The sequence below is a fragment of the Chanodichthys erythropterus genome, chromosome 8 (genome assembly GCF_024489055.1).
Source record: "Chanodichthys erythropterus isolate Z2021 chromosome 8, ASM2448905v1, whole genome shotgun sequence".
Lineage (NCBI taxonomy): Eukaryota > Metazoa > Chordata > Actinopteri > Cypriniformes > Xenocyprididae > Chanodichthys > Chanodichthys erythropterus.
In genome coordinates, this window is record NC_090228.1 from 25,121,466 (window position 1) to 25,193,554 (window position 72,089).

Sequence of the window (72,089 nt, forward strand, 5' to 3'; positions counted from 1 at the left end):
TCCTTAATGGAAAAAAAAAAAAAAAAAAAAAAATATATATATATATATATATATATATATATATATATATATATATATATATATATATATATATATATATATATATTATAGTTATCATTGTTAATTTCTTTTTAAATGAATCTTTGTTAATGGGTTACTACAAATTTCAAAGCAATGAAAAGAAATAACTTACAGCTCTAAAGGAAGCTTAGTTTTAGCTCTCGATAAGCGGAGCACAATCCAATTCTTCCCAGGTCTTAGTGAAAACACAGTCTCCTGGACTGGATTGTGGATTGTGGATTGAAGCAGTGATTGGAGGATATGTTGGGATTGAGGACTGGAGGAGGATGGGAAACAAACAGGGAGTGTTAAGAGAGGCCGCAGTGTTCATATTTAACGCAACCATATCACAAAATTGATCGAATAAACGGCGCGTTTTGCGGAATGTGAGGTGTAACTCGCGTGCAGGGAAGCAGGAGACAATATTTCCAGCAGATTTTTCCTAAAAACACCCCGCATCTATCAAATCCAGCATGCGGCATTTTCACGCGCTAATCGTGGATCTGAAATGGACACAAATGAGACACTGACATATCTGTGATATCTGTGATTCTGACTGGATTGGTGCACAAAGCCCTTAGTTCTTCATTCATGCGCATATCATACGGATATACTGAAGATCATCTGTTCGTCTCTTGTTTGGGGTTTATTTTATTGACAATAACGGACTCGTCCAGTCACAGTGATTTCAGAATCACAGGTGAGACGGCATGTATATCATTTGTCACCATAATTAGTTAGTTTCAACTGTAAAATCATAATACATCAATGGTTGTTTCTTCATGCCACTTTGGCCTTTGTGGACTCGTCCTCAATAAGTCTCTTAAACGCGTCTTAAACTCTCATTAGTTAATTTTATATTTGTTCGCTAACCATGTTCAACAACACGGTGCGTCATTTTCTCTGAACCGTAAAGAGCAAATGTAATTTCCAGCACACCTCAAATCACCATTAATTATGCAAATGAACTGATATTTTAATCATTTTTGTAATAAAATGGCCGGCTCCTTAATCTTGCTACGGCTAATTTCACTGTCATACCTGAGCGAGGGACATTTTTTGTCAATACATAAAAGTCATATGATAAAAAAGTATAGCCATTTTTAATGCGACCTTCATATAACAAAAGAAAATGTTTAGTAGAAAATAAGGGCTGTCAGTCAAAAAGTTTTCAAAATATTTGTTTCATTTGTTTATTACAGTGCTAATACTAGTTTTTCTGCATTAACAATGATAGTATCTGTGGTATCTTTTCTGTGGGGTATCATGGTAATTCTTTAGATGGTAATTAAAGTTCATTGACTCATAAATCATTGATTTTTCATGGTTTAATTACCCTCAGAAGTCTGTTGATGTCACTGTAAATGTTTTGTTTGCACTGAAGGGCTTTTCAAACTGTCATCTGTTGAGGGGGCTTTATGGAGCCAGTCATGTCTGATTTATTTTTTAGCAAAGTATAAGGAATTGCTTTATTGACTGAATAGGCTATATGATTCTCCTAATTATATATAGGCCTATAATTTTGCAATATGGAATTTGGAGTTAGAGAAACCTGTCATGAAGATATTTAATTTGATATTTAACTTTTCTATGAAAATATGAGGCACATAGATTTTTAAACTGAAATACATAGATGACTTTCTCCTTAGAATGCATACTTTGGTAAAAAAAAATGTTTTTTTTTTAAATTCTTTATAACACTTTTTTTTTTTTTTGAAAATGGGCTATTTTCCAACTCCCCTAGAGTTAAACAGTTCAGTTTTACCGTTTTCGAATCCATTCAGCCGATCTCCGGTTCTGGTGGTACCACTTTTAGCATAGCTTAGCATAGTTCATTGAATCTGATTAGACCGTTAGCATCTCGCTCAAAAATGACCAAAGAGTTTCAATATTTTTTCTATTTAAAACTTGACTCTTCTGTAGTTACTTCGTGTACTAAGACAGATGAAAAATGAAAAGTTGCGATTTTCTAGGCCGATATGGCTAGGAACTATATTGTATTTAACTGTATTTTTGTTCTTAAATGGTTAGTTCACCCAAAAATAAAATCTGTCATTAATTACTCACCTTCATGTCGTTCCACAACCCGTAAGATCTTCATTCATCTTCTGCTATCTTCGCAAATTAAGATATTTTTGATAAAATCCAAGATATTTTTTTTTTATCCCCCCATAGAAAGCAATGAAATTACCACATTCAAGGTCCAGAAAAGTAGTAAAGACATCAATAAAATAGTCCACGTGACTACAGCGGTTCAACCTTAATATTATGAAGCGACGAGAATACTTTTTGTGCGCAAAAACAAAACAAAAATAGCGCTTCCAGGTTCTATGTCAGAATGCCGGCTCATTATTGGCCGGCTCCTGCGTCAGCCTCGCATGCATGCGTCGTGCTGCTCGCGAGAACAGCGTTGGCCAATAATGACCCAGCATTCGGACGTAAACACGGAAGTGCTGAACTGTCTATGTAAACAGTGTAAGAGACTGATCGGGTAGAGACAAAAATGTTGAATAAATGCATTATTTTTTCGTTTTGATTTTTGTGCCTAAAATTATTCTCGTCACTTCATAATAATAAGGTTGAACCACTGTAGTCGCGTGGACTATTTTAACGATGTCTTTACTATTTTTCTGGACCTTGAAAATTTTGTTGCTTTCTATGGGTGATAAAAAAATAAATAAAAAAAACCTCAGATTTCATCAAAAATATCTTAATTTGTGTTGTGAAGATGAACAAAGTTCTTACGGGTGTGGAACGAAATAAGGGTGAGTAATTAATTTGAGAAATTAATTTGAGAAATTTCATTTTTGGGTGAACTAACCCTTTAAGTTGGGAATATGAAGATTTGAACGTAGTCAGATTTAGTCTCAGCAACATGATCATATGGGGCCAGTTAAAAAAAGTTGAATCAGGATCAGAATGATCTGGATTTGGAAATCCCATGTTTTACTATCCAGGATCAGGTAATCCATCTTACTTTTGTGCTGGTTTTTCAAAGAAAAATTGGATTGGATCACCATGATCCAGATACACACTTTTCCAGATTACCAAATCTGGATTTCCATTGCTCTACGGAGCCCCTGAAGGGACATGATGATAGAGAGAATATGGGTTTTGAATTAAATATAAGATTTTTGTTGGATATTTACAACTGTTTGGGGATTGTTTTAGGCACCAAAATCTTTTTTACTTTACAGTAGGTTACCGAAAGGCTTAATATGTAGGCTAATGTCTATTTCTAATTTATTTAACAGTTTAACTAATCAAGAGCAAAATAAAAAAATGTGTATGTATATTACATGATATAAATGTTGTATTTTTTGACCAGTTTTAAAGTTTTACTACATTTTCCTCCTGGAATCCACCTTGAAATCCTACCCCCTGTTGGGATCGGGATAATCCTGTTTTTTTTGGATCAAAGTTATCCAAATCCTACTGACAAGTTTTGAACAACACAAACTGAAGGTTTGATCCAGATTAAAACTAGGATTGGGTTTCCATGATCTAATCTGATTTCAGAATCCCTTTTTCCTTTTGAATAACCCATTTTCAAGATTTGATCCAATCCAATGGCCGAAATCCAATCAGATTACTTTTGAACAATGGCCCATGATGCTTTGCATTGCCACAGCTTGATTGTTGTCTTAAGTGCTGACACAGCAGCTGCTGAATCCGAGGCGAAACCAACCTCATTATGAATGTTCCGGCCTGTTCTTTAGCACTGCAGTAAGAGATCTAAACATGCATTTGAGGCGGTGCTGTGGTGTAGTGGTACAGATCTTGGCTGGTGACTGAAAGGTTTTGAGTTTGAATTTTGTAAAGGTAGCCTGAATGGCTGAGTCATTTTATATCACAGTAACTATTTATTTTTTTCTGGAAATGCATTAAAATTTGATTTGTATATTAAATATGTGGTAAATAAACCATGTGGTAACACATGTTGGATCATACAATGAATAAATTACTTGACAAATTAAAGGTGCTTCATTTCATTTGATTAATTTATCTTTTATTTGAAACCCGTGCCCTGTCCCAAATGGTACACTTCATGTGCACTTAGTCTTACAAAGGCTTGACAAAAAAGCTTCACATTATCAAATAATTGAGTTCAAAGGAAAAGATGCAAAACAGTCAAATTAATATAATGCTGAGAGTTCAGACTCTAAAATCTATTTGGGTTGCCAATATTTGAAGTCTTTTTGGTGTTTTATGCATTCTGATAGATGAGCATTATCAATAAATTTGTGTTATGCCTAACAATTTTTGTTTGTATTTTTACTGAGCAGCATGTACCCCCCATCCAAACAGCTGATGCCCACATAGAGGTCTCTGAACAGACACCCTCTGGCTGCAGAGGATGCTGGGAATGTGTCGTGGGCGCAGGAAGTTTGTGGCTGCCTCCCTCGCCCTGATCTTTATTCCGGCCCTCACCTGGCTCTATCTGTCATCTGCAAACTTCACAGGTACGACACCACACGTCACAGACGGATTCTCTCTGACTGGACTCTCACACTCAGATGACCTGATACAAATATTACAGTGTATAGTAATAATTTCACACATGTATTTTTGTAATAAAATTATATTACCAAACTGAATCAACACTGAACTGACTTCAGCTGAATAATGACACAACTGTCTTTTTAGAGCTGCTTTAGTGCCCGTTTAGTGCGTTTTTGTTTTAAAACAGTGTTTTAAAATGAAAACTGTCCACATCTACAATGGCGTTTCCACAGTGTTTCAGAAACGATCTCCGTCTACACTACACAGTAAAATCTCCAGAGTTAAATCAACTCTGTGTATAATACATATTGTCCCTCTCTATATAGTGTTAAAGTAACACTGAACCAGAGTTACAGTTAATGAGATAATTAAGCGATTATTTAAGTGATGAATGAGCATTAGTGATGAACACCTGCTGTTAACAAGCAGAATCACTGAAAAAAAGAGAAATAAAAACTACGACTGACTTTAAATCTTCTTCAGTGTTACTTTAACAATATTTAGAGAGGGACCATATGTACTCTGAGCAGAGTTGATATAACTGGGGATTTTGCTGTGTACACGGCTGAAAATGTATGTCACATGACTGTTCAAGCACACTGAGCATGCACGTATAAGTGCAGTATTAAAAATTTGCTGAGTTTAACTGCACAATGGCTGCTAAAAATGACAACAAGGCCAGCAAAGATTGCAGTTCAGTCTCCATGTTATTGTTTACACGGTCGTCCAGGATACGCAGAGCGAACGTGGGAAGCCATTACACGGTCGTCAAGGATGCGCAAAGCGAATGTGGGCAGCCACGCCTTTGTTTTCAAAAGTCTTCGTTTTGGTACGTTTACACTGAAATGCAACCCCGGCATTTTCAAACTAAAACAGGCTCAGCAGCGTTTTCGAAGTCTCTGTTTTAGACGTTTGAATACGCCGGCGTAGTGTAAACGACAGGCGTAAGCGTAGCAAAACTTATGCAGTTTAAAACAAAAACGTACTAGTGTAAATGGGGCCTTAATCTGTATTGTATAAAGCGCTATATAAATAAAAATGACTTGATTTGACTGTTAGATGGATGGGCAGAATAATGGGGGAATTCATGACCATGAACCATGATGGTGAGAATTTCTAAAGAAAAATTAATAAGTTCTGTTCTGAAAATTGAACACAGTAGATGTACATGTGCTTCATCTTGCACATATAGATTACAAGTTATTATTTCAAATGTTTAAAGAATTTTCTGGTTAATTTGTCATTACTAACAAGTCCAGCTGTGAGAAAAATGTAATCTAAAAAGAAATACATATGACATTCCAAACATAATTATCTGTAAATCATTTTATTTTTTGTGAAATAGTTATTTGATATATGCACAAGATACATTGTTAAATACCTCTGTGTGTATCTCAGTTTTGAAGGATATCCAAGTGGTGAGTGAAACTGCTTCTCGAACTAGAACAAATGTAGGGTGGGACTTGGTTTTTTCTTTGGTAAATCAGGGGTGGGCGATATGACCACATTCTTATTTCACAATATGAAAAATGTATTTCACGATAACAATATATGAATCATTCCATGAAACCGGTACGATTTGGGCTTACACATTTATTTTATTTTTTTTACCAAAATGTATTACTTTTCTAAACACCCCACAACATTAATGACATATTTCACCATATCAGGCATCAAATCCCTATTATTATTGGTCATTATTTTAAGTTATGGACACTATGGGAGCTCTCTGAATATTATTATAAAATGTATTTGTGATAAAATCAACATTTTCCTATTAATCAGATGTCCCTCACACTAATTCAGTAACTGCAAATATAAAAGTTACAAAAAAATCTCACACTTTTGCTATACTAATCCTGAAATATGCACTTTTTGATAATTTTTGATCAAAGGCTTGACTTCAGAATTTGAACTAAAATCAGTATTCTTATGATTGCTTTGAACATTTCAGACAGAGTTCAACAAACTTTAAATTACTTTTTCATAAACTTAACAAAAATAATAATAAAAATGTATGTGTAACGGGGTTGAGATTTTTTTTTTTTTGCCCAAATTGGCCACTGCTCTAAATCTAGTGGATAAATGGAGAGCACATGGCATGCATGATATTAAGAAATCATGAATAATGTTGAAATAACAAAGATAATTTTCACAAGTAATAGTTTTCTATCTTTAATTGAGGTAACAGGGTTGAGTTGTTAAGCTTGACAAACACAATTTCACAACATAATTTAGTTATAATTATTAAAGGAGAAGGTAACTTGCCTGTGTCTGCTCAGTGTTGTTCAGAAGACTTCTATGATGTCACTTCCTATTAATGATGTCACATAAGTATCGGTGCATTATTTTTATAGGGGGAGAATGGTTTGTGTAACAGGGTTGAGGGGTTACTGAGGTACGGAACTAAATGATTTTCATGAATTATCATGAATGTACTTAGAAAAAAAAAACATTACCAGCAAAAAAGCACATATGGATATTTATGGAAATAGCAAAATAAATGGACTTTTTTCTCATTTTATTATTCATATCCCAAGTACATTTTCATAGAAGGCCTTGAGGAAAATAGGTATAATAATAATAATTTCCAATATAAAGACAAAATGTATGTCATGTTTTTTAAACATTATTAAAGGAGACATTTCAATTAATACAAAAAGCTTTTAAAATTTATTTTGGTGACCCAATAGATAAAATACACTGAAAAAAGTCAGAGTGACTCAAATCGTACCGGTTTTGTGGAATGACTCGTATATCAAATTATAGTTATTTTGTTTTATTTTATCTAATTTCTATTATTAAAAATAAGAAAGAAGCCAATTACAAACAGTAGGACAAATACAATACTAAAATATGAAATAAATCTTTTTAGGTAACATAGGTTTGTTTAACATGTAGTTAGAATTAGAACAGAAAGAAAAATGCAATTACATGATGCAACTGTTAGACATCAACTTAAAAAAAACAAAACAAAAAAAACAGTTTGGGTTCATCTGACAAACAACAAAAAAACAACAACATGTAAAGTTGATCGGTGTTTCAGTAACAAGATAATTGTGTAGAGTAATGTGAGTAATTTTTTTTTCTCTACTAAATGTTGACATGTAATCTGTTAGCATGTCAGATTTTGTCCAGCGCTTTGTGTAATGTGTCGCAAAGTGAAAATGCACAGAATTTTCTTGTTCTAGTTCATTCCGCTCGTCTTGTACTTTATAAGTTGAGCGCAGTAATGCCTCCAGGCCCATTTAAGTGTGTTTTCACTGTGTGCTGAATGGAGTCACTGTAGCCTGTCTAAAACTCATGATTTACTCCAGTGGCTTTTAATGACTTTTTGGCTGAAAGTTAAATGTTAGTCACTTTATTAACTGTAAACTAATTATTATGCTCACTGATGTTGAACAGCTCAGATAATGTGTTGAAGTCTGACATGAACGTTTTCTTGCAAAACATTCTACATCTTGGCTGTTAACATAGTTTGTGCTTGAATGTCCTTTTTTAAAGAAAAATATAATATTTGTATTTAGTTGATTTGCTGCTTTCAAATTGTAGGCCAGCATTTTTTATTTTTTTTTAATCATCAGCACATATTTTAAACCTTTTTAAACATTGTATGAACAAGCAGCCTCTATAATATCAGATTAATCTCTTAATATCACAAGGTAGCTTTGAGTTGAACATATCAAAATAAACCCAACAGTTAATTTAGTGAAAGATTGTGTATTTTATCTTTAGTTAGATGCATTTACATTGTGACTGTGCCTCAGATGCAATCAACTCTGTGTTTGTAAAGGTGTGAACCAAATGGCCCATACAGACGTATGGCCCACAGAAACTGATGGGTGTGAATGACAAAGAAACAGCATTGCTCAGAGCAGATCACAGGGTAGATCGATCTCCTGTAGGAGGTCCTAACAGTGTTCTATTGTTTGTAACCCTTTTGTCTTCATGTATAAAGTTCTGTCCCACAGACAGAACTTTGGGTTAAGATGTTTTGAAGGCTGACACGCTAACATCGCTGCTGAAGAACTGTGCTACACTAATACCTTCAATAAATTCTTCTCCCCACAAGAACTCTGGTCAAGCTTACTTATTTTATGTATTAGAGAAATCTAATACATTGGCGAGCCACCCAAACGACTGCACGGCCAAATACAGCAAAATCTAACATTAGTCTAAAATTGACATCTGTATTAACTGTTTAAATGCATTTCATGACAAGAACTTAGCATTTGACAAATAAATTATAAGTCGGCATGAAACAAAGTTGCGGTAGTCTTTTCTTCTCTATTGTAACATATTGAAATGGCTTCTGAAACAGAAAAATAAAATATAAATATTAGATGGAAAAACCTGTAAATGTTACCTTGGACACTAACTGAAGTGAGTTTGTGTACAGTAGAAGACTAAAATTATTAATGGGAAATAAATCTAAAACTGAAATAAAAATAAATTAAACCTAAATGGTAATATTTAAAAGCTGAAAATAGCAAAATAAAAGCAAATTCAAAATATTAATTAAAACTATAATGGTATAAACAATAAAAATAGTGTGAAAATAGGTTGAAAAATAGGTAAAATAAGTTGTCCCGCTCTCGTACCTTAAAAAGAGGATGCAAGAGGAAGGTAATGTTATTTTGATTATAGTTTACAAGAGCACATTAATTAAAACAACAACAACAACAAAAACACATGATGTGCACGGATAAATTGTTTATAATAAATACGGCAATATTTCAATCTAAATATTTGAGAATGGGATAATTGATTTATTTCATTTATTAATCATTATCTATTAATGTTAATATAAATAATAACTTGAGTTGAGTTGCATAGCTGGACATCATGATGTGAACACAATTAATAACCACACACAGAATTTTTTTTCCCCCATCATGCTTTGCTTCAGACTGTAAATGTTGAAACTATGTGTTTGTGTATTTTTAAACATGATCAATATAGAGGGACATCTCATCTTTTAGTGTTTAATGTTCTCTTATTTTGGCAGTTATAGAGGATATGTTTGCAGTTTTAGTGGTTACCATTACATCAAAGTTTTTAAAGTGTAATTTGATCTTTTTATGACAGGTTAATTCAGGTGGGTAAATTGTGGTGTGACGCCCCCAAAACCTAATGCTATTTGTGAAAAAATATACCTTGATATTTGTTAAAATTATTACTTATTACTTTAAACTTGTTTGAACATTATGATAAAAATGTATACACTAATATGTATTTAATATATTTTACTTTTTTACTTGTTGGTTACACAAATTGACATTTGACATGACATAAAAGTTTGTCAAAACCATATGAAACCTACACAAGTTAGACCTGCACAATTCTGGATAAAGTGAGTCACCATTAGGGCTGCACGATATATCGCATGCGATTGTCACACGCATTTCGTCAGTAAAGCCGGTTCCCTGATTACCACAAAATCGCCGTCACCGGCTTTAAAATGGAGCGCCATTTAATGGATAGAACCGTAGATCACTGACAAGCCACGCAATATCATGTTCATTATCGCAGATGAATCGCCTTTGATAATGAACGCGATATTGCGTGGCTTTTCAGTGATCTACGGTTCTGTCTATTAAATGCCGCTTCATTTGAAAGCAGGTGATGATGATTTAGTGGTAATCAGGGAACCGGCTTTACTGACGAAATGCGCGTGACAATCTCATGCGATATATCGTGCAGCCCTAGTCACCATTTTTTTTTTTTGTTTAAAATAGAGATCACGATTCTGAACAGACAACAAAACTACAAAACATGGAATTTACTAGAGGTTCTGACAAAATATTAATTGCTGCAAGTCTATTTAAGAAATATTTCAATAAGTTGAATTATTTTTTTATTGGTTTAAATGACTGATTAAATGACTCAATGATTCAAAGACCATTTGTTTCATTACTGGAAGAATCAGCATTTTTGAATGATTCTCAATTATTCAATGACTCATTTTCTTAACTCACTTGTCGCCGTGTACTGGTGTAAGAATGTAATTGAAACAATTTTATATAAAGCATCAAGCTACTTTCAGAAGGTGAATTACTCTTGTCTAGAACACATGAAAGAGAACTCAGTTTGGTACTCACGTGCTCTCGTAGAGGTGGCTTTCTGATCTGACCAATCAAAGTGTGCGAGTACAACATTGAGTTATCTTTCGTGTCTAGTGCTTGATTGGCTTAAAGTCACTTGAATGTTTAATCACTCAATCGTTCAGATTGGTGATTTTGTAGTTATAGTTATAGTTTTGAGACGACAGACAAAAATAGTCTAGAACCGCCCCTGTTGTGCGATGAAACTCCGCTGCTTTGGTGTGGAAATCTCCGGTTCATTTCTTCTGTTGAGTCTGTCAAGGTCAGACGTCTGCGACATGCTTTATAGTAGAAATTCAAGTTGTAATTCTAATTGAAAGAGAAAATGACACTTTAATACTATAAAACTGCTTATTTTATATCAATCTATTTTATAAAGTGCTTTATACCATGGTCTGTCTGAATACTTGATTCCGATTGGCTGGAAGGTGTGCAATAAAATCATTAAAGGTGCCCTAGAACTTTTTTAAAAGATGTAATATAAGTCTAAGGTGTCCCCTGAATGTGTATGTGAAGTTTCAGCTCAAAATACCCCATCGATTTTTTTTTTTTAAATTAATTTTTTTAACTGCCTATTTTGGGGCATAATTAGAAATGAGCCAATTCAGGGTGTGTGGCCCTTTAAATCTGGTGCTCCATGCCCCAAGAGCTCGCGCTTGCCTTAAACAACATAAAAAAATTTCAGACAGCTAATATATCCCTCAAAATGGATCTTTACAAAGCGTTCGTCATGCAGCATGTCTAATCGCGTAAGTACAGTGTTTATTTTGATGTTTACATTGATTCTGAATGAGTTTGAGGCTGTGCTCCGTGGCTAACGGCTAATGCTACACTGCTGGAGAGATTTATAAAGAATGAAGTTGTGTTTATGAATTATACAGACTGCAAGTGTTTAATAATGAAAATAGCGACGACTCTTGTCTCCGTGAATACAGTAATAAATGATGGTAACTTTAACCACATTTAACAGTACATTAGCAACATGCTAACGAAACATTTATAAAGACAGTTTACAAATATCACTAAAAATATCATGATATCATGGATCATGTCAGTTATTGTTGCTCCATCTGCCATTTTTCGCTATTGTCCTTGCTTGCTTACCTAGTCTGATGATTCAGCTGTGCACATCCAGACGTTCTGCCCTTATCTAATGGCTTGATCATGGTCTGGCATATGTAAATATTGGGGCGTACATATTAATGATCCCGACTGTTACGTAACAGTTGGTGTTATGTTGAGATTCGCCAGTTCTTCGGAGGTCTTTTAAACAAATGAGATTTATATAAGAAGGAGCAAACAATGGAGTTTGAGACTCACTGTATGTCATTTCCATGTACTGAACTCTTGTTATTTAACTATGCCAAGGTAAATTCAGTTTTTGAATCTAGGGCACCTTTAAATTCACAGGTAGTTACAAGTCAGTTTAATCACTCTTCTATATTAATGAGCTGTTTTTTATTGAAGCGCACACATTAACATTCAGGAGCACAGAAACTTCTCAACGCTGCCCCATGACTTTTAATTAAATAGCTTTGCTACTGAATCGCTACATTATATTTCTCAGCAACAAAGTGGTAACATTGCAGGTTTTTAAGTAATTAAACTCACAGCTTCGTTGTTAATAGAGTAAGAGACTGAATGAATGAAGGTAATGTAATCTTACATACTTCTTTATCTCTGTCTGTTTGAAAGCAAACAGAATGCTAGAAACTATATAGATATATATTATTATTATTATTTTTTTTAAACATATAAGGTTAGGGTGTGTGGACATTCAGAGTGTGTTTTTGTTTAACAACAACTACAATATTATAAGCATAGATGATGCATATTGCACATCCCAAGATTTACCTAAAGGTACCCTTATTGCATTTTTTTTTTTTTCTGAGAGTGTATCATATTTTTATGGGAACAGCAAGGTCTCTCAGATGGCCATTTGTGATCAGATCACCAAAAACACATCTAATACCAGATTGGAACAGGGCTTAAGTGAGTCAGAAGTTGATTCAATAACCAAGTTAATTTGGTGAAGCATTCGTTAGAAGGATTCAAGCAGATAACTTGTGAGTTCTTGAGTCTTTTGGAGTGACTCATTAAAAGAACCTGCTTATCTGATTAAGAGCCATTCATTTTTAATTACATACAAGACATACACACTGTATGTCTTATTTTTTTCTTTTTTTCACATTCATTTCATACTCCTTGGAAATCTTCTGCACTCATAATTTGGACAATTGACAAGCTGTAGTACAGCAGTATGGACAGATGTTAAACAAGTCTCTGTGTTTCCTCCTCAGTCAAACCGCTGCCTCTGTCGCCGTTGGATCCTCAGTCATCTGTGCTGATCGGTGCGGCCGCTGAGCATCAGGCTTTGGAGCTGCGGCTGCGAGAAGTAGAGGAACATAACCATGCACTGCGGAGAGAGATTAGCCTGCCGCCCAGGGTCCCGACCCATAGCAGCCATCACAGCAATGGTCGCCAAGGCAACCAGTTGCACACCCATTCCACTGAAGAGGGAACAGGTGATAGCGAAGCTAAAAAAGGAGTTGCCTCAGGCAACAGCTCGGACTGTGTGCCTCAGCCTGTGGTGAACAAATGTGAGGTTGGTATGCTGAATCAAGACCTTACACTGAACAGATTCAGACATTATCAAAACCAAGACCCTGATCCTGTCCTCAAATCATACGTTTTGTTGAGGAGAGGGCAGGTGTGTTGTTACTTAAAGGGTTAGTTCACCCAAAAATGAAAATTCTGTCATTTATTACTCATCCTCATGTCGTTCCACACCCGTTAGACCTTTGTTAATCTTCAGAACACAAATTAAGATATTTTTGTTGAAATCCGATGGGTCAGTGAGGCCTCCATAGCCAGCAATGACATTTCCTCTCTCAAGATCCATTAATGTACTAAAAACATATTTAAATCAGTTCATGTGAGTACAGTGGTTCAATATTAATATTATAAAGCGACTAGGCGGAATATTTTTGGTGCGCCAAAAAAACCCCAAATTAACGACTTACATAGTGATGGCCGATTTCAAAACACTGCTTCATGAAGCGTCGGAGCATTATGAGAACCGTCCAGAACACTCTAGCAACCACATAGCAACATTTTAGAGAAATTGTATTGCAACCTAGCATTATGACAGTGTCTTTTACATTTTATAAAATTGATTTTGTTGTAGTGTCATATTTTAAAACGTATATTTATTGCATCAGTGCTGCTACAGACTGTTCTGAACTACTTGTCTTTCTCATCACAGACCATTCATATTGCCATCGTGTGTGCGGGGTACAATGCTAGCAGAGATGTCGTCACTTTGGTCAAGTCAGTTCTGTTTCACAGGTAAGTTTAAAGTCGTTGTCCACATTTAGAGGGTATTCACGGCTCCTTACAGTTTTCAGTTTCTGGTTTCACTATTCAGATTCTGCCTTAAAAGGTTGCTGCTTATGTAGACCGCAAAGCGCCTCAGTACGTTTTTGAACAGAGCTTGAGTGTCCAAGTATATCAAAAGTGTTGGTGACCAGACTGGAATTACCACTCTTTCACTCTTTTCATCATAGGTGTTAGTCTTCCGTACATGGCAAAATCAACTCTGCTCAGAGTACAAATGGCCTCTCTCTAAATAGTTTTAAAATAACACTGAAGCAGAGTTAAAGTTAATGAGATATTTAGGCAATTAATTAAGTGATTGAGCATTAGTGATGAACACCTGCTGTTAACAAGCAGAATCACTGAAGAAAAGAGAAACACAAGAACTACAACTGACTTTAGTCTTATTAATTGCTTAATTATCTCATTAACTTTAACTCTGCTTCAGTGTTACTTTAACATATTTAGAGAGGGACCATATGTACTCTGAGCAGAGTCGTTTTAACTCTGGGGATTTTACTGTGTACTAGACATACATTGAGATATTAATTGTAAAGACTTTTATTAGACCTTTAAGGGGTAATAAAAAGTAAGAATGATGAAAACGGTTTGTTAAACATGTAAAATGTGCAAGTAAAGCTAGAATCAGATCTCATCGTCAGCGTACATGATATGCTTCCCTCTGCTTAAACACCCTCAAGTAATGCAGTGCATAAAATGACTTTTGACTGTTTTTCCTGTGCTGTTGGTGATAATGTTACACTCATCTTTAGTTGACAAGAAAGTAGTTCATACTGAAATGAAAATTACCTTTTATTCCTAATGCTATTCCAAACCAAAAACCTTTTTCTGTGGCACACAAAAGGCGAATTTCTGAAGAATATCCTGGCTTTTTGTGTATAATAAAAAATAATGAATATTTAGTAGGTGATGTTTTTCGGTTTTGGGTGATTGTGACAACAAATGTTTATTCTTCTTCTATGTGTCAGACGGAACCCACTCCATTTCCATTTTATCACGGACTCCATCGCTCGGAAGATCCTGGCCGATCTCTTTCACACCTGGATGGTGCCGGCCGTTCATGTCAACTTCTATGACGCTGATGAGCTGAAGGTTTGTGTGGCTAAACTGCTTTGCTCAGTAGAGCTCAACAGTGATGCACAAGTATTTTTCCCTATTTTCTTTTTAGAGATTTAAAAAAAAAAAACGTCAATATGTCACTGCCAATTCTTTTGGTCACTGCTGTATACGAGTAGTTTAAGAGTTTAGTATGATTCGACTATATCCACTATTTCCTGGGAATTCAGTGATTTCTGTTTCCGTGTTAAGTAATTGGTGGATCAATCGTCAGCATTTTGGCTAGAGTAGAGAATGACATTCTGGTCTTATGTTGCGTGTTATACACTAATAAAGAAACACTTAAATATGTTAATAATTGAATCAGAGCAGTTAAAACCATTTATATACAACAATAATTTCTAACCGTAATCATCTTAAGCTTTGCCGGAGCTCTGTAATGCTCAATGATCAGAATGCACATGCATATACAGAAATTGCCGTCCCCCACGGCACATGGACCAAAGGGGGGGCCAATATCTCACCCCCCACCCTCAGGAACATGATCGAGAACAGACCGAGGGGGTCTTGCAGTTTTTAAATTCATTTGATGATGTTATTTTCTGTCTGTGTGTTTGTCAGTCTGAGGTGTCTTGGATCCCGAACAAGCATTATTCTGGCATCTATGGCCTGATGAAGCTGGTGCTGACCAAAACGCTGCCCTCCGACCTACAGAAGGTCATCGTCCTGGATACTGACATCACCTTTGCCACGGACATCGCTGAGCTGTGGGTCGTCTTCCACAAGTTCAAAGGTACTTTTGAATAAGATTGGATAGAAATGATAGTCGTTTTTGTCATTTGAACTTGACTAATATATTTTAAAGTGCTGTCAATCGATTAAATCTAATAAAAAAAAAAAAAAAAATTAAAAAAAAAAATTAAAAAAAAAAAAAAATTATATATATATATATATATATATATATATATATATATATATAACATACACACACACACACACACACATTTAAGAAAAATTACTTTTACTTGATGGTTGCACCACATGACATTTTTAGAGTCATTAAAAATAGTGTTAAAGTTTTTCTAAACCACATGAATACAAAGAATGTAAAACTACATTTTTAATATGTATTTCCTTTCCTGTGTCATTGTCCCAAATATGTGTGCAATTTTTGTTTTTTAAATGTAAGGGCTTTAAATGAACTACAGATTTTCATCCATAGCACAGATGCTGTCGATCAGTAATGTCAGTTAAGACGCACAATTCACTGTGGCGGTGTTTGTGTGTTTCAGGTCAGCAGGTTCTTGGTTTAGTGGAGAATCAGAGCGATTGGTACCTGGGGAACCTGTGGAAGAACCATCGGCCATGGCCAGCGTTGGGCAGAGGCTTTAACACAGGTACGTCAGCCAGATTTCTGATTATCAGACTTGAAGGGAAGACCAGTTTTAGAACAAATACCAAAGATCCTGATGAATAATGAGAGTAAAGGCCCCAATATACTTCAAACGAAATCGAAGAATGAACTGATGTGACGTCATTTCGAACAAAATCAGGCCAAAATAAAGTTCGTTTTGTGTTCTTTTTGAAAGTTTGAAACAGCTTGCCAAAGCGAGCTTTCGGGAAAAGTTCGCTCCAGCTGCAAAACACCTTCATGCCTCCATTGGTCCGTGATGATAACATAACAGGAGGTGTGCGCCGAGGCTCCGCCTTCATTCGCGTGGAACTGTTCTCTGACTCATTTCGTATGTTTGAGTTCGTTGAGGTAAGATCTCCATGGGTGAAAACATGAACACTGCTGAACACACTGCTTTTTAGTACAAAATGAAGTTAAAATGAGGCACTGACACTGTTTTTCATGTTTGATACTGTAAGGCTGCTTGATTTTAAGCAATCTATTGAATAAAGTGATATATAAATAAACGTAACTGGAGTGTTAATTTGCGGAGCTCATGCTAACACTCCCATGTTATGATCAGACGCTTTTCTTATGCTTTCTTTAAAAATGCTTTTTGTTGTTTATTTTGTTACTGAGAAGAAAGTGAACAGCATATATTTACATATTCATCTAAACGTCGCTCTCAGCAGTGTGGGCAGTGTGAGATTTTTGTTTACAGTATATTGTTTGGTCATGCATTTCGAACTTCGTTTTACCCCTAAACGAAGAACGAAAAAGAACTTTGTTTGAAGTATATCGTGGCCTTAATGGGTTGAGATTATACAACATAGAACCAGACAATTCCATTATATTATAAGTACTAATTAGTGAAATGGCATGCAAATGATGGTGTGTGTGTGTGTGTGTGTGTGTTGAAGGTGTGATTCTGCTGTTGTTGGATCGTTTGAGGAAGCTGAAGTGGGAACAGATGTGGCGGCTGACGGCAGAGAGAGAGCTCATGAGCATGCTGTCTACATCACTTGCTGATCAGGTACACACATGGGCTCTGTTTCAATCCATAGTGAGCTGCCCTGCGGTCTACTTAGTATAACATCAGAAGTGACTAACTTTCAACTCACTAGGAACATTTGTATGATGCAAATAAAGACCACATGGGACTCAGAGTTTGATGTTAGCATGTTGCTAAGATAAACTGGGAACGTTTTATCGATATGAAGTAGACTGGGATTACAGTTCTCTGCCGCTACAACAGATTTCCATCAGTTGGATTGCAGAGAAGCCATGTAAAGTGCAGTGCAGATCAGGGTCGGAAATTAACAGACTTGGGGCAAAAATTGGCACCAAAATGCCCCTCAAACCGAAGATGTGGGGCAAAAAAATTGCCCATACACAATTAAACTAAATCAATGACTGTCACAATTAAAGTGAAATGTGAAAATGAATGAAAAGTGTTGAATGTGGCAATACATATAGATCTGCTCATGATGCATCAAAGATTTATTTTTATACATTGTTTTGTTGCAGTGTTGAGCATAAGAAATCACATTTCTGTTGAGTATATGAATGCAGTGGCCAATCAGAGGCACTGGAGTTTGTTTCTGTGTGCGCTCACTCAATAAATTTTGCACTCTCGTGGATTCTATCATCATGAACAACAAAGTGCAGATACAATTTTATGTGAAATAAGAGCTGCTTTAGAAAATTAAGAAAATACATTTTATTTTTTGCTGAAAGAGCTTGTAAACATGTAGCCTTGGAATCTATTTTATTGGTCGTATAAAATAATATTGTGCCTGCAGGACATCTTCAATGCTGTGATCAAGCAGAACCCATTCCTGGTGCACCAGCTGCCCTGCTTCTGGAACGTTCAGCTGTCAGATCACACCCGCTCTGAGAAGTGCTACAAAGACGTGTCTGACCTCAAGGTGACATTACTGTGGAGCTGACACAAGGGGGAGCTCACACTTATTCTAGATGACAAACAACAATTTCTTCACATGAACTCACCTTATTTTGCAACGCTATATTCTACTTCCGTTTTATTAGTCGCTATAGGTAAATAACTACAAGAATAACAAAGTGCAGTAAATGGTGAAACTATTTGTGCTACAAACCAGTGTGTTCATACTTACGACAACACATTAAAGGGGATCTATTATGCCCATTTTTACAAGCAGTAATAGAAGTCTCTGGTGTCCCCAGAATGTGTCTGAAGTTTCAACTCAAAATACTCCACAGATCTTTTATTATACGTTGTTAAATGCCCATTTTTGAGTAAAAGGAAAAACGTACTGTTTTCGTGCATGTATCTTTAAATGCAAATGAGCTGCTGCTCCTCACCCTGCTTTACAGAAGAGGGCGGAGCCTGTACAGCTTGTGCGTCAAAAACTCTGACAAAAACTAACAAAACATCTCTATTGCGGTCACGCTCACATGAAAGTTAATTTGCATGCATTTTAAAGGGGACCTATAATGCAAAATTCACTGTTTGGACATAAATGTGTGTTGGCAGTGTGTACACAACCACCCTATAGTGATAAAAATCCGCCCACTCCTTTTTTTTTTTAATCCCCATAAATCATAAGCAGTGTCTCAGAACAAGCTGTTTCCAGAACCCTGGCAGTGTGAGGTCACAAAAGCCACATTCCCCGCCCACGAATGTTGACAGACACTGACGTTTGAACATGGAACCGCCCTGAGCGAGTTCACAGCGAGTCCGCCAGTGCTGCACTGATGAGAACGTCTCCCAAGCGTTTTAGGTGTTCTGTAGCTGGATGGATTAATCCACATAGCTCTCTTCATTTACTACCTAAATCCGAGCTGCTGAAAACGAGGTGGATTAACTTGGTTTTCCAGAAAGTTCTCCCTCAGTTCTGTCGAAATTTTTGTATGTCTGCGCGAATCATTTCACACCGGACTGCTTTGTGAACGAATATCAATACAAAGGGACAATACAAAACAGAGACTGTGGTAGAAATGTGCTACTCAAGTACAAACTGTTCGTGATCCAGCTCACAGTCTCCAGAGTGATACTGGATATGGCAGTAATGTAGGTGAGAGCACTTTATTACAGTTCATCTGAGTTTATTTACGGGTATAAAGTTTATTAAGCACCACCCAAAAGGCATAAATATATTCGTTTACTGTTAGTTGTAACAATGTTTCTGTGTACTTCGCTGTGTATGTTGGTGATGATACAAGGGAAAAGAGAGAGTGTTTATGGATAATATTTTAATGTACACTTGCAGTGTTTTATTAAGCTCTTACAGTGTTTTTCTAGAGTGAAAACGGACGCTTCATCTTTTGTGTAAAGTACAATAAACGTCATAAAACTCATCTGTAAAGTTTTGACCATCATTCACACGTTACAATAGGCCTGTACTAATAAAGTAGATTAAAAACAAGAAGGCAATATAAGTTATGACCGTAAATGAACTAAACTATACCTGTTTTATCTCCATGCAGCATATATTTGCAGTTTCTGACATTATAGCGCGTCCTGACTGACTCCTGTCACCAGAAAATCAGCTCTTGAAGCTCCGCCCTCTTAGGCCAATTGCAGCAGCTCATTTGCATTTAAAGGGACCGCACTGAAACGGCTTGTTTTTGCAATTTTTGGCAATTTTAACATGCTATAAAAAATTATCTGTGAGGTATTTCGAGCTAAAACTTCACATACACACTCTGGGGACACCAGACACTTATTTTACATCTTGTAAAATGGGGCATAATATGTCCCTTTTAAAGCCATTTCAGTCTAAACTTTAAGGTTTTCTGAGCGCCCACATCCGAAGCATGCACACAGAAAGCTGGCTGTCAAACGGCACACGAGTATCAAACTAAGTTCTCTTACACTTCTTATTGCACTTAAACTGTCAAATACACACAAGGTTAGGTCACAAACACAGTCTGTTATGTCTGTAAACATAAACGGCAAGTAAAGAAATCGCATGTGTACATTAGATCTGTATATTAAAGTGAAAGCAGCGTAATATACAGAACCTACTGCTGTATATGCTGTTAATATGAAGCCAGACACAATCATATTACAAATGTCCGTGTCCCTCTTACGTTAAAAAATGGTGGATAGCTGCCTGGACAAACATCTCATCTACATGTGTGTTTATAGGGGTTGTTCATTATGTTTTCACTTTTTTAACTTTAGTTAGTGTGTAATGTTGCTTTTAGAGCATAAACAACATCTGCAAAGTTACGACGCTCAAAGTTCAATGCAAAGAGAGATATTTTCTTTTTAAAAAAATCTCTGTTTAAGGACTACAACAAATTGTTGGTAGGGACTACAACGAACTTCTTCCCGGGTTGGTGACATCACTAACCCTAAAATTTACATAAACGCTGCCCCTGAGAACACACAACAAAGGGGGTGAGGCCATGTTATTGCTATACAGTACATAACACAAATGTAATGACAACATGTTATAACCGTAATTAAACTAAGCTATACCTGTTCTATCCTAATTCAGCATATATTCTCTGGCTCTGTAGGCATTTTACAACAGTTCCCACATGAGCGATTTATAGATTATCATGACAGATTATGTTAATCAATGACTTTAAGATATCCCACATCAGCTACATAAATAGCCATGACGCTAACATGGCGTAAAAACTTAATAAACAATCAATCAGCTACATAAATTCATCAACTAACTGTTCAGAAGCGTCCTGTTGCAGTCTACATGTTGTCACTTCTTCTTGAGTCTCTCCATCATTGTCCGACTCCGTTTTGAACATAAAATGCTGAACAGTTTCTGACATTTTCAGTGAGTCTCCGTGAGGTAATCGGAGCTGCTAGTGCTAACACAATGTCTTGAAACCCCGCCCTCTGCTTAGGAGCAGCAGCTCATTTGCATTTAAAGGGACACACAAAAATGGAGCGTTTTTGCTCACCCTCAAAAAGTGACAAATTTAGCATGCTATAAAAAATTGTGGGGTATTTTGAGCTAAAACTTCACATACTCACTCTGGGATATCAAAGACTTATTTTGCATCTTATAAAAATGGCATTATACCAAACAGTTCAGTTTGAGATCAAGGTCAAGCAAATGTTATAACTTTCCGCATTTCTGAACTCCAGGTGATTCACTGGAACTCTCCGAAGAAACTGCGTGTTAAGAACAAACACGTGGAGTTCTTCAGGAATCTCTATCTGACGTTCCTGGAGTATGATGGGAATCTGCTGAGGCGTGAGCTCTTTGGCTGTCCCAGTGAAACGGACCACAATTCAGAGAATGTGAGTTGTGCTTCATGTTGGCAGCTGCAGCTTTTAAAGTTGCAGATGTCTGCAGTGATTTCTTTATTTAGGCAGCATGAAAGAATAACAATTGTTTTCCTAATATTCCTGCAGCTCCAAAAGACCCTATCAGAGCTGGATGAAGATGACCCATGTTATGAGTTTCGTCGGGAACGCTTTACTGTGCACCGCACACACGTCTATTTCCTGCACTATGAATATGAACCAACCTTAGATAACACTGACGTGACGCTGGTGGCACAGCTTTCTATGGACAGGTAAGAAAACATAGGCCTACTTTACAACACCTCCTCACCTCATATTTCATACATGATGCCAGTATAGGGCACGTTAAATCAAATTGATCAAAGCCATTTATTAAGATATAAATATTTTTGGTTCAATACAATAAAGCACAATCGACAGCATCTGTGGCAAAATGTTGATTACCACAAGAAGTCATTTGTCCCTTGTTTTCTTTCAAGAAAAACCAGATTACAGTGAGACACTTAGAATTTAAGTGAATTCTATTCAATTTTAAAGCAGAAATGTGAAGCTTATAATTTTATTAAAGCACTTTTTTTAATTCTTTTAAGACTTGTGCATTATTCAAGCTGTAAAGTTGGGCTGCATCAAACAATTATTTTGATTAACAATTATTAGAGCATTTCCTTGGTTACTGCTGTAAACAAAGCAGCACTGCACTTATAAATAGCTACTTTATTCAGAGGTAAGAGGAAAATAAAATGCCATCGAAACTTTTCTGAAGATAGTCAGTTCCCTTCAGAGATGCATTCATATAACCCCTCACCTCCAATTCAATATTTATATTTTCTTCCTATATTTCGAGCATCGTGAACAGTGAGCTTCTCCGCATGCTACAGAACTTTCTCCTCTTTGGGTCCGTCTTCAGCATCTTTGGCCTCTTGTTAACGGCTGTTTACAGATGCAGGCATGATGTGGGCTATTTATCTTTATCACTGTCCCAGTAGCTCCTGAAAATAACAGAAAAATAAATACAGTACAAAGACTGTAGAAATGTAATGTATTATTGTACTCATATTTCTGTTTTTTTTTTTTTCAGGAGCTATTGGGATAGTGATAAAGATCTACCAGTCGATCACAATTAGATAGGTTGGCGACCACTGCTTTAGCGGCTCCGTATATAATATAATATAATATAATATAATATAATATAATATAATATAATATAATATAATATAATATAATATAATATAATATAATATAATATAATATAGACATTACTGCTAATGATTTAATGACTGGTAATGTTTCTGACATGACTTACTAATAAATATTCTAGGTGTTTTAATTGGTTATTTTTGAAGACTTTAATATCATCATCTTCAGAACACAAATTAAGATATTTTTGATAAAATCCAGCAATCGCCAGCAAGATAATTAACACTTTCAGATGCCCAGAAAGCTACTAAAAACATGTTTAAAACTGTTCATGTGACTACAGTGGTGAAAAATGAAATAACGACTTTATTCAACAATATCTAGTGATGGGCGATTTCAAAACACTGCTTCATGAAGCTTCTTTTGTTTCGAATCAGTGGTTCGGAGCATGAAAGTCACGTGATTTCAGTAAACAAGGCTTCGTTACATCATAAGTGTTTCGAAATTTCAATGGTTCACATGACTTTGGCAGTTTGATTCACGCTCCGAACCACTGATTCAAAACAAAAGATTTGTAAAGCTTCGAAGCTTCATGAAGCAGCGTTTTGAAATCGCCCATCACTAGATATTGTTGAATAAAGTCGTTATTTCATTTTTCACCACTGTAGTCACATGAACTGTTTTAAATATATCTTTAGTAGCTTTCTGGACATTGTAAGTGTTAATTGTCTCGCTGGCAATGCAGGCCTCACTGAGCCATCGGATGAATGAAGGTCTTACGGGTGTGGAACGACAGTGAGTAATTAATGACAGAATTTTCATTTTTGGGTGAACTAACCCTTTTAATGTTGTAAATGAACACTGAAATGATTTTCTGGCTGAATGAACCACACTGTATCCTATACTCTACTCCTGATTATACGCAATGGCATTCACGCTTTGGCCTGAACTCAATTAAAATTATATGCCTTGTCATTATTCATCACACTGATGACATTAACTGGCAAACTGCTGCTGGAAATTAACAATGTTTTGAGTCAAAGCTTCATGGCTTTTGTGATCAGTGTAATAAAGGATGGCTCTGGTTAGTCAGGCATGTTCGGGCTACTTCAGACAGCCAGCTCATCAGTCAGTGCCAGTGGCGGAGGGTTATCATCCTTGTCAACAGTGACGGATGCAATTCGTTGTTGTCTTGGAGGGCATGATCTCTTTGATGGCCAAGTATAGCACTCAAGAGCAATAAGGCTGTCAGAGTAGATGCCACATCTAGTTGGACTTGAATGAAAGTGAGGCATTGAGGGACAGAAGTGCAGTCTGTTCAGTTTGTCATGTCAGGTTAAAACGGAACTTTTACTGTTTTTCTTTGTTATTAATCATTAAAGGATTTGTCCACTTTTAAATAAAATTTCCTCATCCTCATGTCATCCAAGATGTTCATGTCTTTCTTTCTTCAGTCGAAAAGAAATGAAGGTTTTTGATGAAAACATTCCAGGATTTTTCTCCTTATAGTGGACTTCAATGGCCGCAAAATGGCTGAAGGTCAAAATTACAGTTTCAGTGCAGCTTTAAAAGGGATTCTACTTCTTCGTAAGCTTTTTGAACAATACGGAAAGCAGAAGCACGTTCAATGTGATCATTTATGTTTATAAAGCATATACAGTCGTGTTTTTGTAGAAAATGATCGATCGTTTCACTAGATAAGACCCTTATTCCTCGTCTGGTATCATTTAAAGCCCTTTGAAGCTGCACTGAAGCTGTAATTTTGACCTTCAACCATTTGGAGGCCATTGAAGTCCACTATAAGGAGAATAATCCTGGAATGTTTTCACCAAAAACCTTAATTTCTTTTCGACTGAAGAAAGAAAGACATGAACATATTGGATGACATGGGGATGAGTAAATTATCAGGAAAAGTTTATTTGAAAGTGGATTAATCCTTTAAGCAATTTAGTGTATATATCTTCTTGTACATATTAAAATATTCAGGGTTCCCATAGTCTTGAAAAAAACCTGGAAATAGAGTATAATCAGGTTTGTGAAATCTATAGTAAATCATATTTTTCTAGGTATGCTCCGTTCTAAAGTATTTATTTGACTAGAAATGAATAAAAATATGAGTGCTCTGTAAATGTATAGGATCAGGATATTTGAGCCCCATACATACCAGATATTTATTTGATTTTATTTTAGTCATTCATTGTTAGTTCATGATAGTTCACAGTGCATTAACTAATGTTAACAAATGAAACCTTATTGTTTTGCTTAATAAGACTAAGAGAAAACTGATATTAATTTTTATGGTAACACTTTACAATAAGTGCAACCATAATCGCACTCTCTCAATATTCAAAGTGCAAATAAGACCAAATTTTTCTTTGATACAGAGCTGAGAGATGGTTACAACTGCACTGCCCAGCCTAAAATAGCTTTCATATTGAGAGATATCTGTATTCATCAGGGAGCCGCTTTCAAAATGCGGGGTATTGAGATCGCGTTTGAATGTGCACTCGCGTTTACTTTCACGATGGCGCGTAACTCTTTAAATATGGAGCGGCGGCAACCGTTATCCAACTCAATTAAATGTTTTTTTATTTAAATACAAAGGAAAAAATTATAGTGGAGGCGTAATGTAAACGTAGCGGTGGCATATTCTTTCCTAATCATCCTAACCACTCTGTCATGGCAACATCACAAGACTACTTTTCGCCTCGATGAGAAATCTCGTCACATTTTAGTCTCGCGAGATCTCGTGACACGAAATCTCGTCACACCCCTAGTAAGTTGTATGTACGTCTGCTGTTCTTTGATTTACAAGCTATCAGAATTTCATCTTATTGGCCAATTCATAGTTTTGAATGTCACTCTTATATGAACCTCCACCTGGAGGCCAAAACAATGCTTTCCTCCATTGCCTGCCGGTTATTTTTTCCAGGTTTGTACTAAGTACTAATGTAGTAGTAGCTTGTTTCCACCACTGAATCAAAAATAAAAAAAACTGTTTATAACATTATATCTTACAGTTCTGAGTTTTTCTCAGAATTGCGAGAAATAATCTCGCAATTGACCCTTTGCAAAGACCTGCCCCCCTTAGTTACTGTTGCTTTGTCCGACAAGCCGTGGCGCTGTCACGCCACACGCAGTGAAAAATACATTGCGGAGCAAAGAGGACACTGACAACACGTCGACAGACAAGACAGAGCAGGTTACTTATGATATTAAACAAAGTCCCAGCTTTCCAATTTTTTTTTTTTTTTTTTGAACAATAAAAACCGTTTTGTGTTGTGACAGATCGCTGTAGCGCCTCAGCTCAAGCGGCTCGTGAACCGATCATCTCTTCCTACTAGTTAATTTATAGCATCAAATAAACATGAATGAACATCAGAAGGAATGTTGTTTCAAATGCGGAAAGATGTAAATACACACCATTTTTCAAGTTCAAGTCCACCGAGTATAATCTTCTAACTTATGACTGCTTTGTCAGGACAAAATGGCGGATTCGGCATTATGATTGGTTAGATCGCTTGTCAATCAAACTCCCAGCGAAGGGTCAATTGTGAGAATATGTCAGAATTGTGGAAAATTGACAGGCCTGTGCTGCAGTTCTATGGATGTTTTGCCCTCGCGCTCTCTGAACCAGTCACATATTGAAAACTATGAATAGAGATCGGTGGCTGTTTAGTTGGTGCACCATTTAAGTGATTTTATTAAATCTCGTCATCAGAAACATCTGAAAAATTAATGAAAATTCATTGGTCAGAAGGGGTGAAAGCCTTTTTCTTGCTTCCATTTAAGCAAAATCAAATGTTACTGGAGTGTTTCTTTGTTCCAGACTGCAGATGCTAGAGGCCATCTGTAAGCACTGGGAAGGCCCCATCAGTCTGGCCCTCTACCTCTCAGATGCCGAAGCCCAGCAGTTCCTGCGATACGCTCAAGGCTCCGAGGTCCTGATGAGCAGGAGTAACGTGGGATACCACATTGTCTATAAAGAAGGCCAGTTCTACCCTGTTAACCTGCTGCGTAATGTTGCTATGGGGCAGGTTAACACACCCTACATGTTCCTGTCGGATATTGACTTCTTGCCCATGTATGGACTCTATGAGTACCTCAGGTGAGACAAAACCTAAATACGGAATGGTAAAACAATGTTGGTCCATTTTGGTTCTCAACTATACATCTCAACTGCTAACCACAATCCTAAATATGTGGTTACAGCCTTGCTCAGTGTCATTATTTATCATTAAAACCCCTAAAAGTAAGCCCATGTGCTACTTTATTCAACCCTGTCACAGTGCATTTTAAATTCATATACTTGTAATTTGAGTAAATGGACCCTTTTCAAAGACTGTGATGTTTCCACAGTTATCAACTGCAAATCTAGTAAAGTTTTTAATATTTTCATTAAAAAAAAAAAAATACACATTTATAATGCTATACTTTGTGTTGTATTACCTGGTAGTAAATGACAAAAAACGCTACTGCGAGGGTGTTTCTAATACAACGGCTGAGAGAGTGATGGCAAATTTACTTCTTTCTCTCTTCTGACTGCTGTAATCAATTTCTCTCTTTTTTTTTTCTCTTTTGGAAAGCTATTAGTGCAAATGCAAATGTTGTCTCCCAGTCACTGCTTTAGAAGTTTACCTATCTATGATTTACCCATCTGCTTCTGAGAACCTCGGAAATGTGAAAAGTATGGATGACCCGAGCTGATCTCAAGGATCGGTATTGGGGCCGATTAAGTTTTAATTTTTTTTATTTTTACTGATCGGTATCGACTATGCTAAGCTCAATCCTTTGTCAGCTGTAATGCAGGTGTCATGCAGTAGGTGGCGGTATACACTTTGAAGTGGGTCTGCCATTAATAGGGAAAGAAGCAGCTCAAATGTGTGTGTGATGCATGAGAACCAATGAGGTCTCTTCTAGTATGTCGTGCATGTGTTTGTGCCTTTGTGTTTAGCATATTTGATGTGCACTTTTGTAACGAATCAGTCAAAAATTCATTTAACGTTACCAGTCAGACTGAGACGTCGTTGCATCTTGACACATTTTATACTCTCAACATTCTTGCACTTCTTTTATAAAAAAATCCCAATAACAGTGTTGAACAATTGTTAAGAAATACTGCCTAGATTAAACCATGTGCTCAAAAACATTTTTGATGTCACTTTTTTTAAAAATTATGTAAGAAAAAAAATTATAAGGGAAAAAAAGTCTTAGCATAACAGGGTGAAAACTTTAGGGAGAAAGAGAAATCCATATTAACGCATGTTTTACATTGGTGTCAGCAAAATGTTCCCAGCTTGTGAATGTGATTTGTTTGAGAAAACTGTTCCACAAGTAATCCATCTTGTTTCTGTCTTAGGAAATCAGTTGTTCAGCTTGATATGGCGAACACTAAAAAGGCTCTTGTGGTTCCAGCGTTTGAAACGCTGCGCTATCGGCTGTCATTTCCCAAATCTAAAGCAGAGCTCCTGTCACAGCTCGATATGGGCACTCTGTTCACATTCAGGTAAAAACACTACCTTTTTTTTAATAAAAGTTTTTAGAAATGTTCAATTTTATGGCAGATGAGATTTTTTCTGATTCGTGACTGAATCTTTAATGATTCAGTTCATTTTTAGTTCAGTCGATTTAACCAACCTATCACAAACTTATCTTAGTAGTATATATTTATTATTGTTATTTATTTTTTGTAATTTCTTGACAGTTTACAATGACTTATTAAAGTTAATAATCATTTTCTTGTCCACAGATATCATGTCTGGACAAAAGGTCATGCTCCAACAGACTTTGCCAAATGGAGAACCGCTACAACACCGTACCGAGTTCAGTGGGAGGCCGACTTTGAGCCGTATGTGATGGTCAGACGAGAAAGCCCTGAGTACGACCGGCGCTTTGTGGGGTTTGGGTGGAATAAAGTAGCTCACATCATGGAGCTGGATGCTCAGGTAACACATTAATACAATTTAATTTTTCATATTACTCTCTGACTAGAAGGTGCAATAAGTGATTTCTGAGAAACACTGTTGATATTTGAAATCAACCCAACCAAACACACCCCTCCTTTCATTGCTCCACCACCAAAATGCACAAATACTGTATGCAATGCAGGAGTGGATGTCTCTTAGCAGAAGAGAAGCAAAACAATGCTTCAAAAATAAGAACAAAAAATGAACATCTAGTACACAAGAGTATATGAAAAGTTTGGTTCCAAAAAGCGACAAACGCCATTTAAGAAAAAAAAAGATTTTCTGCAAAAATCAGTATTGTATCTGGTCGGTATTGAAGAGTCATTTATTAATTTTGCACAAAAATGTGATATCCGTCATGTTATTCTGTCATGTTTTCTCCCTTTCTTTCCAAAATGCGACAAACGCCAGTCTCTCTTCTCTGCAGAATGCAATATATCCGCTCAGCCAATCACAGCGCACCCTTCCACACACTGTAAACAGTAATGGCGGCACTCTGAATACACCCGGCATCCTAGTTTTCCTTGTCTACTTTGTGATCAACAAAATCAGAAAAATTAATTTTGACAGCATTGATGAACCTGTGGTGGTTTCTGCGGTGGGGAAGAAACGCAAGTCATCGAAATGTAATCATTTACGTGAGGAGATTAAGAAGATGAGGCACTCGAGTCGGGAGGAGGAAAAATGGCGGCTGTTGCTTGTTCCACAACGGCATCAAACGTCTGTCACGGTCCCCAAAACCGAATCATGAACAGTTTTTAAAAGCCGTTTTTAATACCAATGTACTCGGCAAATGTGTTTATTTTAACCGTGTGGTGGCGCCAGATACTCTTTAATCGGTAATAACAAACGGAGACATAATTTACAACGTTGACAAGGTGACTCGTTGATTTCATTTTGGGAGCGACGACTGAATGTATTTTTAGTTAAATGCCTGTATATATATATATATGTGAATCAACTTACTTTGTTGTGTATTTTCAATATGAAAAATAACTTTTATATTGATGAATGAATTGCATTTTTGAATGCAATTCATTCAGCTTTTAATGTTTTTATAAACAAAAGGTGCTATGTGAAAGTTTGAAATAGGGCTGGGCGATATATCGCGTGTGATTGTCATACGCATTTCATCAGCTGGTTCCCTGATTACCGCTAAATCGCCATCACCTGCTTTCAAACGGAGCGGCATTTAATAGATAGAGCCATAGTTCACTGACAAGCTACGCAATATCACGTTCATTATCGAAGGCGATTCATCTGTGAAAATGAACGTGATATTGCGTGGCTTGTCAGTGATCTACGGTTCTGTCTATTAAATGCCGCTCCATTTGAAAGCAGGTGATGGCGATTTCGCGGTAATCAGGGAACCGGCTTTACTGACGAAATGCACGTGACAATCGCATGCGATATATCGCCCAGCCCTAGTTTGAAACAGAAAATAGTGTTTTTCATCTTGCCGCATTCTTTGTAAAGAAAACACCTTTTTACTCAAATTAATCAAAATGGATTTATAGCGTTTTTGAACCAAAAGCTTCATATACAAGCAAGAGTTCATTGTTAGTCGCCAACAGCACAGCAGCTCCAGACAAACAAAGACATTCAAAATGTCCCGTTACTAGAGTAACATTGTAACATTATAAAAACAGCATTTCTGTGAAATAAAGCAAAACCAACGTCACATGGAGCAGAAACAATGCAACCTCGGCATCCGTTTTCAGGCCTCCTACTTGGGTCTCTCCATCGCTGGAAAGCTCTTCTAATATTACTGTGGATCCTAAAGGCCCAGATATACTTCAAACAAAATCAAAGAACGAACTGATGTGATGTAATTTCTAACAAAATCAGGCTAAAATGAAGTTTTGGGAGTTCGAAAAGGCTTGCCAAAGCAAACTCTCAGGAAAGGTTGGCTCCAGCTGCAAAAAATCTTCGTACAACCATTGGTCCGTGACGATAACGTAATAGGAGGTATGCACTGAGGCGCCGCCTTCTTTCACATGGAACTCTTCTCTGACTCATTTCGTCTGTTTGAGCCTGTAGAGGTAAGATCTCTCCGGGTGAAAACATTAACACACTGGATAGCCGCTTTAAGGCCCGTACACACTGGGATGAATAACACGCTTGACTCGCCAGCCGTAAAAGTATCTTTTTTTTTTTTTAAACGCCTCGGGTTCGTTTTTTTGGTTTGACGTGCCATGTTAAAAACTGGCCGACCAATGAGACTGGTGCTTTTGTTCACATGCATGGAGCTGCTGAAGTTACAGTATAACACAACTTGGTGGTGCTCAAGCACAAAACAGTCTTCCCTAGCACACATTGATACCAAGACGACGAAGAGGAAGTAAGTAGACGAAGAAACCCCTACAAACTATGGGTGCTCTGCCAGTTCTTGGCCACACCAATATGTGTATTATATGCCATTTTAGTTCTGTATTTTTACTTTTTTTGTTGTTTTGTTTTTTTACATTCAAGAAATATAGTTGAGAATGTCCATTTCATATGTTTATTTGCACTACCGTCATTGTGACTTATTTGCACTACCGTTTCTGACTCGCCATCTCCTTATGTCATGTATATGCCATACATGCCATTTTATATCTGTATTTTTATCTTCTTTAATTTTAATAATATCATAAATATTTTTATTTGCACTACTGTTCAGCACAAGTGCCATATACTGTCAGGGAGTAAATTTGCACGTTCACTCGGCGCATCGCCAGTGAAAATTGCCTGGGTATGAACACGAAAAACGTCTCGAGAAACGCTGGCGATTAGAGCGTGCGATAATCGTTCCGGTGAGTATGAGGCTTTATAGTAGAAAATGAAGTTGTGCTTCTAATGAAATTAGTGCGCATCAAATATGCCATTATACACTGTTTTTCATCTTTGATACTGTAAAGTTGCTTGCTTTTAAGGAATCTATCGAATAAAATGCCATATAAATAACTGTGACTGGAGAGTAAATTTGCAGAGCTCGTGCTAACACACACGTTATGATCAGACGCTTTTCTTATCCTTTCCATAAAAAATGCTTGCTGTTTTCTCGTTTTGTTTATTTTGTTACTGTGAGGAAAGCGTGCAACACGTATTTACATATTCGTCTAAATGCCGCTCTCAGCAGTGTGTGCGGCGTCAGATGTTCGATAAGTGTATCGCTGCTCTTTGCCGTATATAGCCCTATACAGGTCAAAGTTTGAACTAATTGTTATATACTTGCACTAGCATTTTGTATATGACAATTTAGTTCAAACTTTGACCTGTGGAGGGCAGTAATACACTCTTGCCTAATCATTACCCTTCTTTTTCCAGTGATATTCCTGATTTTTTTTCTCTTTTGTAACGTCTCTCAGCCACATCTTTCTTCACTTTTCTTCAAATCTCCCTCTTATTCCCTCTCTTCCCCCATCATAAGTGGACACGCCCCTACTGCTGATTGGCTACAAGAGTGTTGTGCCACTTGCCGAAAATTGCAGAAAATTGCTTACTGCACATTTAAACGGCTCTTGAACATCTTAATTCTTCCATTGGTGCAAACAAAATTGTGTACTAAAACTCTCAGTGTTGCCTGTGATGCTACTAAATCTACAGCACCACGGCGAAATAAGTGTTTTGTGTAAGTGTTTGAGTTGTGAGTTTGAAATTGAGTGAGATAAGAAAAAATGACTCCTATCAGGCCCAGATTGGCTAATCGGGAGCACCGGGAGAATTCCCGGTGGGCTGGTCTGTTTATTTGGCCGCGAGGGCAGGTGTTGTCATGGCACTGGGTTGAAACATGGATGCTCTAGAAACTGTGGACGCGGCCAAATGTACTAAGCTGAGTAGCCTAACTTTTTCCTTAAAACCAGTCAGTGACTGATTTAGGCCTGGATGACATAGGCAACGGCCCAGGGCGGCACGGGGCACCCGCGCAAGAAAAAAACGAACAAACGAATGCACGATCGGGTTTTTACTGCTCATTTGCACGTAAAGTCAATGATATCATGTCACTCTGTGGGTAAATTAATCTGGTTGGGAGGGACTCGGAGTGTGTGCTCGGAGAAGACAACTCACTCAAAAGTATAAGAGAAGAGGGATGAGGTGACGTCTGTAGGGACAGCGGGACATCATTGCTAAATTATGGTGGGTCTAAGCCACCGGAGGCCGATTTAAGTAACGTAAATAAAATAAAAAAAAGGAAGAGGGCAAAACATGCAAAAGATAAAGGCATGTATGCAGATTACTCCTATCGTAATAATAGTAGGCAAATAATAAAATATGGCCTATCACTTGTTATGTTGCTTGCTATGCTATTACACATTGGCCAACAGTATTCATTTCTCTGTCCAACTAGCTTACATGACCAGACTGTAAAATGTGATTTTGTAACATGTAACTTTTTTTTTAAACAAACGTAATAGCCTACTTTAATATTTTACTGTAAAGTTGTGCAATTTTGTAGGATTTGTGGTATTTTGTGTTATTTATTTGCCTTAATTTGTAATAATTTAAGTATATACATTTATATAAAATAGCAACATTTTATGTAAAATCCACTTTAATAAAGATCTGCATTTCTAAATTTCATTCATAGTGATAGACATGAAAAATATGCCTGGGTTTAGTGGACGATTACTGCCATCTACTGGAAAGCAAACACTTAATTAAATTAAAATTAAAATAACATGAATTTTTAACTACAGCCACTAGATGGCTAGAGAATTAATCAATGGTTCACATTATAGAATCATTATTATAACTATAAAAATGACTCAATATCACATTTTAGCATCATGGGTATGTGAAGATATTTTTGAAAAATACAATTAAAAGAAAATTTAATTGTATGTGCTGTAAAGAACACTACTATTGCAGACTAATATACTGAGGTTTTAATTACATTATTTTAATATAGTCAGTCGTGAATTAAAGTGTGCCGGTCTAAGGCATGACTCCTATGAAATGTTTTTTTTTTTTTTTTTGAACTTTTTGAGTTATCAGTTTGAATGAGTCTAACTATTCCATCAACCACTGAATTGGTTGAAATGAAAGGATCTTAAAACATAAAACTAAAAAAGTAAAGCAACAGTCCTGAACAAATCCTGATTGAAATCATAACTGTAATCTTATTTTCTGGGAATAAACTGATCTTTCAGCATGTAATGTTTTTTGTTTGTTGTGTATTTTCAGGAGTACGAGTTTGTGGTCCTGCCCAACGCCTACATGATCCACATGCCACACGCGCCGAGTTTTGACATCACCAAGTTTCGCTCAAACAAACAGTACCGTGCTTGTCTGAAGACACTGAAGGAAGAGTTTCAGCAGAACATGTCCCGGCGCTACGGATTCGCCGCGCTCAAATACATGACAGTGGATAACAACAGCTAGCCGTGCACTTTGTCCAAGGAAGCGATAAGATAACTGCCATGAGCTGATCCAGGAGCGCTGTCTGACAGCACCTTTATGGATGTGTTCAGTGGAACTGAGAAAGCAGGGTCATTAGGAGGCACGGCTCGTGATCATCCATTCATTCAGGGATCTGATGAGACGTTTATCAGTGGTGTTTGACACCGGTGCCGAGAATTAAACTCTTGATTCGAAGTCACTTTTGTGAGAAGGCGAGCAGATTCTACCAATGGAAACTTCTAGAAAAAAAAAAAAACGATGTCTTTTGTTTCTTATTAAAAATGGACAACAACACTGATGCACTTCAGATTAAAACCTTGAATCTGTCTGTCTCATTCTGCCTGTCTGTCAGTCTTTTTGTCTGTCTCTCTGAAAGTCTGTCTATTGGTTTGTTTACCTATCAACCTTATGTATTCCTGTCTAGTTGTCTGCCTCTATCTCTCTCTTCTTCTCTACAATCGATCCTTCTGTCTGTGCCTCTGTCTAATAATTTCTTTATCTCTTTAACAAACTGTTTATCTTTCTGCCTATGCCGATTTTAGTCTGTCTGACAATCTATTTAACAATCTGTTTATATCTGTCTGTCTGTCTCTCTATATATAATTTTCCTAACAATCTGTCTACATCTCTGCCTATATCTTGTCTGTTTAACAATGTCTGTTTATTTAACAGTCTATCTCTCTCTCTGTCTATATTGGTTTAACAATGTCTATATTTGTCTATATCTCTATATTTGTTTGTCTGCCTCTCTCCATCTGATTGTATCTCTTTATATCATCTGCCTGTCTAAAACTCTCTATAACATTTTGTTTAACAATCTGTCAATATCTCTTTATATCAGTCTAATTATATCTCTTTATATCAACAATTTCTCTTAAGGCTACGTTCACATTGTGGGCATTTTTTTTTTTTTTTTTTTCAAATTGTTGTTTTAAATGTGGCCAATATCAGATTTCCAGTTTGATCAGATCATCGTTCTGAACTGACCTGCATGTGCAAAAGACAGCTGGAAAATGACTTCTCAGTTCCTTCTTTCTTCTGAGTATCCCGGACGAGCCCCCAGCTCTTTTTTTTTTTTACCACAAAATCCACTCAATTGCTTCTCAGAACTAGTCCAAATCTACCGTGTTCCGGTAAAAAACGCGTTGTGGGGGTTAAATATCGCGTTAATGCGGTCGCTTCAACCCACGGAGTTGCAAAAAAAAAACACAGGAACAGTGAATAAGTAACCCAATTCTGCGTGAAAATCACAGATTTGGCAACACACATACGAAAATAAACATGGAGGGCATTAAAGTAAGCGATTACACATTTATTACTTACAAGTTCTGACACATCACTGCCCTTCTACTGACTTTGTATGTAAAATCTTTGAATAGACTCCCATGAGCGCAGAATCGTGATGAATGTTGATATCGAGTGACATAAAAATGGCATGAATTCCGATATGACTGTTCACACTGCGGTCGCATTACAAAACATATGACCTGTATCGGATTTAGTACCACAAATGGAAGTGGCACAAATCAGAATTGACAAGATCAGATTCCATGTGGTTTGTACTGTTCACAACGTCATGGGGAAAACGGATACGAGTGTGGGCAAAACAAAATCAGATTTGGGCCACATTTACCTGCAGTGTGAACGTAGCCTAACAATCTGTTTTCGCTCTTGATTCAAGGTTTCAGTCTCAGTGTTGACACAGTTGTTGTGTGTTTTGAAGTAGTTGGAAATGTTCATTGTCACTGCAGATGTGAACAGTGTAATAAACAGGGATCTTCATTCATCGGACTGGCAATAATACGTAACGAGAGGCCAAAGTGAACTCTTCATTGACACATTAGGGATGGTTATTTAAATGTTACTGACTGTCATTCTCCATCAGAGGGCGTCATACCACACTAACAGACTTATGCACTTGATTGCAGGCTTAATTAACAGACTTAATCATTTTCTTCATTATTTGTAAAAGAGTGTAGTTGATGCTGCTGCGGAAGTGAAGGTGTCATGAGTGTGTGGTGGTTATTCTCTATTCAGACTATCAGCAAACAACATGTCTGACTCAGGCTCGTGTTCACACAGAATTATCAGCTGATATTTTGCCTTTTTTGCCACCCTGACAGCACACAATCTCATCGTCGACAAGACCTCGGTGTAGTTTTCATCTGCCATACGTCTCTAAAATGTCTCTTGTCTGATGTTATACTGACATTCAGCAGTTTACCACCTATATGATTGTGAGTTTTTGTGAATCAGATATTTTCAAGATGTTTGTATAATTAGAACTTGATGCGTTCTTCAACCGACTTCTCGGCAGCATATCTGTGTTTACTGCGGTATCAATGAAGTGCTTTTAATCGGCTACAGTCTGTGCCGTGTGTTACAGTATGCCTGCGAGATCATCCACAGGACTGCTGCTTTATTTCATGTTACTTAATTGGATGCTATTGTCCTGTAGAGCCCCTTGTGGCAAAGCTGAGAACGCACTCGCACTTGCGTTACGAATTACATTGTGACAAATTTTGGAAGATGAGTTTGTGTTTACATAGATGCTTTGGGACTAATATGAGCAGATACAAAGAATCTGTGAAAACAACATGAATGTGATGAATGTGTGCTGCTTATATTCAAGACGGGTCCATTAGAGCAGACCTGGGCTAGTTGTGACATTTTTATTTTTTACTTTAGTGAATATTTCTCAGGGTGGGTTTATTTTTGAAAGTCAGTTTCTGTATAGAAACAAACCATAAAGTGTTGAAGAAAGCTATTGAGATTTTTGATTCACTGGTATTGTCCAGGAAAAAAAGATACATAGTCTAATAGAGGGGCATGTTGTCACAATGTATAGAGAAATATGTCATAATGCGAATTTGCATACAATGCAAATATTATAGGCTGTTTAATGCCTTTTCAAAATAAAAAAATTAACTGTAAAGCATTTAAAAAAGCTGAAAATGTAAAATGTATGTCATATTGCTTTTATTAAAGGGTTAGTTCACCCAAAAATAAAAAAAATTGTCATTAATTACTCACCCTCATGTCGTTCCACACCCATAAGTCCTTTGTTCATCTTTGGAACAAAAATGAAAATATATTTGATAAAATCCGATGGCTCAGTGAGGCCTGAATCGCCAGCAATAACATCCTTTTTTAATGCCCAGAAAGCTACATGTGACTACAGTGGTTCAACCTTAATATTATAAAGCGATAAGAATACTTTTTGTAAAAAAAAAACCCAAAATAATGACTTTATTCAACAATATCTAGTAATGGGCAATTTCAAAACACTGCTTCGAAGCTTTACGAATCTTTTGTTTCGAATCAGTGGTCGGAGTGTGTATCAAATTGCTAAAGTCACGCCCCCCAGTGGTGAATCACTGAAATTTCGAAACACTTACCACATAACGAAGCCTCATTTACTGGAATCATGTGATACACGCTACGAACCACTGATTTGAAACAAAAGATTCGTAAAGCTTTGAAGCTTCATGAAGAAGTTTTTTGAAATCGCCCATCACTAGATATAAAGTCGCTATTTTGTTATTTTTGGTGCGTAAAAAGTATTCACGTCGCGTTATAATATAAAAATTGAACCACTGTAGTCACATGAGCTGTTTTAAATATGTTTTTAGTAGCTGTTATTGCTGGCGATGCAGGCCTTACTGAGTCATAAGATTTGATCAAAAATTGCTTAAATTGTGTTCCGAAGATCTTACAGGTGTGGAAAGACATGAGGCTGAGTAATTAAGTTTCATTTTTGGGTGAACTAACCCTTTAAGATCATTTGTTCAATGTGTATTACAAAAATTCAGTAGTACATTTTAGTTGGCCAATAATTTACATTGGACTTTAGAGCATTTTAAACTTTTTTTTTTTCTATGTGACAACCAGTGTTGAGGAAAGTTACTTTTAAAAGTAACATGTTACAATATTGTGTTACTCCCTAAAAAAGTTACTAATTGCATTACTTTACTTACCTGAGAAAGTAATTGCGTTACTTAGTTACCGTTTATGTAATGTTACGCTACTTTTGCGTTACTTTTTTTTTCTCAGCTGGGAAGGGCTTGTTTGTTTTTAAATAACAAAAAAGTTCTTTTTTTGGCAAATGTAAAGGGCAGTAGAGGGCGCTGCTCAAACAAACCTTTCAGCTGTGCTGCCATTCTGGATCGCAGAAGAATAGGACACAGGAGAAGAAAGGTCAACACACTTACAAAAAAATTAAACGAATGTGATGTTTATCTAAAGTCATTTTTGCTTATTAGTATGGTTGAATTCGATCATTGAAGGTCAGCAGCAAAGACATTGTTTAATAAAGTGAGATTAAATACATAAAGTATATTTGTGTTAACATATTTAATTACTGCAGGTCTGCGTAATATGAGTTTGCATTTCACTGTTTTTATTCATTTTGAGGAATACCGAGTCTGTTTTTGTGAACGTGAGTAAACAACGCTTTTGCACCGATTTCTCTCAACATGGGGACAGGAAAAGAGTCAGTAAATACATGGGAAAACAAAGTAACTTGTGTTACTTATACATACTTTACTTTGTTGTAAATTTAAAAGTAATGTTTTCTAGTTACTTTAAAAAGTAATCTGATTACATAACTTGTTACTTATAATGCATTACCCCCAACATTGGTGACAACTAGCCCCAGTCTCCTGTATTTAATGAAGGTATTAATGGACAGCACACGTTTAAAATCTTATGAAGGATACTAGGTTCCACCCATCCAGTTTATTTTGCATTCATTTGGAAACCGTCCACGTCACTGTACTGACTAAAGTGCTGAAATGTTCTGATGTGGAAGCCTTACGTCCATATCCTTCTGTGGATATACTTGTTTCATAAGTTGTAGTGTTACTACTGATGTTCTGATCGCTCATTGATATATTTGCTTTGGAGCTGTTATTATTTTTCAGTATTTTCTGAGGTTGTACGTGAGTACTGATGTGCTGAGCTGTATGTGCACACTAGCTGATTGATGTGTGTGTTTAATATGAATATAAACAGCCACATGTCCAGGATAACACTGATAAAACTGCTTCTGAATAAAATCACATCATGTTGTCTTGTCCTGCTTATTTTACTGTTACATACAGTATGAAACAATGTTTCACCATTTGAGTATTTCATACATTCATTGCATTATCTTCATGAATCTCCTCCTAGTTAAAAGATTTTAAAATGTCATTCTCTGAATTAATGTGCCATCAGTTTATATATAAAGAAAACTGAAATATTAAACCGAGACAGCTGTCATTTTGCCTTTTGGAGGTATTAAAAATCAGCATGGTAATCATTTTTAAACAAAAATAGAACTGTGCTTTTGAAGGAATATTATAAACAATTCTAATGTGCTTTACAGAGAACATGTGAGAGACTGAATTTAATAGAACAGCCTGTGCATTCAAATATAATTAATATAATATATAACTAAATGCAGTCGTCATGTGATAATGGAAGAGGACAATGTGGTTTAAATTATTCAGCAGTAAAAGCTTTTAGTATGTGAGGCAAAGGAATTGATTCCTCTTTATCATAATAAACGTGTAATTATTTTGTCCGTAGACAGCAATTTAACCGACAATTTCAAGGTCCAGAAAGGTACTAAAAACATTAAAACATTCGATGTAACTACAGTGGTTCAACTTTAATTTCATGAAGTGACAAGAATACTTTTTGTGCGCAAAAACAACTTTATTCAATAATCCCTTCTCTTCCCTGTCATTATCGTAAGCACACTGAAGACTTCCGTGTTTACGTCCGAATTCCGGCTCAGTATTGGTCGAAGCTGATCATGTGAGCAGCACGACACATGCGTGTGATGCTGTCTATGGATAAGTAACCTCTGGGATTTCATCAAAAATATCTTAATTTGTGTTCCGAAGATGAATGAAGGTCTTACAAGTGTGGAAAGACATATGGGTGAGTAATTGACCCTTCGCTAGGAGTTTGATTGACAAGCGATCTAACCAATCATAACGTCGAATCCGCCATTTTGTCCAACAAAGCAGTCAGGAGTTAGAAAATTAACCTCGGTGGACTTGAACTTGAAAAATGGTGTGTACTGACATATTTCCACGTTTGAAACAACATTCCTTCTGATGTTCATTCATGTTTATTTGATGCTATGAATTAACTAGTAGGAAGAGATGATCGGTTCATGAACCGCTTGAGCGGTTGAAAGCTAGGACTTTGTTTAATATCATAAGTAACCTGCTTTGTCTTGTCTGTCGACGTGTTGTCAGTGTCCTCCACGATGTATTTTTCACGGTGTGTGGTGTGACAGAGCCATGGCTTGTCGGACAAAGCAACAGAAACTAAGGGGGGCGGGTCTTTGCGAAGGGTCAATTAATGACAGAATTCTCATTTTTGGGTGAACAAACCCTTTACAAATTTAAAAACGTGAAGCTTTGAAGCTTTAAGAATCTTTTGTTTCGAATCAGTGTTTCGTAGTGTGGCTTCTTTATGTCATAAGTGTTTTGAATAAATGTGACTCTCCACAACACCGTGTTAAAAAATTCAATTAAAGAAACCGAAATTATACTGTGCAACACCTTCAGGAGAACATTGAAGAGCATCAACAGATTTTTTTACAAACAAGAGGAAAAACATATACATAAAACGGTGATAAGCAGATGAAAAGCAAACTAAACCTAATCAAAAGAATCACCCAAAAATGCTCATATTGTTTCTAGAATCTGTCACACTTTTATTACTAGTTTATCAGTGATTTTAGTAGAAGTGGCATGCCCCCTTTATAATAAGTGACGCCTACGGCATGACGTCAAGGCAGGAGCATGGGGTGTTCCCGACGCGAGTCACGCGACGCGTCGCAGCTGACGGAAGTGCAGGGCGCTCGTGTTGTTGTGCTCGGCTTCTGTCATGTACAGCGGTCTGTGATGTTGCCGTGAGATGAGCGGCGAGATCGTGTCATGACAACCGCGCGCATCATGGCAGCTCTATCGGGTCAGAGCGATGATCCCGCCGAACCGGACCAGTCCCTGCAGCACATGCTGAAGGCCATCGCGGACGAGCGGAACCGCCTGAACGTCAAGCAGGACCTTAGCGGACTGGGTCAGTACATTCAGCCGTAAACACTCACACCCTCTCTGCCCTTCATTAACGCTACTGACGCGTCAGTATAACTTGATTTTATCATGACGGTCAAACGCGAAAACAGGCCGCGGTCATCAGCTATTGTTTCAGCTGGTGCTCCTTTATGACATCATAATTCACGAGGCGCGCCGCCGCTATCTCCAGCCTGTGATGTCATAGTGCTGTCTTCTCACTCCAGCGTTCTATTCGATATCTATCTATCTATCTATCTATCTATCTATCTATCTATCTATCTATCTATCTATCTATCTATCTATCTATCTATCTATCTATCTATCTATCAGCACGTCAAGGTTTATATTTCCTACTTTATGTTTGGTGAAATCACAATACAACTCCCTCATAGCTAACACCTGTTGAAAATGACATTAACGTTACTCAGTAATGTACTGATTATATATTTATAATATTGCTCTTGAAACTACGTTTTGGCTAATTTCATTGACTGTCCCTGTGGCCTTTTCCGTCCTATTGACAACACGGCAAAAGGGATTTGATGAATTTTTGGATGTTAGGTGCTTTTTGCAGGAAAGCTGCTCTCATATTTCAGTGTCGTGTTGTTGTCAGGGTCAGAGTTCGAGTGATTACTCAAGTCACGTACAGATTTATCATCAAAGATCACAAACAAAAACACTTTAGAGTGACTCGCTCTTATTCTGAGTGAGTCATATGGATATTTATGTTCTCCTCACTCAACTTAGCTAAATTTCTCTGAAGAAAGACATTTTAGAGCTTTTCCAGAACATCTTTTCCTTCATCATGTTTGATTATGGTGATGGTCTTTGTGCTTCTCTCTCGCTCTCCCTCTCCCTGTCGTCTTTCTTTGATGTTTTGTCCCTTTTAAATATTTCATTCTCTGTGCGACACACTGTTAATGTTTTGCAAGGCTCTTCACTTCTGCTTCTGTGAACATCCTCTGGTTTACACGTCTGTTAAAGTGTTATCTTTTTACTTTACTGTAATATTCAGTTTGTTAAAGGAACACTCCACTTTTTTTTGAAAATAGGCTAATTTTCCAACTCCCCTAGAGTTAAACAGTTGAGTTTTACCGTTTTCAAATCCATTCAGCTGATCTCCGGGTCTGGCGGTAACACTTTTAGCATAACTTAGCATAGTTCATTGAATCGGTTTAGACTGTTAGCATCTCGCTCAAAAATGACCAAAATGTTTTGATATTTTCAAAAAAAGTGGAGTGTTCCTTTAACATTAGCTAATGCATTTAACGAATAGTGAACTTTTTTATATTATTCTAGATTTGTTAACTTATATCTACAGTGCACAGCATAAATGAGTACACCCCCTCTGAAACTTCTGAAATCAGCAATTACTCAATTACTTAGAAGACTTGTTAGGGTTCTTTAGAGATATAATGTTCCAGCAAGTCCGCTTAATCAGTTACCAAAGAAGCATGTCAAAATAAGATTTTCTTATCAAGGTGATAAAATGTTGTGTAGCAACATTTCCTAAAAGTTACTAAATAAAATGAAATAAAAATGTTCTGGTGTAAGTTTAAGGCAATGTTTGATCAACAGGTAAGTATTTAAACATTTGAAGAGAAGTAATTTTTTTGAGAATTAAAAGTATTATATACCCCACAGAATCATTCTCAGACTTAATGCTGACAACAATGGAAGCACTTGGGAGAGAACTGTCAGGAGACTTATTTCTTAGCACAGAAGAGGACAGTGCTACAAGAGGATTATCAAATCATTGTTTTAAGTGTGAAAATATAGTAACACAGAAATTGAAAAAAAAAAAAAAGTTTTGTGACAAGACCCCTGAAATAATCAGGACTTCATTTTAAGCTTTCGTTTAGTGATGAGGGATTTTTTTTGCTAGACAAAGAGCAGGAGAAATACCAAGCGACTGTCTCAGAGCCAGCAAAAGCTATGAAAAGAGTGACTGTTTATCTCACAGAGTAAGATACAGCCTGCAGAAATGACATGCATGATTGTTGTTCTCACTGGAATTACCTACTGTGGCCAAAGCACAATAAAGTCAGTTAGCCATTTCCAAAGCCCATATTTACAAAATCTAGATTCTGGGAATCAATACTCTGGTCTCATGAGACCAAATCAATAATTTTGGATGTAACAGCATCCAAAATGTTATGGTGTTGGAGTACAGTGAGAAGTGCCTGGTTCCCACAGTAAAGTTCAGTACTAGTGAAGCTCTTATAGGGATATATGAGTGCTAAAGGTGTGAGGAAGTTGTGCTTTATCAATGCTTTCATGAATTCCCACACCACTGTGTAATTTAATACACAAACTTGAAACAGAAGATGTTACCCTTTCCTCATTCCCTGCATTGTTGGGCATTTTTTCAACATGACAATGAGGATATGCATTCTCCCAAAGTGAAAAACCTTCTGTGGACATGTATTGCACTCAATTTTAACACTCTTGAGTGTCTGTGGGGGATTCTGTAGAGACGAGTTGAACAACACTCCCCATTAAAGATCAAGGCATTTAAAGAGGTCATCATCCAGGAGTTAAACAGGACAGATGTGACAAGTTTGTCATGTGACAGTTTGTCATGAACTTTGTTCGTGCCAAGAAGGGTCACAGCAGTATATTCAAAATTATGGAGGGCATACTAAGTACTAGAATATTATACATTTGTTGAATTAAATCTAGGGTGTATACTCATTTCTGCAATCCTTAATTTAAACAAAATTGGCTAATTTACTCATTTTCTGGCTATTAATGACATATCTCTCAGTTTTTATTATGTTAATACATTTTAGTTTTGCCATCTTTCCATGAATTGTATTAGTGATCATAAAGAAAATACATCTTTTGTATTGGTTCAGAGGGGGTGTACTCATTTATGCTGTGAACTGTACATTTTTATTTCATGTTTTGTTCATAAATAATAATGCTGTAATCTACTCTGTTAACTGAATTTCACTTTATTATAATTTTTTATTTTTTTTAAACCCTCAGTCCTGTTATTTAAGCATAGGTTAGTTGGATCACTTTCAGGATGTTATTAAACCAGGGATTTTTCTTTATCCAGCTGTGTTACCAGAGAAATATATTATACTCATGAAACCTGCTTGCTGGTTACTGGGGAAATAGCAGTATAAAAGTAGATATTGCAATCTTATGGCAAGTTATCCTGAAATTATGGCATTAAAGAAATATCCCATAATTTACTCACCCTCAACCCATCCTATCTTCTTTCAGCCAAACACAATCAGTTATATTAATAAATATCCTGGCCCTTCCAAGCTTAATAATGGGAGTGAATGGGGCTTGAGATTTTGAAGCTCCATCAATCCATCATGAAAGTAATCCAAACGGCTCCAGTGGGTTAACAAAGGCTTTCTGAAGTTAAGCAATGAGTTTTTGTTAGAAAAATAGCTATATTTGAAACTTTATAAACTATAAATACAAGCTTCCGCTAACGGCCGTACACGCGTTCATGAGAGAGTCGAGTTCCGGCAGAAGAGTGACCTCTGACCTGAAGTAGGATGTAGGCGTAGCGTAAGCTTAGGTGGGAAATTACCCTTCACAAAGACCCGCCCCCTTACTGTTGCTTTGTCCGGCAACCCATGGCGCTGTCATACATCATGGAGCAAAGAGGACACTGACAACACGTCGACAGACAAGACAAAGCAGGTTACTTATGATATTAAACAAAGTCCAAGCTTTCAAATTGTGTAATTTTTTTTTTTTTTTTTTAAATTTGAACAATAAAAACTGTTTTGTGGCTCTTTTATGTGTCGTGAAAAATTGCTGTAGCGCCTCAGCTCAAGCGGCTCGTGAACCGATCATCTCGTTCCTACTAGTTAATTTATCAAATAAACATGAATGAACATCAGAAGGAATGTTGTTTCAAATGCGGAAAGACGTCAGTACTCACCATTTTTCAAGTTCAAGTCCACTGAGGTTAATCTTCTAACTCTTGACTGCTTTGTCGGACAAAATGGCGGATTCTACATTATGATTGGTTAGATCGCTTGTCAAACTCCCGGCGAAGGGTCAATTGACAAACGTGGAAGCACAGAAGATAGAAGAAAATGCTGGTCATGAAAATGAAAAGTTTTAATATTTCAGTAAAAGAGAAGAGGAGGTTCAGCATATGTTGAGGTCAGTCTTCCGCTAGAATTCGAGTCTTCCCGTTGCTGGAAGCCAGTGATTATAAAGTTTTAAATAGGTATATTTTTCTTACAAAAACCTATTGCTTCTTTTCAGAAGGCCTTTATTAACCCACTGATGTCATATGGATTACTTTTATGATGGATGGATGCACTTTTGGAGCTTCAAAAACTCAGGCACTATACCATTACAAAGCTGGGAAGAGCCAGGATATTATTTATTATAACTCAGATTTTGTTCGGCTGAATGAAGAAAGTCATATACACCTAGGATGGCTTGAGAGTGAGTAAATAATGGGATAATTTTCATTTTTGGGTGAACCATTCCTTTAACCAAGGAAGCTCCATTGGAAGAACAGATCTGGGATGTCATTGAAACCTTTCAATCTTTCATTTTGGTGAATCATGGAGACTCAACAAAATATTTACACAGATTTCCAGTGGGCAAAAGCTCCAAAAAACTTTAAAATGAGACCTTAAGGCTCTTAAGACAGTACAACAAATTGTCAAATGAATTATGCTGTCTGCTCTGACTAAATTCTATTGAAGTTGGTTTCTAGCTGTAGAAGAACTGAAAAGTTTCAGTAGCTTCAGTGGAACTCAGGAGAAGAAAGAAGTAGGTTGTTGTGCTGGCAGACAGTGCTTTAGATGGTGTGTGTGTGTGAGTGTGTTGAGTTGGCTTGTGTGTTGCTGTTGATCTACTACAGCATCTGTTCAGAGGCCAGAGATACTGCTGGACTTCACAGTCACCCTAACATCACTTCAGATTTGGCCTTTTCATTTAATTGCTTTATGAAATATGAATTAATCTTTGCTTGTAGATTTAGAACTGAAGCTTGTTAAGTGGTAGATCTTCAGGCAGAACTGAACCTCTTCCTCTTTCCAAAAGGGGATATGAGAGTCCAGGTCATATGATCATTTCTCTTTTTAGTAGCTTGAGATCCATGGAAGTAAATGTCACGTTAGGAGCTACTGAAGCACTACTTTACAGCACTTTCCATTGGCAGGGTGCTGCTGCCAGAGCTGGAACAGTTCCGGACAAAACTAAATGGCTCATTAACATCAATAAAGATGTCACCAGTGGACAACATCCAATGTTATGTGTTTGGCAGCTCCTGCCTCTTTTTGTACCCTGCTTGTTTGAAACTAAACTATTTTATTTACATATTGAAATGTTAGATGCTTCTCAAATAGAAGGCTGCATCCTACCGAGGCGGTGTCCTTTATAGTCCAGTCCTTTAGAGGCTTGAGGGCTCATGTCCTCCTCAGAATTAAATGCTAGAATGAGTCTGTCTAGTGCATGCCTACGTCACGAAAATACTAATAAAACTTAATTTTGGAAAAATAAAGCTCAATACTGGCTCGTTTTCCTTCAGTTTATTTTTGTGAATTGGAATGTGAACAAAGGATTGAAGGTAGCGAAGGATACATTCCATCCTATCCCTTCAAATTCAGCTGAACGAAGGCTGCCTTTTAAGGATCCTTTCAATTGAGATGGCCTTCAGCGACGTTTGATGACTAGGCAGCTGAGATATGCAGCCTTCGTTTTGAGAAGCACCCATAATTTAATTGATTGCTAGTAATTACATTTTTGTATATATTTAACTTTAGGTTGCTTCAGAAGCAGCTCATGATGACATAGACACTGAATTAAATTACTTTTGAATATGTTTAAATATGTTATCAGACCTTGTAAGTCTTGTATACAAAGTCTATATCCATTTTATCCTTTGAGAATTTATTGGATGCTGAAAGGTGGGCTTTTTATACCAGAATGAATCTGGGGGTTGTTTACAACACCGTTCAACTAAAAATGTAAAACTTGTTATGAGTTTTAGTCATTCATTTACACAACAATGACGTTTTTGGGGACTGAAAACGCAAACTTTTGAATACAAGTGAAAGTTTTTGAAAACGATACCGTCACACAAATTTGTGAAAACATTGACGTCATGCGCATGTGTTTTAAATGTCTGTAGGCGCAGCTTTTTTTTTTTTACAAAGTGACATCGCCAACTACTGGCCTGGCATGAATATTACAGCATTTCTAGTCGTTTTCTTCGGATACGTGTGAACGGGATTGTTTGGACAACATTGGCATCTGTATGTGAAACTTTTCAAAAATGCAAAGTTTTTAGTACATTGTTGTTGTGTAAACGTACCCTAGAACTGAATGCAAATGACTCATTTACCATTGGTTAATTAATATTATCCATGTAGCGAAAAAGGAAAATCATTCTAGAGGTGGAGCAACTCATTAAAATTTTGGGTAAAGATTATGAAAATTTAGAACAATATTCATTAATGAATGTATATTATTAGGCAGGTAAATAGGATCAATTTTTATTTCATATTGACCACAATATCTTCAAAACTGTGAAGTTTACACTAAAATTTAAAGGTGCCATCGAATGGAAAATTGAATTTACCTCGGCATAGTTGAATAACAAGAGTTCAGTACATGGAAATGACATACAGTGAGTCTCAAACACCATTGTTTCCTCCTTATATAAATCTCATTTGTCTAAAAGACCTCAGAAGAACAGGTGAATCTCAAAAAAACACAGACTGTGACGTAACAGTCGGGATCATTAATATGTATGCCCCCAATATTTGCATATGCCAGCCCATGTTCAAGGCATTAGGTAAGGGCAGCCAGTATCCGTCTGGATGTGCACAGCTGAATCATCAGACTAGGTAAGCAAGCAAGGATGTTGCTAATGTACTGTTAAATGTGGTTAAAGTTACCATCATTTCTTACTGTATTCACGGAGACAAGAGCCGTCGTTATTTTCATTTTTAAACACTTGCAGTCTGTACAATTCATAAACAACTTCATTCTTTATAAATCTCTCCAACAGTGTGTAATATTAGCTTTAGCCGCAGAGCATACTATCAAACTCATTCAGAATCAAATGTAAACATCCTAATAAATACTATACTCACTGATGTATGCATGCAGCATGAATGACAAACACTTTGTAAAGATCCATTTTGAGGGTTATATTAGCTGTGTGAACTTTGTTTGTGCACTGTTTAAGGCAAGCGCGAGCTCCGGGGGTGGGGAGCGTGAGGAATTAAAGGGGCCACAGCCTAAATTGGTGCATAGTTAATGATGCCCCAAAATAGGCAGTTAAAAAAAATTAATTTAAAAAAATCTATGGGGTATTTTGAGCTGAAACTTCACAGACACATTCAGAGGACACCTTAGACTTATATTACATCTTGTAAAAAAACATTCGATGGCACCTTTAATATCAACAACATCTGACAATAATCAGAATTTTTTTTAAATATGCCTACAAAACTATATTTTTGCAGTCTGTCCACTTATTGTGTATGTGTGTACTTAAAAAAAAACATGACTGAATTATTGTACATTTACTTTTTTATTGCATTTAAATAAAAACACTTGAATTATTAGTGAATGAGTCCCATTGCACCCAATTCTTGTTTCTTGTAATAAACTCTTGTTTTTTGTTTTGTTTAGGGTGCTTCAAGGATGACCGCATAGTGTTCTGGACATGGATGTTCTCAACATACTTCATGGAGAAATGGGCGCCCCGTCAGGATGATATGCTCTTCTATGTGCGACGCAAGCTCTCGTATGTCAGTGCAGATGAAACTGAAGGGAAAAAGGTGAGATGAACCTATTAATTTTGTGAAACATACAGATTAATGCAGAGAAAATGGATCCAAATATTTCACACCCATTTAGAAAATGTCATACATTTTTCTTTTTGTGAGCGCTGCAACTTGCAAACAGTAGTCATACATGTTTGTAAGGACATGAGTGAGAGTAAATTATGAATTTTTATTTTTAGGTAAACTCTCTTTAACAGCCAGTATGTCCTGTCTTCTGTACTCTGTTATCACCCAAACAGGAAAGAGTTCAAAAATAAGTCACAGACATCTGTAATAATTGCTAAGATAACAGATAAAATTGCTTTATAATCAATCATCTGGACATTCGTTGAGATTAATGAGATGGAGAACTTTTCAGATGTCTTTTTGGATGCAGCTGGCAGAGCTTATTCATGAAACGTGAAACTGTAGTTGGCATAAAAGTACCTGATAAGGATGTTAAATCTCACATACATTAATAATGCCATGTTGCACCAATCAGAGCTCACCAAAAATGATTTGAAATAAGTGTCTGGGAACAGACGTTTTGAAATGTCCAGGCACTAACCAGACAGAGAATTAAATGTTCCACCAAAAACTCAAATGCGGAGCATCTGAAGTCAGATTTGATGTAATGATGACTTGCTTTGGTTTCAGGTGGAGGTCGAGGTTTACAGAAGAGACTCTAAAAAGCTGCCTGGGCTCGGTGATCCTGACATCGACTGGGAGGAGAGCGTCTATCTCAACCTCATCCTGCAGAAGGTAAGCAAACTTCAGTGATCAGACGCCATGAGGTTTATTCATTGCTCTAAAAAATAAACCCAATCTCTCTGCGTCATTGACGTTTTCATACTGCTGTTTTGGTATGGTTTTGCCCATGAAGTCTTTTTATCCCACAGCTGGATTATGTGGTCACATGTGCAGTTTGCACACGCTCAGATGCAGGAGACATCCACATCCACAAAAAGAAATCACAGGTAAGACAACGTTTGTGCAGTTTGTGTATTGGAATATACAGACAAGTAACAGGGTTGACAGTCTCACAGTTCAGTCGTTTTTAGTCTAAGCTCAAGGTTATGATACTAGAAGGTGTTTATTATAAAAGGAATTGTTGTTTACTAAAAAAATCAAAGAAACAGGGTTAACAGTCTTATAGTTCGGTCAGCCTTTATTAACTTCAAGGTTGACGCTGCAAGTTATTACAAAGAAAATGAATGAACTGTTCAAAAATCTGTCGTTTACACAAAACCATAGTAACAGTCTTACTGTTCTTTTAGCTGTTATTAGCCAAATCATAAGATTATGAAACTACATATTGTTTGAAGTTTAATACATAAGGAAAGCTTCATTCATTTTTCAAAAATAGTTGTTTACTCATAGTAACAGGGGTGATAGTCTTTCTGTTGTTATTACTTAGTTGTGTTTAGAAAAGTTGTAGGGTTACAGCTACAAGCTCTTTGTCAAAAAAAAAAAAAAATTAAGGTACTTTTCAAAAATCGCTACACAAAATCATCGCAACACTGTTAACATTTTCAGCTTGATCCCTACTGAAACACCCAGACAGCACACATACATCTCCAAAATGTCTGATAAACATCTTTAAAGGGGCTAGATTTAGAATTCAGAAACCCTTGTAACTGGTGGCCGTTAAATGAACTGCAGTCAGTAACTCATTGCTTGTAACGTACAAGACACTGAACGTTAGGGGTGTAACAATACATCAATATAGATCGATACATTGATCTAATGTCTAACGATCCGATGCATCAATGCAATGCGTAAAAAATCGCATTATAGAGGCACCTTTGTTTTAACACTCTCCACATTCTCACACAATATCAGTCTATGCATTATCGCCAACGCGTGCATTGTAATTGTTTTTAAAGCCTTGCAAAAAGCAGTGTGCACACATCTCAAACAGTGCCCGTTAGATCACAACACTGGAGAATAGAGTGCTATGAATCGTTCTTCACACACACACTAACTGAAATTAAAACTGTTAAAAGAATATGGTCAATAAACTGCCGCATAAGAGCGCCACGCTGTTCCGCTCTGTATTGGAGCCTTTATAATAAATTTGCACAATGAAAGAATATTAAAAGCCTGTCTTGTTTTGTCCTACCTATAATATGTTGTTGCTTCATTAAAAACCTGTGCTATACATTTAAAAGAATGTTTTTTAATTATGTGTGTGTGTGTGTGTGTGTGTGTGTGTGTGTGTGTGTGTGTGTGTGTGTGTGTGTGTGTTTGTATGTATTCCTTGTTTATCAGTTTTTTGACATTACACATTTTAGCACAGAACTAAAATACTTTTTTACTACTTTTTTACTTAAAATACTGTCATTAGATTACTGTGTGAATTTTTTATTTGTGGATGACCCAATCAGGGTTCAGGATGTGAAATTTTGAAATAAATGTTTGTTATATATTTTGGTTGCAGTTGTGAGTTAATAAAAATTTAACTGGTTGTGTAAAATAGGCTCAAAATATCTAAATATTAATCGAATCGTATCATAATCATATCGCAGAACTTTTTGAGGTATCGGGAAATATTGAATCGCTGGCTATGAGAATCGATATTGTATCGAATCGTGATGAACTGTCCGATTTAAACCCCTACTGAACGTGATTCAAGGCCCTGATATACTCACAGCCAGGGTTGGGGAGTAACGGAATACATGTAACGGCGTTACGTAATCAGGATACAAAAATCCAGTGACTAATTCGTTACCGTTACGTCAAAAAAACAGTAATCAGTAATCAGATTACAGTTACATTTTGAAAAAAGGGGGATACTATCAGGATTACAGTCGTCGTTTAACTAAATAAATCATTATTTTGCCATAATAACACATATCAAGCGCTGCTTGATTATACAGTATTTCCTGGTTCTGTTGCCAGTGATGACTTACGCGAGCCACTCGATTGTGCATGCGCAAATAACACCAGTCTACAATCTCCTCAGACGCAGATTGAATCACTGCTGCTAGTTGAAACGATGCTGCCCGCGGGGAAAAATACTTTCAATTTATGGAAATTTTGCTGCTATTTTGTTTTCAAAGAAGAAAATGCATACAACATGAACACTTTCTTTATCATAAAGATGTATAATCAAAAATGTATGTGTGTGTGTGTGTATATATATATATATATATATATATATATTTTTTTTTTTTTTTTTTTTTTTTTTTTTTTCAGATCTGTGTATTCCCAAGTTGTGGAAATGAGGCATGATTGCTTAGCTTTAAAGGGATAGTTCACCCAAAAATGAAAATTTGATGTTTATCTGCTTACCCCCAGCACATCCAAGATGTAGGTGACTTTTTTTCTTCAGTCGAACACAAATGATGATTTTCAACTGCAACCGCTGCCCTCTGTCATTCAAATCATTGCAGTAGATGGGAACTTCATCTATAAGAGTGAATAAACCTTGCTTAGACAAATCCAAATGAAACCCTGCGGCTCGTGACGACACATTAATGTCCTAAGACACGAAACGATCGGTTTGTGTGAGAAACCGAACAGTATTTATATAACTTTTTACCTCTAATACGCCACTATGTCCAACTTCGTTCAGCTTCCAGTTAGTGAGGTCTGATCGCGCTCTGACAACGGAAGTGATGTCTCGCGCTCATTGAAGTATATGGGCGAGACATCACTTCCGTCATCACAACGCGTTTTTTGACCTCACTAACAGGAAGCTGAACGAAGTTGGACATAGTGGTGTATTAGAGGCAAAAAATGATATAAATACTGTTCGGTTTTCTCTCACAAACCGATCGTTTCGTGTCTTAGGACATTAATGTGTCGTCACGAGCCGCAGGGTTTCATTTGGATTTGTCTAAGCAAGGTTTATTCACTCTTATAGTTGAAGTTCCCAATCACTGCTATTATTTGACTGACAGAGGGCAGTGGTTGCAGTTAAAAATCATCATTTGTGATCGACTGAAGAAAAAAAGTCACCTACATCTTTGATGCACTGGGGGTAAGCAGATAAACATCAAATTTTCATTTTTGGGTGAACTATCCCTTTAATAAGTTTTAAAAGTAACCAAAATGCTAAACATTAAAATTAAAGCATAACAAACATAAACAGAAATGTTTGATCCGAGCTTGTTCATTTTGTTTATGATCTGATGTGATTTTTATAATTTTAAGCTCTAAACAACAACAACAACGATAATTATATTGCAATAGTTAATTTATCAGATTTGTAAAATATTTTTATTGTTGAGACCATTTTCTCCATAGAGACTTATAACTTATAAACCTTTTAAAGACAGACCTTCTGTGAGCTACAATGTTATTAACCTATGGTGTTATGCATTTGATGAAGCTATTCTTTCGCACTATTTTAACTTATTTTTAAAGTAATCATATTTATCAATTAAATCCATGGTAAAAAAAAAAAAAAAAAAATTACATTACCCATGATGCTGTACTGAAAATTCCAGGGCATGCATAAATAAATAAATAAATAAATTAAAAAAATCAGGGCAAAAGAGCTTGCTGGGAATGACCATTCCCATGAAGCACCTCAAATACTTTTTTGCTTCAAATAAAATTTCGTAACCACCTCGTAGCCCTGACAGCAACATAGTATTGGCCCAGATCCAGCCCATATCTGGTCTTCGTGGAATCCATGTACCACATGTGGGCTGGATCTGGGCCACGCTATGTTGGTGTCGTTGAGTATGGAACTACTAACATTTAAAAACTTGTCAGTCCAAAAACTATACAAAAAAAAAAAAAAAAAAAAATATATATATATATATATATATATATATATATGTATATATATATATATATTTATATATATGTGTATATATATGTATATATATGTGTATATATATGTATATATATATATGTATATATATATATGTATATGTGTGTGTGTGTGACTTTGAAGTAATCCAAAAGTAATCAGATTACATTACTTTCATATTGCGGTTCTTGGATTACGTTACTGAATACTTTTTTATGCAGTAATTTTTAACTGTAACATTTTTAAATGAATACATTTTTAAAGTAACCCTCCCAAGCCTGCTCACGCCGACGTTCTTTTTCTTTCTTCTTCGCTTAGAAGAAAAAAGAAGTTTTTACTGTGACATTACTGTACAGAATGGCTCTTTCGGCGTAATCCTGAACATTGTTTAAGTATTCGTTTCGTGTGTCATAGAACGGAAGAGAGGCTCTCGAGAGCGCACGTAAAGGCCACATCCTTTAGATTTTCCCGGCAAAATTGGCCGAAAAAGTCCTTCACATAAAAATCAGTCTATAGACTTTCATAGACAACCTAGGAAGTCAGGAAAGGTCTTGTTTTTTTAAGTTTAGTTACAAGCTGTTCACACACTGACAATAACAAAAGTGATAAAATTTTCAACTTTTAAACATCTGACAGGAAACATTTTAGAGACATACTGCAGATGGCCTAAAAACAGCTTCCAAAACACCAAATAGACGTCTCCATGATGTATGTGTGCTATCAGAAAATCAGATCTAAACAAAGTGATAACAGAGACCTTTACTAGTCCTCTTTTACTTCCTTAAAGGGTGATGACATGTCTGTTATAGTATCGGGCGAATAATCATTCAGCAGTGTTTTACCATATGAATATTTTATTATTACTTCTAATGAAAACGGTGGATCCCTTTATTTTTTTCAGCAAGTGTTTGCCTCTCCAAGCAAACACCCAATGGACAGCAAAGGGGAAGAATCCAAAATGAGCTACCCCAACATCTTCTTCATGATTGACAACTTTGAGGAGGTAACTCTCAAATGTGGTGGTGGAGCAACGATGCTAGAACAAAACTGCTAGTATTCTCAAGAGCTGTGTACCGCACCATCATGAGCTTAATCAAAGGTGTGTGTCCTCCAAAATCAGGAAATGGAGTACGGTGGTTTTGAGCTCATATCGCAGTGATAGATTTCTGAGGTGTGTACGAACAGGTTGGACAGGTTTATGTGCTTTTGCTGATGTTGTTGCCACACTAGCACATAATTTTCCCGGCAGGTTACAAACATTTGTAACAACTGACACAAAAACGTATATACCGAAGTTACATCATACTGTAATATAAGGAAGTATAAATAGTTGTCAGGTGAGGTCTTGAGTAATAAATGCATGAGGAGAGAAAACTAACATTTAATATCATCATATATCTGTTGTAACAAGTGAACACAATCAAACCACATTCATACGAAATTCGCTGTATAATGAATGTTGATTTAAACTGAAATGTTGAAACTTTGAACATAAATGTCTGATCGGACAGGCTGTCACATGCTTAAGGTTTAATTTTATGTAGCTACAATTTCTGTCGGCCAAAACAGTCATTCCATATTTTGTGTTTCACAATTGTTTCACTGCTTAAATGTCATTAAATAATCTAAGGCCCGGTTTTAAAGATAGGACTTAGATTAAGCCAGGATTAGGCCTTAGATAAATTAGGAAAATTAAGTAGCTTTTATAAACGTGCCATTTCGGGTGTGCGTCTTGAGACATAAAAATTACAGTGACATATTTTAAGTTTGGATTTAAATAGGAAAATGCTTAAGAGTCTATGAATGGATCATTATTGCAGTTGATTATTATGTTTCTAGCATGTTATATGTTTGGCAACGGTTATTCTAACCCTAAAAGATGGAGCATGTAGCTTTTCATTTCTTAAACCATGTAGGAAGAGACATATTGGCCATATTCCAGGATGACAATGTCAAGTTTCATCAGGCTCAAATTGTGAAAGAATGGTTCATTTCACACATGACTTGGCACCTCTGAAACAATTTTATAGATGTTTAAGTTTATTGTAAAGCAAATTACTGAACTAAACATTTTATCTTATGCAAAATATATATTTTACAACATAATTTGGACTCTAAGATTACTATAAAATCAAAGCCATAACCACACACTCGTTGTGTTCCAAATTTGAAGTTGATACGTCTCAGAAATGGAGCCCACTAAAATGTCCAATTTCAAAAATGTTTAAGCTTTTGAATGATATCTAATTTATGGTGATTATATACTGTATAATGAGTAATTCTGAGAGTGAGCAGTGGTATAATTGTCATGATTGGCTGTGATGGGTGTGTGTATGTTGGGCAGGTGTTCAGTGATATGACTGTTGGAGAAGGTGAGATGGTCTGTGTGGAGCTGGTGGCCAGTGACAAAAGCAACACATTCCAGGGCGTAATCTTCCAGGGTTCCATCCGCTACGAGGCACTCAAGAAGGTCTATGACAACCGGGTACGCTTACATGTCTGCATGTCCAAAGTTTTTATTATCTTTATATATGCTTTCTGTGTGTATTTTATGGTATGTCTTGCCTTTCTAGGTAAGTGTGGCTGCTAAGATGGCCCAGCGGATGTCGTTCGGCTTCTACAAGTACAACAACATGGAGTTTGTGCGGATGAAGGGTCCTCAGGGCAAAGGTCACGCTGAGATGGCTGTGAGTCGAGTGCCCACTGGAGACACCTCACCCTGCGGCACTGAAGAGGACCAAGACTCCCCCCTCCACGAGAGGGTCAGTTCAACCCCTTTTCTTTTCCCAATTCATTAGAGGTTTTTGCAAATACATGCTGCCATTTAAAATACTGAGTTTGCATTTGTTCTCGTGCATTGAAAATATGTACAGTGGGTACGGAAAGTATTCAGACCCCCTTAAATTTTTCACTCCTTGTTATATTGCAGCCATTTGCTAAAATCATTTAAGTTCATTTTTTTCCTCATTAATGTACACACAGCACCCAATATTTACAGAAAAACACAGAATTGTTGACATTTTTGCAGATTTATTAAAAAAGAAAAACTGAAATATCACATGGTCCTAAGTATTCAGACCCTTTGCTCAGTATTTAGTAGAAGCACCCTTTTGATCTAATACAGTCATGAGTCTTTTTGGGAAAGATGCAACAAGTTTTTCACACCTGGATTTGGGGATCCTCTGCCATTCCTCCTTACAGATCCTCTCCAGTTCTGTCAGGTTGGATGGTAAACGCTGGTGGACAGCCATTTTTAGGTCTCTCCAGAGATGCTTTTTTTTTCATTATTTTAGCTTTCGTTATTTTAGCTGTGTGCTTAGGGTCATTGTCTTGTTGGAAGGTAAACCTTCAGCCCAGTCTGAGGTCCTGAGCACTCTGGAGAAGATTTTCGTCCAGGATATCCCTGTACTTGGCCGCATTCATCTTTCCCTCGATTGCAACCAGTCGTCCTGTCCCTGCAGCTGAAAAACACCCCCACAGCACGATGCTGCCACCAGCATGCTTCACTGTTGGGACTGTATTGGACAGGTGATGAGCAGTGCCTGGTTTTCTCCACACATACTGCTTAGAATTAAGGCCAAAAAGTTTATCAAGTTTCATGTGTCTTGCACTGAGGAGAGGCTTCCGTCTGGACACTCTGCCATAAAGCCCCAACTGGTGGAGGGCTGCAGTGATGGTTGACTTTCTACAACTTTCTCCCATCTCCTGACTGCATCTCTGGAGCTCAGCCACAGTGATCTTTGGGTTCTTCTTTACCTCTCTCACCAAGGCTCTTCTCCCCAGATAGCTCAGTTTGGCCGGACGGCCAGCTATAGGAAGGGTTCTGGTCATCCCAAACGTCTTCCATTTAAGGATTATGGAGGCCACTGTGCTCTTAGGAACCTTAAGTGCAGCAGAAATGTTTTTGTAACCTTGGCCAGATCTGTGCTTTGCCACAATTCTGTCTCTGAGCTCTTCAGGCAGTTCCTTTGACCTCATGATTCTCATTTGCTCTGACATGCACTGTGAGCTGTAAGGTCTTATAAAGACAGGTGTGTGGCTTTCCTAATCAAGTCCAATCAGTATAATCAAACACAGCTGGACTCAAATGAAGGCGTAGAACCATCTCAAGGATGATCAGAAGAAATGGACAGCACCTTTTTCTGTCAATATGGGGTGCTGTGTGTACATTAATGAGGGAAAAAACTTAAATGGTTTTAGCAAATGGCTGCAATATAACAAAGAGTGAAAAAATGAAGGGGGTCTGAATACTTTCCGTACCCACTGTAATTCCTGTATTCTGGTATCCCCTTTAAATCATGAAATATGCATCGAAATATCAGATACCTTTTTTCTTTGTTTCACAATACTCAATTAATGATTGTAAACTGAGGTTGGTGTCTATAGTATCTGTGCTGAATTTTACATAAATAAATCACAACAATCCCATGCCCATCCCATCGGCACAGCCATTGATACAGGCTGCAGCGCAAGATTTTTATGCTCCTTTCTGAAGCTTCCACTTTTTTGTAATGTGGAAGTGTGATAAAGCCCTATAACTGCAGAGCCTGTGGCTCAGACACAGCTTTATGATTGGCCCAAAGCAGACTTCTTACGTCAGCACGTTCTGACCTCGTACATGCTCATACTGGTAATCTTCATTCTTTCTTCACACACAGCATCACACCGGTAATTTACTGGTAATGTTGCAACTTCTCATAATTTATGGGTAATTTAAAGACTGTATGTGTGAAAGGGGCTAGTGTCTCAAACATCATGTGATATTGATCAATATTCATTTTAAACCCAGACGATTTGGATAATAGCCCTAAATTAAAGGTGCAATATGTAAGAATTTTGCAGTAAAATATCCAAAACCACTAGGCCAGTGTTATATATTTTGTTCACTTGAGTACTTACAACATCCCAAATGTTTGCAACTATTTGTAAATCGTGAGAAAATTGCAATTTTAACCAAGGATTCGGGACATGTGAGGAGTCGCCGATCAATTGCGTCATACCCACTTTACCCTCGGTTTCCGGTTTTATTTTGTAGAAACCATGGAAACACCAAAGACGCTTTAATATATTACATGTTTTGATATATTTATAGACAGAAAACTAATTATTGTTATATAGCTCAACACGTTTAGTCTTATTGTTTAAATCTAATTTTCTTTATTTTTTTGCAAGTAACATGCTTTATCATGCCTCAGAGAAAAACACTATTTTGTCAAGTAGCTAACATATCATAATCAGAAGCTTTATTTTTAGTAACCGTAATACAGAATTTTCTCCATCATACAAAATGTTTTGAAATTAATTTCATGCCTTTTATCAACACAAGCCATCCAGCATTTAATATATTCTAAAATCGATCAATCTTACTGCAGTGTGTAACAGTGTCTCACAGCAGCCGCTGAGTAAACGCACAGAGTAACGTTATAATATAATTTTTAAACACTCTTTAATGTATCTAATATGATAAACAGAGCTGAGTTACCTCATACTCATGACCGGAATAGCGGAAGCAGCGCCGGCGACTGTGTCATAATAAAAGTCCCGCTGCTCGTGAGGCGTGTGTTGCGCAATTGCTCCAGCTCCTCGTTCAGCTCCCACAACACTCGGTCCTGCTCTGCTTCATACTACAGTAACGTTAATAAGGGCATCCATGAACATGATTTCTTCCTGAGTCCTATCCCGATTGTTTCCATCGGCTGTGATGTGAAGACCACATGTCCCAAGATTCCGCGCTCAAACTTGCCGTCATCAAGCTACGCCTTTCTTTTGAATAGACCTCTAGCGGACGAAAAATTACATATTGCACCTTTGACTAAAATTCCTAGATTTTTCCATAATGTGGAACACTTGTTAGAAGTAGGGACCATAATAAAATAAAATTGAATCAAATTAGACCAGCTTATACTAAGAAACTTAGATAAACTTAGTGTGATACAACAATATAGTGTGAGAACAAAATATATACAATATATTCATTTCTATAGCAACTTACTGTATGGTCAATGATTTACTCGTTTACCACAGTAATCTCTTTGATCTTCATTTGGGTTTTTTTACTTTGCAAGTGTGTGTGTGTATATATATATATATATATATATGTATGTACCATGTAATTAATTCATTTAAATTTTTTAATGACAGCTCTGTTTTCCTTATAGGTGACATCATTCAGCACTCCCCCTACCCCAGAGAGAAACAGACCCTCCTTCTTCTCTCCGTCACTCCGCCGGAAAGTGCCCCGAAACCGAATCGCTGAGATGAAGAAATCGCACTCGGCAAATGACAGTGAGGAGTTTTTCAGAGAGGAGGATGATGAAGGTACACAAGCACACTGGAACTATAGTGACATTTAACAACAAAGAACAGTTTTAATGGCGTATCTTATAGATTTATATTTTTAAACATTCTTTTTGTTGAAAAATTGGCGATATCCTGCAGTCTTAAACTGCGAATTACTGAAGCAAAGAATTGAAGTAGGTCTCTACAATTGGCCAAAACGCACAGTTCAACTATTCTGATGACCTCCTTTTTCACTGCGGGACACGGACACTTGGCCTTTATTCTAGTTTTTGTATGATCTGAAAATGAATTTTAGAACTGAACAGAATTTCTTGGTCTGAAAACTGTAACTTTATATTATTTTGTGTATTTACATCTAATTGTAACTCAAAAAAATCAGAACACAAAAGCACCACGAAAACAATAACATATTAATATAGTTGCAAGCTGCGATTATTGGGGTCTAAGCACCAATAGCTCATGTAGACAAAGATAGATATTGTGTGTTTGTCCTGCAAAGACAGCAGTGTAGAATCTTCACTAATACTTTGATGAACCAGCTTTAAAAAAAACACATGACGGTTCTAAAAGAGACAGTTGACTTCAAAAAGGAAACGTGGAAATATTCAGGAATTTAAATTGATGGAAAGAGATTATATATTCTTATCCAGTGGCTTCCTCTAGTGGACAACATTAGTATTAAATCCCTCATCTGTCATTTACATTGAGAAAATGCTGCTGGCGGCAATGTTTGTTGATTTGTCAGAGCGATGTATTGTACCTTCATGGATCATACAGTTGCAGCGTTATAGTGGGTTTTAACCCTTGTGCATTCAAAAAAAAAAAAAGTTACACATAGGTGCAAAATGGACAAAAATGTCCATGTCCAAAAACTGTCATAAAAATATGATTTATTAATATTTTTTTCCACTTTCACTGATGTAAATTTTTAACCAGCATCTGTTCTATCCATAGATACCAAACAATCATTAATTTTAAGAACTGTAACCCTTTAAATGCTGGTTTGTTTACATAATGCCATAGGGGTTTTTTAATGAAAAAATTAAAAATTGAAGTTTATTTTCAGAAACTAAATGCTAAGCAGAATTTTTTTTCTGTGCTTATTAGATTCTTGGGCGTGTCAATGAAGAACAACAACATTCACTTTGAGGCATTTATATATTTTATGTAGTGTCAGATTTTTTAACAAAAACTAACACTTAGGTCCATAATGGACAAAAATGTCCATGCCAAAAAACTGTCATAGAAATATTATATATTAATAATTTTTTCAACTTTCACTGACTTTTTTTTTTTTTTTTTTTAAGCATCTCTTCTATGCATAATTATCAAACATTCGTTGATTTTCAGAATTTTAATGCTTTACAAATCGATTTCTTTACATCCTCAGCTTCTAATGCACTTGTGTGCTCACTGTCAGTGGGCAACACTAGCTCCTCTGCTGAGTAACGTCTCTTCATCTTGCAAACAATGAAATGATCAACCCCTCAAGCACCACATATTTATAGGTTTGGCTGTGAGAACACCTGTGTGAACTCAAACTTTGTATAAAATCTACCAGACTAAACAATCAGCATTTTGTTGTGGTGAAAACTAAAACAATGTGTTTAGGGGCTTCTGAACTTCTACTTCAAATTCAAGTGCACCTTTTATCTCCGTACAAAAACAATAAGTGAAAAAGTGCAATCAAGGGTTAAGATGTGTGTTTGGGTGAAAAAGAAAAGCTCATTAACCTTCTTTGACCTTTTTCATAGTTTTCACATGGCCCTATGACCCTGCCAAGGGTGTGACTCATACATGGAGTGGGATTTTTGATTGCCAGTACAATATTTTAAACTAATTACACACATTAAATTTTCAGTAAACACATGCAAACTACACTCTGACATCCTTACCAACATACCCACACAATTATAGCTGCATTATTTTTCTATAATATGCTTAAGCAGAAAACACAAATAAAGCGAGTATTTCATTTATATGCAATATTTGAACATATGGCACAATCTAGTAAAAAAATGGTAAAAATGTAAAAGAAGCCTTGCCGATAGAATGAATGCTTATTTGCAAATATTGTATCATTTTATAGTCAAATGGCCCTGGGTTAAAAAATTGCAGCTTAAATGGGTTTCAATGTGGACATTTTTGTCCTTAAGGTCCTGAGTGTGAATATTTTTTGTACAGAGGGTAAAATTGATTTTTTTGAAGGAAATGAGGGTAAAATATTAAAATTCCAATAAAAATAAACACCTGAGCCAAAATTCATGTAGTTGGCATTAACAAAGGCACACTTATAACAAAAAGCAAAACTGAAATGGACAAAAATGTCCATAAGGTTGCACAAGGGTTAAGCACACATTATGGGAGGAATTTAACAAAACTTGGTGTGCAGCCTCAGAATATCCTCTTGTTTATGTCTTTTAAGTTTTGTTAAGTTTGGACATTGTGTAAATATAAATAGATCAATAGAACAGATGGAGGTCAGTTTGTGCAAGTGGGTGTCTCTGGGCCAATTAAATAACTTACATCTTTGCAACACATTGACAAATCAAAATTCTTTTGAAGACTTTTTGTTTGAGCATCTGAGCGCAGTTCAAAAATTTTCATCTGGTTTTTCAAAGCAAAATAGGATTGGATCACCTTGATCCAGATTCTTTTTCAGATTATCATATCTGGATTACCAGTGCTCCAAATAGTGTTAGATTTCACATCTATGTAGGCATCATCTATGTACAATGCAGTGGAAAAGCACCAGTAGAAGAGTCACTTTATTTGAAGGGAAAGAAAACAACATAAACAAACATCCTCTTCCATTTTCAATTTCCTTCACACAATCAGACCCATATGGAGGCACTAAAGGGACATGGTGATAAAAAAAATAAAATGAAATGAGACAAAAATTATATATTTTAATGCTTTTGCATTCCCCCAAGAAACTTCTCAAAGAAGTCAAAAACTCATTCTCAAAGAAGTCAAAAGTTTTGAGAGTGAATGCACAGTTTCTTGGGGAAGCACAAAACATTTGCGAGAGAACGCCAAAACGTATTTTTCATCCCATTACCATGTCCCTTTGGAGCTTCCATAGCCCCTCATGTGACGCACAACAAAACAAACAAATACACTTAATTATGTACGTATAAAAGGGAAGCAACTGTTAGAAACTACTTTGGACTGGTTCATCTCTAATGATTGTGCCAATGTAGTTTTTATAAAAAACACTTCAAATTAAATATATTATTTTTATTTGATATTGACAGCTGTTTGGGGGATTATTTTATATTAAAATCTCTTTTAAAAAACAAAAAACAAATATGCATACAATTTTTTGCAACGGTAAAGGTCTCAGGTTTTTTTTTTTTATCCCATCTAAAGTAAAATTGAATTCTTTCCTCTCTCCTCAGACCTGTGCAACACTACAAACCTGCGCTCCCGCTCTTTATCAGGGACTGGCCGCTCGCTGGTGGGTTCTTGGCTCAAGCTGAACAGAAAAGAGGAGTATTTTCTGCTGTATTCTCATCTCACCTATGTGACTCTTCCTTTGCATCGTATCACCACAGGTACAGCACATCTGTCCTGCATACATATGGCAAGCCATTTTAGCTTAAAGGCAGGAACACACCAAGCCGACGGTCGGCCGTCGGGCAGTTTTTGTTCGTCGACCCAATAAGTTTTCTCACTGTGTTTCACACCGTCGGCTGAAGTTGGGCCTCGTCGGCTTTTTTTTTCTGGCCGATTCGACATCGGTGCCTCTGCTCGTCAGTCCGTCGGGCCATCTGATCATTCTGATTGGCTGTTCGGCTACTGCCACCTGCTGGTACGGAAAGACATTTCATCTTACGCAGGCGCAGATCGGATGTGCTACTTGGCCGTCAACTGTCGAGCATCAGTATGGTGTGTCAGGGCAACTTTGGACCCAGACGCTGCCAACCGTTCGTCGGCTTGGTGTGTTCCTGCCTTAAAATGTTCCCAGCATAACTCGCCATAATTGCATTTTTACTTGTAACAATTTAGTGTGAGCGCTCTAATTCAATTCTTGCTGGTAACAATTACAATTACAGAGCTCTGTATTTCAATTGTTACTAGTAAGAATGCAGTTCAAGAGCTCTGTAATTGCATTCTTTCTAGTAAAGACATAATTATAGAGCTCTAAAATAGCGAACTGCATTATGGAGCTCTCTATTCAGCACATTCATTAATTATGAAAAGCAGCACTGAGGCATTAATGGTCTGTTAACAATTATATATAAGTACTACTGTTTTTTAGTGTTGATTAAAATCATAAAATGATGGTCTATAGAGAAGAAATATACATAGGCTATATACTGTAAACTCTTTTAAAGGTGAATTCACACTCACACAGAAAAGATGCATTTAAATCTATACCCAGTGATATGCATATTTATTTATGGGTTGTAAAATACAAAAATACCTATTTTGTTGATACCTATACCTATATTTTATTCAGCATTGCAAGGGTTTTGTTTGCATTATCCACACACAAAATAATGCTGAGGCTGGGTACTGTTACATTACTAATGGTCATTTGGGCTAGGGGTTTGCGATATTTATCGTCTACGATAATATCGTAATCATTGTTTTAATGTTGTGCGAGCTGGCATTATCAAGTATGTCACTCACTTTGAAAAAACAAACAAAAGCATGTCTGGAGAGTTCAAAAGCATTCACTGTGAGATGCAGCCTATTAGAATGCAGTTAGAAGGTGAGGTTTTTTTTCTATATATATATATATATATATAATAACCTGATTCCAAAAAAGTTGGGACACTGTACAAATTGTGAATAAAAAAGGAATGTAATAATTGACAAATCTCATAAACTTATATCTTATACACAATAGATTATAGATAACATATCAAATGTTGAAAGTGAGACATTTTGAAATGTCATGCCAAATATTGCATCATTTTGGATTTCATGAGAGCTCCACATTCCAAAAAAGTTGGGACAGGTAGCAGTAAGAGGCCGGAAAAGTTAAATGTACATATAAGGAACAGCTGGAGGACCAATTTGCAACTTATTAGGTCAATTGGCAACATGATTGGTATAACAAGAGCCTCTCAGAGTGCCAGTGTCTCTCAGAAGTCAAAATGGGCAGAGGATCACTAATTCTCCCAATGCTGCGGTGAAAAATAGTGGAGCAATATCAGAAAGGAGTTTCTCAGAGAAAAATTGCAAAGAGTTTGAAGTTATCATCATCTACAGTGCATAATATCATCCAAAGATTCAGAGAATCTGGAACAATCTCTGTGTGTAAGGGTCAAGGCCGGAAAACCATACTGGATGCCCGTGATCTTCGGGCCTTTAGACGGCGGTGCATCACATACAGGAATGCTACTGTAATGGAAATCACAACATGGGCTCAGGAATACTTCCAGAAAACATTGTCAGTGAACACAATCCACTGTGCCATTCGCCGTTGCCAGCTAAAACTCTATAGGTCAAAAAAGAAGCCATATCTAAACATGATCCAGAAGCGCAAGGCTCATTTAAAATGGACTGTGGCAAAGTGGAAAACTGTTCTGTGGTCAGACGAATCAAAATTTGAAGTTCCTTTTGGAAAACTGGGACGCCATGTCATCTGGACTAAAGAGTACAAGGACAACCCAAGTTGTTATCAGCACTCAGTTCAGAAGCCTGCATCTCTGATGGTATGGGGTTGCATGAGTGCGTGTGGCATGGGCAGCTTACACATCTGGAAAGGCACCATCAATGCTGAAAGGTATATCCAAGTTCTAGAACAACATTAGCTCCCTTCCAGATGTCATCTCTTTCAGGGAAGACCTTCCATTTTCCAACATGACAATGCCAGACCACATACTGCATCAATTACAACATCATGGTTGCGTAGGAGGAGGATCCGGGTACTGAAATGGCCAGCCTGCAGTCCAGATCTTTCACCCTTAGAAAACATTGGGCACATCATAAAGAGGAAGATGCGACAAAGAAGACCTAAGACAGTTGAGCAACTAGAAGCCTGTATTAGACAAGAATGGGACAACATTCCTATTCCCAAACTTGAGCAACTTGTCTCCTCAGTCCCCAGACGTTTGCAGACTGTTATAAAAAGAAGGGATGCCACATGGCCTTGTCCCAACTTTTTTGAGATGTGTTGATGCCATGAAATTTAAAATCTACTTATTTTTCCCTTAAAATTATAAATTTTCTCAGTTTAAACATTGGATATGTCATCTATGTTGTATTTTGAATAAAATATTGAAATTTGAAACTTCCACATCATTGCATTCTGTTTTTATTCACAATTTGTACAGTGTCCCAACTTTTTTGGAATTGGGTTTGTATAATATATATATATATATATATATAAAGTAATATCACATATGCATTTTCCCAAATATCAGCGCATAGTGTGATCATGAATATATTTATTTTATACAACAGTAAAACAAACAATAAGCTATTTGGTTTCGCCAACAAAAATAGTTCCAAACAAAATCGTAGCAGAACTTAGAGCAACACTGCAATGTTTTGTATTGAATTAATCTGTTTTTAAACTAATCATTTGAGTCAATGATTCAATGACCCATTCATAAAGACAGTCATTTGCTTCATTTCTAAATGAATCAACAATCATTTGAATCAATAATTCAATGAGTTACTCATTAAGATAGGGTTGGGCTGCCACTTACTGGGGTTTTAGACAGGCCTAAACCAGCCAGCACAAAACACAATCTAATTCTCTTTATCGGAAAAAATCTCCCAAAATATTGAGATTTTATTTTTTGTCAGTAACACAAACCCCTAATTTGGAATTCTATATGTTTGTTTGTTTGTTTAGTTAATAGCCATGAAAATAAAAAAACAGTAAGCTACAAGAAAGATTGAAAGCCTGAGTTGGCTAATTTTAATCAATCTCCTTCCAGTAGGTGATGGGTTTCTGTTAGTCAATTATAGGCCTGCCGGCTTTTGGGTGTTAAAACTTCTCAGTGTCTAATAAATTCATACACTATCAGGCAAATCGTGCACTAGTACAATAGTGCCATTTTCTGTCTCTCTTATACAGACACATATAATTCATAAATAATTATTGGGAAAAATAAAACAAACATGATGGATAAAAAAGTGAAAGAAAGAAATTCTAAAACTCATTTTGTCAGAGTGTAACAATTATATGTAGCTCTTCTGCATACACAGCAAAATCCCCAGAGTTAAATTAACTCTGCTCAGATTACATATGGTCCCTCTCTATGTAGTGTTAAAGTTAATGAGATAATTAGTGATTAAGTGATTTAAGTTATGATTGAGCATTAGTGATGAACACCTGCTGTTAACAAGCATTATCACTGTAGAGAAACACAATAACTACAAAGGACTTCCAGCCACAGCCTTAGATGAAATCAACTGAAATCTCTCAAAATCTGATTAAACAACTCCACAAACAGCATATTATCTCATTAACTTCAACACTGCTTTAGTGTTATTTTAACTCTATATAGAGAGGGACCATATGTTCTCTGAGCAGAGTTGATTTAACTCTGGGGATTTTGCTGTGTATATGTTACTGTGCATAATAAACCCTAAAATGAGATTAGATGATATTTTGTCTGGTAAATTTAATCATTACCATACACCAAGTTTTCTTAGATGAAACACTGCTGTGTTTTATTTGCTTTTAAGTATTTTCAAGAGTATAAAAATGTGAATTAATACAGTGATTTAAATATTATTTTTCAATAACAAAACGTATCTGAGTTACATCTCAGTCTTGTGGTCATTTTGACACTGCTATTAATATGATATATTTCACACTAATAGAGCTTTTATTTTGAAGTGCAGCACCAAAGTCGGGATTTGGGAAGGGATCACAAATCACAAATCTGACTTCTTGTAAGAATTTAACTGCAGAGCTCAAATGTTAATAGTAAGAATTGGAGAGCTTTCTAACTGAATTGTTACTAGTACGACGAGTAACGCTGGGAACATTTTATGCTAAAACAGCTTGCCATACATAAACAAACTTATTTTCTGTATGTTAGCCTTGAACAGTAATTGCAATGTTTCTCTTTTTAGATATTCTGGAGGTGAGACAAAAGCCCATTTTGATGACATAGCATTTCCAGACTCCTCAAAAACAGTTACCAAGTGCCTCCTCACATCAGGCCCTCGAGGAACTGCCATCTGGCATCTGGACAGATAACCAAAAAAACTACGAACAGTACGCAACGGTGACCGAGAAGAGGAAAAGGGAACAAACTCCATCAAGAAGTGCCTCTTCCACCTGCTCTTCAGCGAGACATCCTCCAGAGCGGCTCGAGTCCTGGAACTAAAGTGGCACTAGACCATGATAAGCGAAAGGGAAATGAAACACAATAAACGAATGTCGTTCTTGTAAATACACTGCTGCTTAGATACTCAGTGAAATGTACCGACCACAGCCGTCTCCCTTCCTCCTTCCCTCAAGAGAGACACTCGTAGATTTCACGATATTGCTGATTTTGTGCATAGTATATTTTCCAAAGGACGTTTCCTCGCAGCTCTAGGCCTTAATACATCGCTAACCAGCTAATATATTACACACGCCATCCTTTTGATACCCCATTGCTAATGAATCACAGATGTCCAGCAAACGTCCTCATTTACTTACACGATTGTCTGTTACTTGATGTGTTCGAGGGGATTTATGATATCCAAATACTAGTGAACATCACGTATCTCCTGAGAGGACTCTGGCACGTTTCGGATGCCATTTTAGGACTTGGTAGAAGGATGACGACACCACCTGAGCACAGTTCTCGGAAACATCTCCGTCCACAAAGACACTTAAATGTCCTTAAATGTGACACTGCTTTTTTTTCCTCCGCTGTGATTTCTTCGAGTTTGGTGACGGTTGTCTTCGAGTTTCAGTTTTGAAGACTCTTTTGCACTAAAGGGCTTTTGGAGTTGAACATGTTTAGCCAACCCAAAGTGTCAGTATTACTTTGTTTTGTATGTGTGTGTGTGTCAGCTGAATGTAATAACTGATCCGACAGCTTTAATATCCATTTGATATTTAATAGGGAGATCTGCCAGCAGCATTTTGAAGATGTTGTTCAAACTATTTTAAGACCCTAGTCCTCTGTTTTATTTCTTTCTTCTTTTTTTGCTGTAGGTGTGAAGCTTCAGTGGAAAGCTGTTTTTAAGGAAGTCCAAGTTTGTTAAACGCTTTACATGCGCTTTTGTATCGAGTGGTAATTCAGCAGTAAATGTGCATGTTGTCATATTTATGTTGGGAATATATATATACACACCTTTTCTGTACATCTTTATGAAAATACACATAAAAAAGCTCTTGTTGAATTTTTTTTGCCCAAAAGTGTTTTTGTCGGATATCACACAAATTTGTGGGAAATGTGAAGGGATAATTAGGGCCATATGATTTCCACGATGCAGAAAACGCGGACAGAATCGCAGAATCCATTCATAAAAACGAGATTTACTGTATAACGTGGAATGTCATGGAATTCGTCAAATTTTTGATGAATGAATTAAAAGCCGTTTCAATGTAATAATACTAACAATAATAGACTTAATAACAATAATAATAATAAATTATTAAAACTATTTTTAAGGAACAATTTTTCTTCCAATTTTAACAGTAATGCTCTGTTGTGCATCACTTTGTTTGTTAAAAAAAGTTTAATTTCATGATTTAAAGATAAATTAATGTTATCCATTCATTTGATTGCCAGAAAAATTTAAATACGCAACAGAATTTCTGAAAAAAAAAAAAAAAAAAATATATATATATATATATATATATATATATATATATATATATTTTTTTTTTTTTTTAAATTAATAAATTTGTTTTTAAGAATTCAATTAATTAGGCATTCTTTTTGATTATTAAAATTTAATTTAACCATTAAAATCAAGTCCAAAAAATTAATCCAGAATAAAAAAATAAAATGAATTTCATAGGGCCCTAGATAATAATATGGTGGGCAAATCAAAAATTAGTTTTCCCCCAAATTATTACCTTTCATCAATTAACAAATAACTTACTACAACTAAAACTTAAAGGGTTAGTTCACCCAAAAATGAAAATAATGTCATTTATTTATTTTATCAGTGGTTCGGAGTGCCAAAGTCACATGATTTCAGTAAACAAAGCTTTATGCCATCCGAACCACTGATTCGAAACTAAAGATTCGTAAAGCTTCATGAAGCAGTGTTTTGAAATCGGCCATCACTAGATATTGTTGAAAAGTTTTGTTTTTTTGGTGCACAAAAAGTATTCTCGTCGCTTTATAACATTAAGGTGACTACATCATGTGACTACCACTGTAGTCACATGAACCATTTTAAATACGTCTTTAGTAGCTTTCTTGATCTTGAGAACTTCAGTGACACTGCTGGCAATGTAGGCCTCACTGAGCCATTGGATTTCATGAAAAAAAATATCTTAATTTGTGTTCCGAAGATGAACGAATATGATGAATGAGATGAGTAATAAATGACATAATTTTCATTTTTGGGTGAACTAACCCTTTAAGTCCACTTACTGGTTGTTTCATTTAGTGTTGGACGCTTTCGAAACACTGACTCTTTCGTTGCAGAAAATAAGCTCTGACCAACAAAAGTTATGCTTCTTACACGTTTAGGAAGAATATAGTATTCTCCACAAATGAACACAACTTTTATGAATTTTCAGGTGTGTATACAATCGTCAGCTAAATGTAGGCTATAAACAAACTACACTATGGTCACATGACTTCAACATTACCATCACTAAGCTTCCAACAACTCTTTTGGTCTTTATTTAAAAAACATTTACCCTGAAAGTTCGAGTTTATAATAGTTTGCAAGAACATGATTATTCAAAATACATATTCTTCTTTTAACCTTTAAAGATGGAGTGTGTAGCTTTTCATTTCTTAAACAACCATCTAGGAAGACAAATCATGACCATATTCCAGGATGACAATGTCAAGATTCACTAGGGTTAAAACTGTGAAAGAATGGTTGGGAGGGAGCATGAAGAATCTTTTTCATACATGAATTGGCAACTCTGAGTCCTGCCCTTGGAAATTCTTTGGGATGTGCTGGAGGAGACTTTACAGAGTGCTCACCTCTTGCATTGTCTATAAAAGATCTTGACCAAAAAATGATGCACCTCTTGATGGGAATAACATCACAACAAGTATTTCCATCAAGAGGTGCGTAATTTTTTGGTCAAGATCTTGTATTGACAATGCAAGAGGTGAGCACTCTGTAAAGTCTCCTCCAGCACATCCCAAAGACTTACACTGAGGTTAAGGTTCAACCTAGGTGCAAATGATTTCACTATTTGAGCCTGATGAATATTGACATTGTCATCCTGGAATATGGCTGTGATACATCTTAATACATGATTGTTTAAGAAATGAAAAGCTACACTCCATCTGGCAAAAGAACTGTTGCCAAATATATATGCTAGAAAAATAATAATCACTGTAATAATGATCCATCCATACTGTAGACTCTTAAGTATTTGCCTATTAAAATTGTTTTGGCTGGGCAGTGTATTTTCATGTAATAGAATAAAACATGGAAATATCTTGAGCTTGTTAACCACAGACACTATTTCATAACATTTAACCAAAAACTCATAAAAAACCCCACTGTCTTTCCACTGAAAACCCAACTAAAGCTGAGGCGACTGTGGCAAGGAACCAAAACTCCATCAGTTGACAGAAATTGAGAAAGATTGTTAACACAGCAATCTTTAGTGGTAGTGGAAGTGATAGTTCTACCATATTTGTAAGGGTTGATTTTGCAGCCTTCGTTAAATGGAATATAAAAGCTTACTGAGTATGTGGTTTGTCATCACTTTGCTGCAGAATTTCACCGTTATCAACATCGATGGGATGTGACAATTAAATATAATTCTATAATTAAATATAATATAATTTAATT

The 72,089-nt window shown here is 36.5% G+C and overlaps 2 protein-coding genes across 2 annotated transcripts; both read left to right on the forward strand.

Moving 5' to 3' along the window:
• Window positions 1–355: 355 nt before the first annotated feature.
• On the forward strand, window positions 356–37,692 carry large1 (LARGE xylosyl- and glucuronyltransferase 1). The gene is made up of 15 exons (XM_067392404.1): window positions 356–760; window positions 4,347–4,523; window positions 12,968–13,272; window positions 13,933–14,015; window positions 15,032–15,155; window positions 15,741–15,912; window positions 16,412–16,516; window positions 17,433–17,545; window positions 18,315–18,440; window positions 21,614–21,769; window positions 21,884–22,047; window positions 26,742–27,020; window positions 28,272–28,418; window positions 28,662–28,857; window positions 34,045–37,692. The coding sequence occupies exons 2-15, from the start codon at window positions 4,418–4,420 to the stop codon at window positions 34,240–34,242; spliced, it is 2,274 nt and encodes a 757-aa protein (XP_067248505.1). The 5' UTR covers window positions 356–760; window positions 4,347–4,417; the 3' UTR covers window positions 34,243–37,692.
• Window positions 37,693–41,069: 3,377 nt separating this feature from the next.
• On the forward strand, window positions 41,070–69,502 carry kiaa0930. Its single transcript, XM_067392426.1, has 10 exons — window positions 41,070–41,340; window positions 48,975–49,123; window positions 49,766–49,870; window positions 50,008–50,085; window positions 54,775–54,876; window positions 56,218–56,358; window positions 56,447–56,635; window positions 60,032–60,191; window positions 63,575–63,730; window positions 68,223–69,502. The coding sequence occupies exons 1-10, from the start codon at window positions 41,199–41,201 to the stop codon at window positions 68,261–68,263; spliced, it is 1,263 nt and encodes a 420-aa protein (XP_067248527.1). The 5' UTR covers window positions 41,070–41,198; the 3' UTR covers window positions 68,264–69,502.
• Window positions 69,503–72,089: the final 2,587 nt, after the last annotated feature.

Coding starts and splice junctions, on each gene's coding strand:
- large1 (XM_067392404.1), top strand. CDS start 4,418: ATGCTGGGAATGTGTCGTGGGCGCAGGAAGTTTGTGGCTGCCTCCCTC. Junction 17,546..18,314: donor CTACATCACTTGCTGATCAG/GTACACACATGG, acceptor TTGTGCCTGCAG/GACATCTTCAATGCTGTGAT. Junction 22,048..26,741: donor GCACAGCTTTCTATGGACAG/GTAAGAAAACAT, acceptor TCTTTGTTCCAG/ACTGCAGATGCTAGAGGCCA.
- kiaa0930 (XM_067392426.1), top strand. CDS start 41,199: ATGACAACCGCGCGCATCATGGCAGCTCTATCGGGTCAGAGCGATGAT. Junction 41,341..48,974: donor GCAGGACCTTAGCGGACTGG/GTCAGTACATTC, acceptor TGTTTTGTTTAG/GGTGCTTCAAGGATGACCGC. Junction 63,731..68,222: donor TTTGCATCGTATCACCACAG/GTACAGCACATC, acceptor TTCTCTTTTTAG/ATATTCTGGAGGTGAGACAA.